General features: G+C 48.7%; 1 protein-coding gene and 1 pseudogene across 1 annotated transcript; both read left to right on the top strand.

Annotated features, from left to right (window-relative positions):
• The first annotated feature begins 34,056 nt into the window (after positions 1–34,056).
• LOC139358353 (signal-regulatory protein beta-1-like) lies at positions 34,057–44,082 on the top strand (annotated as a pseudogene).
• A 5,956-nt stretch (positions 44,083–50,038) lies between these two features.
• LOC105496102 (signal-regulatory protein beta-1) lies at positions 50,039–71,859 on the top strand. Its single transcript, XM_071079568.1, has 5 exons — positions 50,039–50,214; positions 58,124–58,477; positions 64,132–64,449; positions 65,034–70,389; positions 70,913–71,859. Exons 1-4 carry the CDS (start codon positions 50,139–50,141, stop codon positions 65,270–65,272), a joined length of 987 nt encoding a protein of 328 aa, XP_070935669.1. The 5' UTR covers positions 50,039–50,138; the 3' UTR covers positions 65,273–70,389; positions 70,913–71,859.
• Positions 71,860–72,089: the final 230 nt, after the last annotated feature.

Here is a 72,089-nt window from a genome sequence, read left to right as displayed (position 1 = left end):
CCGGATCGAACCGGATCAAACCGGTTCAGACCGGTTCAAACCGGTTCAGACCGGATAGAACAGGATCAAACCGGTTCTAACCGGATCAAAGCGGATGGAACCGGATCAGACCGGATCAAACCGGATGAGACCGGATAAAACCGGATAAGACGGGATCAAACCGGATCAGACCGGCTCAAACAGGGTCAAACCGGATCAGACCACCTGAAACCGTATGGAACCGGATCAAACCGGATCAGACGAGCTCAAACCGGATGGACCCGGATCCAACCGGATCAGACCGGCTCAAACCGGTTCAGACCGGATCAAACCGGATCAGACCGGTTCAAACCGGTTCAAACCAGATCAAACCGGATCAGACCGGCTCAAACAGGCTCAAACCGGATCAGACCAGCTGAAACCGTATGGAACCGGATCAAACCGGATCAGACGAGCTCAAACCGTTCCAAACCGGTTCAAGCCGGATCAAACCGGATCAGACCGGCTCAAACCGGTTCCGACCGGATAGAACCGGATCAAACCGGTTCAGACCGGATAGAACCGGATCAAACCAGTTCAGAACGGTTCAAACCGGATCAAACCGGTTCAGACCGGATAGAACCGGATCAAACCGGTTCAAACCGGATAGAACCGGATCAAACCGGATAGAACCGGATCAAACCGGATCAAACCGGTTCAAACCGGATCAAAGCGGATGGAACCAGATCAGACCGGATCAAACGGGATGACACCGGATAAAACCGGATAAGACGAGATCAAACCGGATGAAACCGGATCCAACCAGATCAGACCGGCTCAAACCGGTTCAGACCGGATCAAACCGGATCAGACCGGCTCAAACAGGCTCAAACCGGATCAGACCAGCTCAAACCGGATGGAAACGGATCAAACCGGATCAGACCAGCTCAAACCGGATGGACCCGGATCCAACCGGATCAGACCGGCTCAAACCGGTTCAGACCGGATAGAACCGGATCAAACCGGTTCAGACCGGTTCAAACCGTCTCAAACCGGTTCAAACCGGATAGAACCGGATCAAACCGGATCAGACCGGTTCAAACCAGATCAAACCGGATCAGACCGGCTCAAACAGGCTCAAACCGGATCAGACCAGCTGAAACCGGATGGAACCGGATCAAACCGAATCAGACCTGCTCAAACCGGTCCAAACCGGTTCAAGCCGGATCAAACCGGATCAGACCGGTCAAACCGGTTCCGACCGGATAGAACCGGATCAAACCGGTTCAGACCGGATAGAACCGGATCAAACCGGATCAAACCGGTTCAGACCGGGTAGAACCGGATCAAACCGGTTCAGACCGGATCCAACCGGATCAAACCGGTTCAGACCGGTTCAAACCGGTTCAGACCGGATAGAACCGGATCAGACCGGATTAAACCGGATGAGACCGGATAAAACCGGATAAGACGGGATCAAACCGGATGAGACCGGATCACACCAGTTCAGACCGGATCAAACCGGCTGAAACCGGATCAGACCAGCTCAAACCGGATGGAAGCGGATCAAACCGGATCAGACCAGCTTAAACCGGTTCAAACCGGATCAAACCGGATCCAACCGGATGAGACCGGCTCCCACCCGTTCAGACCGGATGGAACCAGATCAAACCGGTTCAAACCGGTTCAAACCGGATCAAACCGGATGGAACCGGTTCAAACTGGACCAGACCGGATCAAACCGGTTCAAACCGGATCAAACCGGATGAAACCGGATCCAACCGGATGAGACCGGCTCAAACCGGTACAGACCAGATCAAACTGGATCAGACCGGCTCAAACAGGCTCAAACCGGATCAGACCAGCTCAAACCGGATGGAACCGGATCAAACCGAATCAGACCTGCTCAAACCGGTCCAAACCGGTTCAAGCCGGATCAAACCGGATCAGATCGGCTCAAACCGGTTCAGACCGGATAGAACCGGATCAAACCGGTTCAAACCGGTTCAAATCGGATCAAACCGTATCAAACCGGATCAAAGCAGATCAGACCGGCTCAAGCAGGTTCAAACCGGATCAAACCGGTTCGAACCGGATCAGACCAGCTCAAACCGGATGGAACCGGATCAAACCGGATCAGACCGATTCAAACCGGTTCAAATCGGATCAAACCGGATAAGACCGATTCAAACCGGCTAAAACCGGATCAGACCAGCTCAAACCGGATGGAACCGGATCAAACCGGATCAGAGCGGCTCAAACCGGTTCAGACCAGATCAAACCGGATCAGACCGGCTCAAACCGGTTCAGACCGAATCAAACCGGATCATACCGGCTCAAACAGGCTCAAACCGGATCAGACCAGCTCAAACCGGATGGAACCGGATCAAACCGGATCAGACCTGCTCAAACCGGTCCAAACCGGTTCCAGCCGGATCAAACCGGATCAGATCGGCTCAAACCGGTTCAGACCGGATAGAACCGGATCAATCCGGTTCAAACCGGATAGAACCGGATCAAACCGGATAGAACCGGATCAAACCGGATCAAACCGGTTCAAACCGGATCAAAGCGGATGGAACCAGATCAGACCGGATCAAACCGGATGACACCGGAAAAAACCGAATAAGACGAGATCAAACCGGATGAAACCGGATCCAACCAGATCAGACCGGCTCAAACCGGTTCAGACCGGATCAAACCGGATCAGACCGGCTCAAATAGGCTCAAACCGGATCAGACCAGCTCAAACCGGATGGAAACGGATCAAACCGGTTCTGACCGGTTCAAACCGTCTCAAACCGGTTCAAACCGGATAGAACCGGATCAAACCGGTTCAAACCGGTTCAAATCGGATCAAACCGTATCAAACCGGATCAAAGCAGATCAGACTGGCTCAAACAGGTTCAAACCGGATCAAACCGGTTCGAACCGGATCAGACCAGCTCAAACTGGATGGAACCGGATCAAACCGGATCAGACCGGTTGAAACCGGTTCAAACCGGATCAAACCGGATGAGACCGATTCAAACCGGCTGAAAACGGATCAGACCAGCTCAAACCGGATGGAACTGGATCAAACCGGATCAGAGCGGCTCTAACCGGTTCAGACCAGATGGAACCGGATCAAACCGGTTCAAACCGGATCAAACCGGATGAAACCGGATCCAACCAGATCAGACCAGCTCTAACCGGTTCAGACCGGATCCAACCGGATCAGACCAGCTCAAACAGGCTCAAACCGGATCAGACCAGCTCAAACCGGATGGAACCGTATCAAACCGGATCAGACCAGTTCAAACCGGATAGAACCGGATCAAACCGGATCAGACCGGTTCAAACCGGTTCAAACCAGATCAAACCGGATCAGACCGGCTCAAACAGGCTCAAACCGGATCAGACCAGCTGAAACCGGATGGAACCGGCTCAAACCGGATCAGACCAGCTCAAACCGGATCAGACCAGCTCAAACAGGCTCAAACTGGATCAGACCAGCTCAAACCGGATGGAACCGGATCAAACCGGACCAGACCTGCTCAAACCGGTCCAAACCGGTTCAAGCCGGATCAAACCGGATCAGACCGGTTCAAACCGGTTCAGACCGGATAGAACCGGATCAAACCGGTTCAGACCGGATAGAACCGGATGAAACCGGATCCAACCAGATCAGACCGGCTCAAACCGGTTCAGACCGGATCCAACCAGATCAGACCGGCTCAAACCGGTTCAGACCCTATCAAACCGTATCAGACCGGTTCAAACAGGCTCAAACCGGATCAGACCGGTTCAAACCGGTTCAAAACAGATCAAACCGGATCAGACCGGCTCAAACAGGCTCAAAACGGATCAGACCAGCTGAAACCGGATGGAACCGGATCAAACCGAATCAGACCTGCTCAAACCGGTCCAAACCGGTTCAAGCCGGATCAAACCGGATCAGACCGGCTCAAACCGGTTCCGACCGGATAGAACCGGATCAAACCGGTTCAGACCGGATAGAACCGGATCAAACCGGATCAAACCGGTTGAGACCGGGTAGAACCGGATCAAACCGGTTCAGTCCGGATCGAACCGGATCAAACCGGTTCAGACAGGTTCAAACCGGTTCAGACCGGATAGAACAGGATCAAACCGGTTCAGACCGGATAGAACCGGATCAAACCGGTTCTGACCGGTTCAAACCGTCTCAAACCGGTTCAAACCGGATAGAACCGGATCAAACCGGTTCAAACCGGTTCAAATCGGATCAAACCGTATCAAACCGGATCAAAGCAGATCAGACTGGCTCAAACAGGTTCAAACCGGATCAAACCGGTTCGAACCGGATCAGACCAGCTCAAACTGGATGGAACCGGATCAAACCGGATCAGACCGGTTCAAACCGATTCAAACCGGATCAAACCGGATGAGACCGATTCAAACCGGCTGGAAACGGATCAGACCAGCTCAAACCGGATGGAACTGGATCAAACCGGATCAGAGCGGCTCTAACCGGTTCAGACCGGATGGAACCGGATCAAACCGGTTCAAACCGGATCAACCCGGATGAAACCGGATCCAACCAGATCAGACCGGCTCGAACCGGTTCAGACCGAATCAAACCGGATCAGACCGGCTCAAACAGGCTCAAACCGGATCAGACCAGCTCAAACCGGATGGAACCGGATCAAACCGGATCAGACCAGCTCAAAGCGGATGGAACCGGATCCCACCGGATCAGACCGGCTCAAACCGGTTCAGACCGGATAGAACCGGATCAAACCGGTTCAAACCGGATCAAACGGGATCAGACCGTTTCAAACCAGATCAAACCGGATCAGACCGGCTCAAACAGGCTCAAACCGGATCGAACCAGCTGAAACCGGATGGAACCGGATCAAACCGAATCAGACCTGCTCAAACCGGTCCAAACCGGTTCAAGCCGGAACAAACCGGATCAGACCGGCTCACACCGGTTCCGACCTGATCAAACCGGATCAAACCGGTTCAGACCGGGAAGAACCGGATCAAACCGGTTCAGACCGGATCGAACCGGATCAAACCGGTTCAGACCGGATAGTACAGGATCAAACCGGTTCTAACCGGATCAAAGCGGATGGAACCGGATCATACCGGATCAAACCGGATGAGACCAGATAAAACCGGATAAGACGGGATCAAACCGGATGAGACCGGATCACATCAGTTCAGACCGGATCAAACCGGCTGAAACCGGATCAGACCAGCTCAAACCGGATGGAACCGTATCAAACCGGATCAGACCGTCTCTAACCGGTTCAAACCGATTCAAACCGGATCCAACCAGATGAGACCGGCTTGCACCCGTTCAGACCGGATGGAACCAGATCAAACCGGTTCAAACCGGTTCAAACCGGATCAAACCGGATGGAACCGGTTCAAACTGGACCAGACCAGATCAAACCGGTTCAAACCGGAACAAACCGGATGAAACCGGATCAAACCGGATCAGACCGGCTCAAACCGGTTCAGACCGTATCAAACCGGATCATACCGGCTCAAACAGGCTCAAACCGGATCAGACCAGCTCAAACCGGATGGAACCGGATCAAACCGGATCAGACCAGCTCAAACCGGATGGACCCGGATCCAAACGGATGAGACCGGCTCGCACCCGTTCCGACCGGATGGAACCAGATCAAACCGGTTCAAACCGCATCAAACCGGATGAAACCGGATCCAACCGGATCAGACCGGCTCAAACCGGTTCAGACCAGATCAAACCGGATCAGACCGGCTCAAACAGGCTGAAACCGGATCAGCCAACTCAAACCGGATGGAACTGGATCAAACCGGATCAGAGCGGCTCTAACCGGTTCAGACTGGATGGAACCGGATCAAACCGGTTCAAACCGGATCAAACCGGATGAAACCGGATCCAACCGGATGAGACCGGCTCAAACCAGTTCAGACCGGATCCAACCGGATCAGACCGGCTCAAACAGGCTCAAACCGGATCAGACCAGCTCAAACCGGATGGAACCGGATCAAACCGGATCAGACCAGCTCAAACCGGATGGAACCGGATCCAACCGGATCAGACCGGCTCAAACCGGTTCAGACCGGATAGAACCGGATCTAACCGGTTCAAACTGGATCAAAGCGGATGGAACCAGATCAGACCGGATCAAACCGGATGAGACCGGATAAAACCGGATAAGACGGGATCAAACCGGATGAGACCGGATCACACCAGTTCAGACCGTATCAAACCGGCTGAAACCGGATCAGGCCAGCTCAAACCGGATGGAACCGGATCAAACCGGTTCGAACCGGATCACACCAGCTCAAACTGGATGGAACCGGATCAAACCGGTTCAAACCGGATCACACCAGCTCAAACTGGATGGAACCGGATCAAACCGGATCAGACCGGTTCAAACCGGTTCAAACCGGATCAAACCGGATGAGTCCGATTCAAACCGGCTGAAACCGGATCAGACCAGCTCAAACCGGATGGAACTGGATCAAACCGGATCAGAGCGGCTCTAACCGGTTCAGACCGGATGGAACCGTATCAAACCGGTTCAAACCGGATCAAACCGGATGAAACCGGATCAAACCGGATAGAACCGGATCAAACCGGTTCAAACCGGTTCAAATCGGATCAAACCGTATCAAACCGGATCAAAGCAGATCAGACTGGCTCAAACAGGTTCAAACCGGGTCAAACCGCTTCGAACCGGATCAGACCAGCTCAAACTGGATGGAACCGGATCAAACCGGATCAGACCGGTTCAAACCGGTTCAAACCGGATCAAACCGGATGAGACCGATTCAAACCGGCTGAAACCGGATCAGCCAACTCAAACCGGATGGAACTGGATCAAACCGGATCAGAGGGGCTCTAATCGGTTCAGACCGGATGGATCCGGATCAAACCGGTTCAAACCGGATCAAACCGGATGAAACCGGATCCAACCAGATCACACCGGCTCAAACCGGTTCAGACCGGATCCAACCGGATCAGACCGGCTCAAACAGGCTCAAACCGGATCAGACCAGCTCAAACCGGATGGAACCGGATCAAACCGGATCAGACCAGCTCAAACCGGATGGAACTGGATCCAACCGGATCAGACCGGCTCAAACCGGTTCAGACCGGATAGAACCGGATCAAACCGATTCAGACCGGTTCAAACCGTCTCAAACCGGATAGAACCGGATCAAACCGGATCAGACCGGTTCAAACCGGTTCAAACCAGATCAAACCGGATCAGACCGGCTCAAACAGGCTCAAACCGGATCAGACCAGCTGAAACCGGATGGAACCGGATCAAACCGTATCAGACCTGCTCAAACCGGTCCAAACCGGTTCAAGCCGGATCATACCGGATCAGACCGGCTCAAACCGGTTCCGACCGGATAGAACCGGATCAAACCGGTTCAGACCGGATAGAACCGGATCAAACCGGATCAAACCGGATCAGACCAGCTCAAACCGGATGGAACCGGATCAAACCGGTTCAGACCAGCTCAAATCGGATGGACCCGGATCCAACCGGATGAGACCGGCTCGCACCCGTTCAGACCGGATGGAACCAGATCAAACCGGTTCAAACCGCATCAAACCGGATGAAACCGGATCCAACCGGATGAGACCGGCTCAAACCGGTTCAGACCAGATCAAACCGGATCAGACCGGCTCAAACAGGCTCAAACCGGATCAGACCAGCTCAAACCGGATGGAAGCGGATCAAACCGGATCAGACCTGCTCAAAGTGGTCCAAACCGGTTCAAGCCGGATCAAACCGGATCAGACCGGCTCAAACCGGTTCAGACCGGATAGAACCGGATCAAACCGGTTCAGACCGGATCGAACCGGGGCAAACCGGTTCAGACCGGTTCAAACCGTCTCAAACCAGTTCAAACCGGATAGAACCGGATCAAACCGGTTCAAACCGGTTCAAATCGGATCAAACCGTATCAAACCGGATCAAAGCAGATCAGACCGGCTCAAACAGGTTCAAACCGGATCAAACCGGTTCGAACCGGATCAGACCAGCTCAAACTGGATGGAATCGGATCAAACCGCATCAGACCGGTTCAAACCGGTTCAAACCGGATCAAAGCGGATGAGACCGATTCAAACCGGCTGAAACCGGATCAGACCAGCTCAAACCGGATGGAACTGGATCAAACCGGATCAGAGCGGCTCTAACCGGTTCAGACCGGATGGAACCGGATCAAACCGGTTCAAACGGGAACAAACCGGATGAAACCGGATCCAACCAGATCAGACCGGCTCAAACCGGTTCAGACCCAATCAAACCGTATCAGACCGGCTCAAACAGGCTCAAACCGGATCAGACCAGCTCAAACCGGATGGAAACGGATCAAACCGGATCAGACCAGCTCAAACCGGATGGAACCGGATCCAACCGGATCAGACCGGCTCAAACCGGTTCAGACCGGATAGAACCGGATCAAACCGATTCAGACCGGTTCAAACCATCTCAAACCGGATAGAACCGGATCAAACCGGATCAGACCGGTTCAAACCGGTTCAAACCAGATCAAACCGGATCAGACAGGCTCAAACAGGCTCAAACCGGATCAGACCAGCTGAAACCGGACGGAACCGGATCAAACCGAATCAGACCTGCTCAAACCGGTCCAAACCGGTTCAAGCCGGATCAAACCGGATCAGATCGGCTCAAACCGGTTCCGACCGGATAGAACCGGATCAAACCGGTTCAGACCGGATAGAACCGGATCAAACCGGATCAAACCGGTTCAGACCGGGTAGAACCGGATCAAACCGGTTCAGACCGGATCGAACCGGATCAAACCAGTTCAGACCGGTTCAAACCGGTTCAGACCGGATAGAACAGGATCAAACCGATTCTAACTGGATCAAAGCGGATGGAACCGGATCAGACCGGATCAAACCGGATGAGACCGGATAAAACCGGATAAGACGGGATCAAACCGGATGAGACCAGATCACACCAGTTCAGACCGGATCAAACCGGCTGAAACCGGATCAGACCAGCTCAAACCGGATGGAACCGGATCAAACCGGTTCAGACCAGCTCAAACCGGATGGACCCGGATCCAACCGGATGAGACCGGCTCGCACCCGTTCAGACCGGATGGAACCAGATCAAACCGGTTCAAACCGGATCCAACCGGATGAGACCGGCTCAAACCGGTTCAGACCAGATCAAACCGGATCAGACCGGCTCAAACAGGCTCAAACCGGATCAGACCAGCTCAAACCGGATGGAAGCGGATCAAACCGGATCAGACCTGCTCAAACTGGTCCAAACCGGTTCAAGCCGGATCAAACCGGATCAGACCGGCTGAAACCGGTTCAGACCGGATAGAACCGGATCAAACCGGTTCAGACCGGATAGAACCGGATCAAACCGGATCAAAACGGTTCAGACCGGGTAGAACCGGATCAAACCGGTTCAGACCGGATCGAACCGGATCAAACCGGTTCAGACCGGTTCAAACCGGTTCAGACCGGATAGAACAGGATCAAACCGGTTCTAACCGGATCAAAGCGGATGGAACCGGATCATACCGGATCAAACCGGATGAGACCGGATAAAACCGGATAAGACCGGATCAAACCGGATGAGACCGGATCACACCAGTTCAGACCGGATCAAACCGGCTGAAACCGGATCAGACCAGCTCAAACCGGATGGAACCGGATCAAACCGGATCAGACCAGCTCAAACCGGATGGACCCGGATCCAACCGGATGAGACCGGCTCGCACCCGTTCAGACCGGATGGAACCAGGTCAAACCGGTTCAAACCGCATCAAACCGGATGAAACCGGATCTAACCGGATCAGACCGGCTCAAACCGGTTCAGACCAAATCAAACCGGATCAGACCGTATCAAACCGGATCAAAGCAGATCAGACCGGCTCAAACAGGTTCAAACCGGATCAAACCGCTTCGAACCGGATCAGACCAGCTCAAACTGGATGGATCCGGATCAATCCGGATCAGACCGTTTCAAAGCGGTTCAAACCGGATCAAACCTGATGAGACCGATTCAAACCGGCTGAAACCGGATCAGACCAGCTCAAACCGGATGGAACTGGATCAAACCGGATCAGAGCGGCTCTAACCGGTTCAGACCGGATGGAATCGGATCAAACCGGTTCAAACCGGATCAAACCGGATGAAACCGGATCCAACCAGATCAGACCGGCTCAAACCGGTTCAGACCGAATCAAACCGGATCAGACCGGCTCAAACAGGATCAAACCGGATCAGACCAGCTCAAACCGGATGGAACCGGATCAAACCGGATCAGACCAGCTCAAAGCGGAATGAACCGGATCCAATCGGATCAGACCGGCTCAAACCGGTTCAGACCGGATAGAACCGGATCAAACCGGTTCAAAGCGGATCAAACCGGATCAAACCGGTTCAAACCAGATCAAACCGGGTCAGACCGGCTCAAACAGGCTCAAACCGGATCAGACCAGCTCAAACCCGTTGGAAACGGATCAAACCGGATCAGACCAGCTCAAACCGGATGGAACCGGATCCAACCGGATCAGACCGGCTCCAACCGGTTCAGACCGGATAGAACCGGATCAAACCGATTCAGACCGGTTCAAACCGTCTCAAACCGGATAGAACCGGATCAAAACGGATCAGACCGGTTCAAACCGGTTCAAACCAGATCAAACCGGATCAGACCGGCTCAAACAGGCTCAAACCGGATCAGACCAGCTGAAACCGGATGGAACCGGATCCAACCAGATCAGACAGGCTCAAACCGGTTCAGACCGGATCAAACCGGATCAGACCGGCTCAAACAGGCTCAAACCGGATCAGACCAGCTCAAACCGGTTCGAAACGGATCAAACCGGATCAGACCAGCTCAAACCGGATGGAACCGGATCCAACCGGGTCAGACCGGCTCCAACCGGTTCAGACCGGATAGAACCGGATCAAACCGATTCAGACCGGTTCAAACCGTCTCAAACCGGATAGAACCGGATCAAAACGGATCAGACCGGTTCAAACCGGTTCAAACCAGATCAAACCGGATCAGACCGGCTCAAACAGTCTCAAACCGGATCAGACCAGCTGAAACCGGATGGAACCGGATCCAACCAGATCAGACAGGCTCAAACCGGTTCAGACCGGATAGAACCGGATCAAACCGGTTCAGACCGGATAGAGCCGGATCAAACCGGTTCAGACCGGTTCAAACCGTCTCAAACCGGTTCAAACAGGCTCAAACCGCATCAGACCAGCTCAAACCGGATGGAAACGGATCAAACCGGATCAGACCAGCTCAAACCGGATGGAACCGGATCCAACCGGATCAGACCGGCTCCAACCGGTTCAGACCGGATAGAACCGGATCAAACCGATTCAGACCGGTTCAAACCGTCTCAAACCGGATAGAACCGGATCAAACAGGATCAGACCGGTTCAAACCGGTTCAAACCAGATCAAACCGGATCAGACCGGCTCAAACAGGCTCAAACCGGATCAGACCAGCTGAAACCGGATGGAACCGGATCAAACCGAATCAGACCTGCTCAAACCGGTCCAAACAGGTTCAAGCCGGATCAAACCGGATCAGACCGGCTCAAACCGGTTCCGACCGGATAGAACCGGATCAAACCGGTTCAGACCGGATAGAACCGGATCAAACCGGATCAAAACGGTTCAGACCGGGTAGAACCGGATCAAACCGGTTCAGACCGGATAGAACCGGATCAAACCGGTTCAGACCGGTTCAAACCGGTTCAGACCGGATAGAACAGGATCAAACCGGTTCTAACCGGATCAAAGCGGATGGAACCGGATCAGACCGGATCAAACCGGATGAGACCGGATAAAACCGGATAAGACCGGATCACACCAGTTCAGACCGGATCAAACCGGCTGAAACCGGATCAGACCAGCTCAAACCGGATGGAACCGGATCAAACCGGATCAGACCAGCTCAAACCGGATGGACCAGGATCCAACCGGATGAGACCGGCTCTCACCCGTTCAGACCGGATGGAACCAGGTCAAACCGGTTCAAACCGCATCAAACCGGATGAAACCGGATCTATCCGGATCAGACCGGCTCAAACCGGTTCAGACCAAATCAAACCGGATCAGACCGTATCAAACCGGATCAAAGCAGATCAGACCGGCTCAAACAGGTTCAAACCGGATCAAACCGCTTCGAACCGGATGAGACCAGCTCAAACTGGATGGATCCGGATCAAACCGGATCAGACCGTTTCAAAGCGGTTCAAACCGGATCAAACCTGATGAGACCGATTCAAACCGGCTGAAACCGGATCAGACCAGCTCAAACCGGATGGAACTCGATCAAACCGGATCAGAGCGGCTCTAACCGGTTCAGACCGGATGGAACCGGATCAAACCGGTTCAAACCGGATCAACCCGGATGAAACCGGATCCAACCAGATCAGACCGGCTCAAACCGGTTCAGACCGAATCAAACCGGATCAGACCGGCTCAAACAGGCTCAAACCGGATCAGACCAGCTCAAACCGGATGGAACCGGATCAAACCGGATCAGACCAGCTCAAAGCGGATGGAACCGGATCCAATCGGATCAGACCAGCTCAAACCGGTTCAGACCGGATAGAACCGGATCAAACCGGTTCAAAGCGGATCAAACCGGATCAAACCGGTTCAAACCAGATCAAACCGGGTCAGACCGGCTCAAACAGGCTCAAACCGGATCAGACCACCTGAAAACGTATGGAACCGGATCAAACCGGATCAGACGAGCTCAAACCGGATGGAACCGGATCCAACCGGATCAGACCGGCTCAAACTGGTTCAGACCGGATAGAACCGGATCAAACCGGTTCAAACCGGATCAAACCGGATCAGACCGGTTCAAACCGGTTCAAACCAGATCAAACCGGATCAGACCGGCTCAAACAGGCTCAAACCGGATCAGACCAGCTGAAACCATATGGAACCGGATCAAACCGGATCAGACGAGCTCAAACCGGTCCAAACCGGTTCGAGCCGGATCAAACCGGATCAGACCGGCTCAAACCGGTTCCGACCGGATAGAACCGGATCAAACCGGTTCAGACCGGATAGAACCGGATCAAACCAGTTCAGAACGGTTCAAACCGGATCAAACCGGTTCAGACCGGATAGAACCGGATCAAAGCGGTTCAAACCGGATAGAACCGGATCAAACCGGATAGAACCGGATCAAACCGGATCAAACCGGTTCAAACCGGATCAAAGCGGATGGAACCAGATCAGACCGGATCAAACCGGATGACACCGGATAAAACCGGATAAGACGAGATCAAACCGGATGAAACCGGATCCAACCAGATCAGACCGGCTCAAACCGGTTCAGAACGGATCAAACCGGATCAGACCGGCTCAAACAGGCTCAAACCGGATCAGACCAGCTCAAACCGGATGGAAACGGATCAAACCGGATCAGACCAGCTCAAACCGGATGGAACCGGATCCAACCGGATCAGACCGGCTCAAACCGGTTCAGACCGGATAGAACCGGATCAAACCGGTTCAGACCGGTTCAAACCACATCAAACCGGATCAGACCGGCTCAAACAGGCTCAAACCACATCAGACCAGCTGAAACCTGATGGAACCGGATCAAACCGAATCAGACCTGCTCAAACCGGTCCAAACCGGTTCAAGCCGGATCAAACCGGATCAGACCGGCTCAAACCGGTTCCGACCGGATAGAACCGGATCAAACCGGTTCAGACCGGATGGAACCGGATCAAACCGGATCAGACCGACTCAAACCGGTTCAAACCGGATCAAACCGGACCCAACGGGATGAGACCGGCTCGCACCCGTTCAGACCGGATGGAACCAGATCAAACCGGTTCAAACCGGTTCAAACCGGATCAAACCGGATGGAACCGGTTCAAACTGGACCAGACCGTATCAAACCGGTTCAAACCGGATCAAACCGGACGAAACCGGATCCAACCGGATGAGACCGACTCAAACCGGTTCAGACAAGATCAAACTGGATCAGACCGGCTCAAACAGGCTCAAACCGGATCAGACCAGCTCAAACCGGATGGAACCGGATCAAACCGAATCAGACCTCCCTATACCGGTCCAAACCGGTTTAAGCCGGATCAAACCGGATCAGAGCGGCTCTAACCGGTTCAGACCGGATGGAACCGCATCAAACCGGTTCAAACCGCATCAAACCGGATGAAACCGGATCCAACCGGATGAGACCGGCTCAAACCGGTTCAGACTAGATCAAACCGGATCAGACCGGCTCAAACAGGCTCAAACCGGATCAGACCAGCTCAAACCGGATGGAAGCGGATCAAACCGGATCAGACCTGCTCAAACTGGTCCAAACCGGTTCAAGCCGGATCAAACCGGATCAGACCGGCTCAAACTGGTTCAGACCGGATAGAACCGGATCAAACCGGTTCAGACCGGATCGAACCGGAGCAAACCGGTTCAGACCGGTTCAAACCGTCTCAAACCAGTTCAAACCGGATAGAACCGGATCAAACCGGTTCAAACCGGTTCAAATCGGATCAAACCGTATCAAACCGGATCAAAGCAGATCAGACCGGCTCAAACAGGTTCAAACCGGATCAAACCGCTTCGAACCGGATCAGACCAGCTCAAACTGGATGGAACCGGATCAAACCGGATCAGACCGGTTCAAACCGGTTCAAACCGGATCAAACCGGATGAGACCGATTCAAACCGGCTGAAACCGGATCAGACCAGCTCAAACCGGATGGAACTGGATCAAACCGAATCAGAGCGGCTCTAACCGGTTCAGACCGGATGGAACCGGATCAAACCGGTTCAAACCGGATCAAACCGGATGAAACCGGATCCAACCTGATCAAACCGGTTCAGACCGGATCAAACCGGATCAGACCGGCTCAAACAGGCTCAAACCGGATCAGACCAGCTCAAACCGGATGGAACCGGATCAAACCGAATCAGACCTGCTCAAAGCGGATGGAACCGGATCCAACCGGATCAGACCGGCTCAAACTGGTTCAGACCGGATAGAACCGGATCAAACCGGTTCAGACCGGGTAGAACCGGATCAAACCGGTTCAGACCGGATCGAACCGGATCAAACCGGTTCAGACCGGTTCAAACCGGTTCAGACCGGATAGAACCGGATCAGACCGGATTAAACCGGATGAGACCGGATAAAACCGGATAAGACGGGATCAAACCGGATGAGACCGGATCCCACCAGTTCAGACCGGATCAAACCGGCTGAAACCGGAACAGACCAGCTCAAACCGGATGGAACCGGATCAAACCGGATCAGACCAGCTCAAACCGGATGGACCCGGATCCAACCAGATGAGACCGGCTCGCACCCGTTCAGACGGGATGGAACCAGATCAAACCGGTTCAAACCGCATCAAACCGGATGAAACCGGATCCAACCGGATGAGACCGGCTCAAACCGGTTCAGATCAGATCAAACCGGATCAGACCGGCTCAAACAGGCTCAAACCGGATCAGACCGTCTCAAACCGGTTCAGACCGGATAGAACCGGATCATACCGGCTCAAACAGGCTCAAACCGGATCAGACCAGCTCAAACCGGATGGAACCGGATCAAACCGGATCAGACCAGCTCAAACCGGATGGACCCGGATCCAACCGGATCAGACCGGCTCAAACCGGTTCAGACCAGATCAAACCGGATCAGACCGGCTCAAACAGGCTCAAACCGGATCAGACCAGCTGAAACCGGATGGAACCGGATCAAACCGGTTCGAACCGGATCACACCAGCTCAAACTGGATGGAACTGGATCAAACCGGATCACAGCGACTCTAACCGGTTCTGACCGGATGGAACCGGATCAAACCGGTTCAAACCGTATCAAACCGGATGAAACCGGATCAAACCGGATAGAACCGGATCAAACCGGTTCAAACCGGTTCAAATCGGATCAAACCGTATCAAAACGGATCAAAGTAGATCAGACCGGCTCAAACAGGTTCAAACCGGATCAAACCGGTTCGAACCGGATCAGACCAGCTCAAACCGGATGGAACCGGATCAAACCGGATCAGACCGGTTCAAACCGGTTCAAACCGGATCAAACCGGATGAGACCGATTCAAACCGGCTGAAACCGGATCAGCCAACTCAAACCGGATGGAACTGGATCAAACCGGATCAGAGCGGCTCTAACCGGTTCAGACCAGATGGAACCGGATCAAACCGGTTCAAACCGGATCAAACCGGAAGAAACCGGATCCAACCAGATCAGACCGGCTCAAACCAGTTCAGACCGGATCCAACCGGATCAGACCGGCTCAAACAGGCTCAAACCGGATCAGACCAGCTCAAACCGGATGGAACCGGAACAAACCGGATCAGACCAGCTCAAACCGGATGGAACCGGATCCAACCGGATCAGACCGGCTCAAACCGGTTCAGACCGGATAGAACCGGATCTAACCGGTTCAAACTGGATCAAAGCGGATGGAACCGGATCAGACCGGATCAAACCGGATGAGACCAGATAAAACCGGATAAGACGGGATCAAACCGGATGAGACCGGATCACACCAGTTCAGACCGTATCAAACTGGCTGAAACAGGATCAGACCAGCTCAAACCGGATGGAACCGGATCAAACCGGATCAGACCGTCTCAAACCGGTTCAAACCGGATCAAACCGGACCCAACCGGATGAGACCGGCTCGCACCCGTTCAGACCGGATGGAACCAGATCAAACAGGTTCAAACCGGTTCAAACCGGATCAAACCGGATGGAACCGGTTCAAACTGGACCAGACCGTATCAAACCGGTTCAAACCGGATCAAACCGGATGAAACCGGATCCAACCGGATGAGACCGACTCAAACCGGTTCAGACAAGATCAAACTGGATCAGACCGGCTCAAACAGGCTCAAACCGGATCAGACCAGCTCAAACCGGATGGAACCGGATCAAACCGAATGAGACCTCCTTATACCGGTCCAAACCGGTTCAAGCCGGATCAAACCGGATCAGAGCGGCTCTAACCGGTTCAGACCGGATGGAACCGCATCAAACCGGTTCAAACCGGATCAAACCGGATGAAACCGGATCCAACCGGATCAGACCGGCTCAAACAGTTTCAGACCAGATCAAACCGTATCAGACCGGCTCAAACTGGTTCACAACGGATCAAACCGGATCAGACCGGCTCAAACAGGCTCAAACCGGATCAGACCAGCTCAAACCGGATGGAACCGGATCAAACCGAATCAGACCTGCTCAAACCGGTCCAAACCGGTTCAAGCCGGATCAAACCGGATCAGATAGGCTCAAACCGGTTCAGACCGGATAGAACCGGATCAAACCGGTTCAGACCGGATAGAACCGGATCAAACCGTATCTAACCGGATCAAACCGGTTCAGACCGGTTCAAACCGGTTCAGACCGGATAGAACAGGATCAAACCGGGTCTAACCGGATCAAAGCGGATGGAACCGGATCAGACCGGATCAAACCGGATGAGACTGGATAAAACCGGATAAGACGGGATCAAACCGGATGAGACCGGATCACACCAGTTCAGACCGGATCAAACCGGCTGAAACCGGATCAGACCAGTTCAAACCGGATGGTACCGGATCAAACCGGATCAGACCAGCTCAAACCGGATGGACCCGGATCCAACCGGATGAGACCGGCTCGCACCCGTTCAGACCGGATGGAACCAGATCAAACCGGTTCAAACCGCATCAAACCGGATGAAACCGGATCCAAACGGATGAGACCGGCTCAAACCGGTTCAGACCAGATCAAACCGGATCAGACCGGCTCAAACAGGCTCAAACCGGATCAGACCAGCTCAAACCGGATGGAACCGGATCAAACCGGTTCGAACCGGATCACACCAGCTCAAACTGGATGGAACCGGATCAAACCGGATCAGACCAGCTCAAACCGGATGGACCCGGATCCAAACGGATGAGACCGGCTCGCACCCGTTCCGACCGGATGGAACCAGATCAAACCGGTTCAAACCGCATCAAACCGGATGAAACCGGATCCAACCGGATCAGACCAGATCAAACCGGATGAGACCGATTCAAACCGGCTGAAACCGGATCAGACCAGCTCAAACCGGATGGAACTGGATCAAACCGGATCAGAGCGGCTCTAACCGGTTCAAACCGGATGGAACCGGATCAAACTGGTTCAAACCGGATCAAACCGGAAGAAACCGGATCCAACCAGATCAGACCGGCTCAAACCGGTTCAGACCGGATCCAACCAGATCAGACCGGCTCAAACCGGTTCAGACCCAATCAAACCGTATCAGACCGGCTCAAACAGGCTCAAACCGGATCAGCCCAGCTCAAACCGGATGGAAACGGATCAAACCGGATCAGACCAGCTCAAACCGGATGGAACCGGATCCAACCGGATCAGACCGGCTCAAACCGGTTCAGACCGGATAGAACCGGATCTAACCGGATCAAACTGGATCAAAGCGGATGGAACCGGATCAGACCGGATCAAACCGGATGAGACCGGATAAAACCGGATAAGACGGGATCAAACCGGATGAGACCGGATCACACCAGTTCAGACCGTATCAAACTGGCTGAAACAGGATCAGACCAGCTCAAACCGGATGGAACCGGATCAAACCGGATCAGACCGTCTCAAACCGGTTCACACCGGATCAAACCGGACCCAACCGGATGAGACCGGCTCGCACCCGTTCAGACCGGATGGAACCAGATCAAACAGGTTCAAACCGGTTCAAACCGGAACAAACCGGATGGAACCGGTTCAAACTGGACCAGACCGTATCAAACCGGTTCAAACCGGATCAAACCGGATGAAACCGGATCCAACCGGATGAGACCGACTCAAACCGGTTCAGACAAGATCAAACTGGATCAGACCGGCTCAAACAGGCTCAAACCGGATCAGACCAGCTCAAACCGGATGGAACCGGATCAAACCGAATGAGACCTCCTTATACCGGTCCAAACCGGTTCAAGCCGGATCAAACCGGATCAGAGCGGCTCTAACCGGTTCAGACCGGATGGAACCGCATCAAACCGGTTCAAACCGGATCAAACCGGATGAAACCGGATCCAACCGGATCAGACCGGCTCAAACAGTTTCAGACCAGATCAAACCGTATCAGACCGGCTCAAACTGGTTCACAACGGATCAAACCGGATCAGACCGGCTCAAACAGGCTCAAACCGGATCAGACCAGCTCAAACCGGATGGAACCGGATCAAACCGAATTAGACCTGCTCAAACCGGTCCAAACCGGTTCAAGCCGGATCAAACCGGATCAGACAGGCTCAAACCGGTTCAGACCGGATAGAACCGGATCAAACCGGTTCAGACGGGATAGAACCGGATCAAACCGGTTCAAACCGGATCAAACCGGTTCAGACCGGATCGAACCGGATCAAACCGGTTCAGACCGGTTCAAACTGGTTCAGACCGGATATTACAGGATCAAACCGGTTCTAACCGGATCAAAGCGGATGGAACCGGATCATAACGGATCAAACCGGATGAGACCAGATAAAACCGGATAAGACGGGATCAAACCGGATGAGACCGGATCACACCAGTTCAGACCGGATCAAACCGGCTGAAACCGGATCAGACCAGCTAAAACCGGATGGAACCGTATCAAACCGGATCAGACCGTCTCTAACCGGTTCAAACCGATTCAAACCGGATCCAACCAGATGAGACCGGCTCGCACCCGTTCAGACCGGATGGAACCAGATCAAACCGGTTCAAACCGGTTCAAACCGGATCAAACCGGATGGAACCGGTTCAAACTGGACCAGACCGGATCAAACCGGTTCAAACCGGATCAAACCGGATGAAACCGGATCAAACCGGATCAGACCGGCTCAAACCGGTTCAGACCGAATCAAACCGGATCAGACCGGCTCAAACAGGCTCAAACCGGATCAGACCAGCTCAAACCGGATGGAACCGGATCAAACCGGATCAGACCAGCTCAAAGCGGATGGAACCGGATCCAATCGGATCAGACCGGCTCAAACCGGTTCAGACCGGATGGAACCGGATCAAACCGGTTCAAAGCGGATCAAACCGGATGAAACCGGATCCAACCGGATCAGACCGGCTCAAACCGGTTCAGACCAGATCAAACCGGATCAGACCGGCTCAAACAGGCTCAAACGGGATCAGACCAGCTCAAACCGGATGGAACCGGATCAAACCGGTTCGAACCGGATCACACCAGCTCAAACTGGATGGAACCGGATCAAACCGGATCAGACCGGTTCAAACCGGTTCAAACCGGATCAAACCGGATGAGTCCGATTCAAACCGGCTGAAACCGGATCAGACCAGCTCAAACCGGATGGAACTGGATCAAACCGGATCAGAGCGGCTCTAACCGGTTCAAACCGGATGGAACCGGATCAAACCGGTTCAAACCGGATCAAACCGGATGAAACCGGATCATACCGGATAGAACCGGATCAAACCGGTTGAAACCGGTTCAAATCGGATCAAACCGGATCAAAGCAGATCAGACCGGCTCAAACAGGTTCAAACCGGATCAAACCGCTTCGAACCGGATCAGACCAGCTCAAACTGGATGGAACCGGATCAAACCGGATCAGACCGGTTCAAACCGGTTCAAACCGGATCAAACCGGATGAGACCGATTAAAACCGGCTGAAACCGGATCAGCCAACTCAAACCGGATGGAACTGGATCAAACCGGATCAGAGCGGCTCTAACCGGTTCAGACCGGATGGAACCGGATCAAACCGGTTCAAACCGGATCAAACCGGAAGAAACCGGATCCAACCAGATCAGACCGGCTCAAACCAGTTCAGACCGGATCCAACCGGATCAGACCGGCTCAAACAGGCTCAAACCGGATCAGACCAGCTCAAACCGGATGGAACCGGATCAAACCGGATCAGACCAGCTCAAACCGGATGGAACCGGATCCAACCGGATCAGACCGGCTCAAACCGGTTCAGACCGGATAGAACCGGATCTAACCGGTTCAAACTGGATCAAAGCGGATGGAACAGGATCAGACCGGATCAAACCGGATGAGACCGGATAAAACCGGATAAGACGGGATCAAACCGAATGAGACCGGATCACACCAGTTCAGACCGTATCAAACCGGCTGAAACCGGATCAGGCCAGCTCAAACCGGATGGAACCGGATCAAACCGGATCAGACCGTCTCAAACCGGTTCAAACCGGATCAAACCGGACCCAACCGGATGAGACCGGCTCGCACCCGTTCAGACCGGATGGAACCAGATCAAACCGGTTCAAACCGGTTCAAACCGGATCAAACCGGATGGAACCGGTTCAAACTGGACCAGACCGGATCAAACCGGTTCAAACCGGATCAAACCGGATGAAACCAGATCCAACCGGATGAGACCGACTCAAACCGGTTCAGACAAGATCAAACTGGATCAGACCGGCTCAAACAGGCTCAAACCGGATCAGACCAGCTCAAACCGGATGGAACCGGATCAAACCGAATGAGACCTCCTTATACCGGTCCAAACCGGTTCAAGCCGGATCAAACCGGATCAGAGCGGCTCTAACCGGTTCAGACCGGATGGAACCGCATCAAACCGGTTCAAACCGGATCAAACCGGATGAAACCGGATCCAACCGGATCAGACCGGCTCAAACAGTTTCAGACCAGATCAAACCGTATCAGACCGGCTCAAACCGGTTCAGAACGGATCAAACCGGATCAGACCGGCTCAAACAGGCTGAAACCGGATCAGCCAACTCAAACCGGATGGAACTGGATCAAACCGGATCAGAGCGGCTCTAATCGGTTCAGACCGGATGGATCCGGATCAAACCGGTTCAAACCGGATCAAACCGGATGAAACCGGATCCAACCAGATCACACCGGCTCAAACCGGTTCAGAGCGGATCCAACCGGATCAGACCGGCTCAAACAGGCTCAAACCGGATCAGACCAGCTCAAACCGGATGGAACCGGATCAAACCGGATCAGACCAGATCAAAGCGGATGGAACCGGATCCAACCGGATCAGACCGGCTCAAACCGGTTCAGACCGGATAGAACCGGATCAAACCGGTTCAGACCGGATAGAACCGTCTCAAACCGGTTCAAACCGGATAGAACCGGATCAAACCGGATCAGACCGGTTCAAACCGGTTCAAACCAGATCAAACCGGATCAGACCGGCTCAAACAGGCTCAAACCGGATCAGACGAGCTGAAACCGGATGGAACCGGATCAAACCGAATCAGACCTGCTCAAACCGGTCCAAACCGGTTCAAGCCGGATCAAACCGGATCAGACCAGCTCAAACCGGTTCCGACCTGATCAAACCGGATCAAACCGGTTCAGACCGGGTAGAACCGGATCAAACCGGTTCAGACCGGATCGAACCGGATCAAACCGGTTCAGACCGGTTCAAACCGGTTCAGACCGGATAGTACAGGATCAAACCGGTTCTAACCGGATCAAAGCGGATGGAACCGGATCATACCGGATCAAACCGGATGAGACCAGATAAAACCGGATAAGACGGGATCAAACCGGATGAGACCGGATCACACCAGTTCAGACCGGATCAAACCGGCTGAAACCGGATCAGACCAGCTAAAACCGGATGGAACCGTATCAAACCGGATCAGACCGTCTCTAACCGGTTCAAACCGATTCAAACCGGATCCAACCAGATGAGACCGGCTCGCACCCGTTCAGACCGGATGGAACCAGATCAAACCGGTTCAAACCGGTTCAAACCGGATCAAACCGGATGGAACCGGTTCAAACTGGACCAGACCGGATCAAACCGGTTCAAACCGGATCAAACCGGATGAAACCGGATCCAACCAGATCAGACCGGCTCAAACCGGTTCAGACCGAATCAAACCGGATCAGACCGGCTCAAACAGGCTCAAACCGGATCAGACCAGCTCAAACCGGATGGAACCGGATCAAACCGGATCAGACCAGCTCAAAGCGGATGGAACCGGATCCAATCGGATCAGACCGGCTCAAACCGGTTCAGACCGGATGGAACCGGATCAAACCGGTTCAAAGCGGATCAAACCGGATGAAACCGGATCCAACCGGATCAGACCGGCTCAAACCGGTTCAGACCAGATCAAACCGGATCAGACCGGCTCAAACAGGCTCAAACGGGATCAGACCAGCTCAAACCGGATGGAACCGGATCAAACCGGTTCGAACCGGATCACACCAGCTCAAACTGGATGGAACCGGATCAAACCGGATCAGACCGGTTCAAACCGGTTCAAACCGGATCAAACCGGATGAGACCGATTCAAACCGGCTGAAACCGGATCAGACCAGCTCAAACCGGATGGAACTGGATCAAACCGGATCAGAGCGGCTCTAACCGGTTCAAACCGGATGGAACCGGATCAAACCGGTTCAAACCGGATCAAACCGGATGAAACCGGATCATACCGGATAGAACCGGATCAAACCGGTTCAAACCGGTTCAAATCGGATCAAACCGGATCAAAGCAGATCAGACCGGCTCAAACAGGTTCAAACCGGATCAAACCGCTTCGAACCGGATCAGACCAGCTCAAACTGGATGGAACCGGATCAAACCGGATCAGACCGGTTCAAACCGGTTCAAACCGGATCAAACCGGATGAAACCGATTCAAACCGGCTGAAACCGGATCAGCCAACTCAAACCGGATGGAACTGGATCAAACCGCATCAGAGCGGCTCTAACCGGTTCAGACCAGATGGAACCGGATCAAACCGGTTCAAACCGGATCAAACCGGATGAAACCGGATCCAACCAGATGAGACCGGCTCAAACCAGATCAGACCGGATCCAACCGGATCAGACCGGCTCAAACAGGCTCAAACCGGATCAGACCAGCTCAAACCGGATGGAACCGGATCAAACCGGATCAGACCAGCTCAAACCGGATGGAACCGGATCCAACCGGATCAGACCGGCTCAAACCGGTTCAGACCGGATAGAACCGGATCTAACCGGTTCAAACTGGATCAAAGCGGATGGAACCGGATCAGACCGGATCAAACCGGATGAGACCGGATGAAACCGGATAAGACGGGATCAAACCGAATGAGACCGGATCACACCAGTTCAGACCGTATCAAACCGGCTGAAACCGGATCAGGCCAGCTCAAACCGGATGGAACCGGATCAAACCGGATCAGACCGTCTCAAACCGGTTCAAACCGGATCAAACCGGACCCAACCGGATGAGACCGGCTCGCACCCGTTCAGACCGGATGGAACCAGATCAAACCGGTTCAAACCGGTTCAAACCGGATCAAACCGGATGGAACCGGTTCAAACTGGACCAGACCGGATCAAACCGGTTCAAACCGGATCAAACCGGATGAAACCAGATCCAACCGGATGAGACCGACTCAAACCGGTTCAGACAAGATCAAACTGGATCAGACCGGCTCAAACAGGCTCAAACCGGATCAGACCAGCTCAAACCGGATGGAACCGGATCAAACCGAATGAGACCTCCTTATACCGGTCCAAACCGGTTCAAGCCGGATCAAACCGGATCAGAGCGGCTCTAACCGGTTCAGACCGGATGGAACCGCATCAAACCGGTTCAAACCGGATCAAACCGGATGAAACCGGATCCAACCGGATCAGACCGGCTCAAACAGTTTCAGACCAGATCAAACCGTATCAGACCAGCTCAAACCGGTTCAGAACGGATCAAACCGGATCAGACCGGCTCAAACAGGCTCAAACCGGATCAGACCAGCTCAAACCGGATGGAACCGGATCAAACCGAATCAGACCTGCTCAAACCGGTCCAAACCGGTTCAAGCCGGATCAAACCGGATCAGACAGGCTCAAACCGGTTCAGACCGGATAGAACCGGATCAAACCGGTTCAGACCGGATAGAACCGGATCAAACCGGTTCAGACCGGATAGAACCGGATCAAACCGGTTCAAACCGGTTCAAATCGGATCAAACCGTATCTAACCGGATCCAACCGGTTCAGACCGGTTCAAACCGGTTCAGACCGGATAGAACAGGATCAAACCGGGTCTAACCGGATCAAAGCGGATGGAACCGGATCAAACCGGATGAGACCGGCTCAAACCGGTTCAGACCAGATCAAACCGGATCAGACCGGCTCAAACAGGCTCAAACCGGATCAGACCAGCTCAAACCGGATGGAACCGGATCGAACCGGATCAGACCTGCTCAAACCGGTCCAAACCGGTTCAAGCCGGATCAAACCGGATCAGACAGGCTCAAACCGGTTCAGACCGGATAGAACCGGATCAAACCGGTTCAGAACGGATAGAACCGGATCAAACCGGTTCAGACCGGTTCAAACCGTCTCAAACCGGTTCAAACCGGATAGAACCGGATTAAACCGGTTCAAACCGGTTCAAATCGGATCAAACCGGATCGAACCGGATCAAACCGGTTCAGACCGGTTCAAACCGGTTCAGACCGGATAGAACAGGATCAAACCGGTTCTAACCGGATCAAAGCGGATGGAACCGGATCAGACCGGATCAAACCGGATGAGCCCGGATAAAACCGGATAAGACGGGATCAAACCGGATGAGACCGGATCACACCAGTTCAGACCGGATCAAACCGGCTGAAACCGGATCAGACCAGCTCAAACCGGATGGAACCGGATGAAACCGGATCAGACCAGCTCAAACCGGATGGACCCGGATCCAACCGGATGAGACCGGCTCGCACCCGTTCAGACCGGATGGAACCAGATCAAACCGGTTCAAACCGCATCAAACCGGATGAAACCGGATCCAACAGGATCAGACCGGCTCAAACCGGTTCAGACCGGATCAAACCGGATCAGACCGGCTCAAACAGGCTCCAACCGGATCAGACCAGCTCAAACGGGATGGAACCGGATCAAACCGGATCAGACCTGCTCAAACCGGTCCAAACAGGTTCAAGCCGGATCAGACCGGCTCAAACCGGTTCAGACCGGATAGAACCGGATCAAACCGGTTCAGACCGGTTCAAACCGTCTCAAACCGGTTCAAACCGGATAGAACCGGATCAAACCGGTTCAAACCGGTTCAAATCGGATCAAACCGGATCAAACCGGATCAAAGCAGATCAGACCGGCTCAAACAGGTTCAAACCGGATCAAACCGCTTCGAACCGGATCAGACCAGCTCAAACTGGATGGAACCGGATCAAACCGGATCAGACCGGTTCAAACCGGTTCAAACCGGATAGAACCGGATGAGACCGATTCAAACTGGCTGAAACCGGATCAGACCAGCTCAAACCGGATGGAACTGGATCAAACCGGATCAGAGCGGCTCTAACCGGTTCAGACCGGATGGAACCGGATCAAACCGGTTCAAACCGGATCAAACCGGATGAAACCGGATCCAACCTGATCAGACCGGCTCAAACCGGTTCAGACCGGATCAAACCGGATCAGACCGGCTCAAACAGGCTCAAACCGGATCAGACCAGCTCAAACCGGATGGAACCGGATCAAACCGGATCAGACCTGTTCAAAGCGGATGGAACCGGATCCAACCGGATCAGACCGGCTCAAACTGGTTCAGACCGGATAGAACCGGATGAAACCGGTTTAGACCGGGTAGAACCGGATCAAACCGGTTCAGACCGGATCGAACCGGATCAAACCGGTTCAGACCGGTTCAAACCGGTTCAGACCGGATGGAACCGGATCAGACCGGATTAAACCGGATGAGACCGGATAAAACCGGATAAGACGGGATCAAACCGGATGAGACCGGATCCCACCAGTTCAGACCGGATCAAACCGGCTGAAACCGGAACAGACCAGCTCAAACCGGATGGAACCGGATCAAACCGGATCAGACCAGCTCAAACCGGATGGACCCGGATCCAACCAGATGAGACCGGCTCGCACCCGTTCAGACCGGATGGAACCAGATCAAACCGGTTCAAACCGCATCAAACCGGATGAAACCGGATCCAACCGGATGAGACCGGCTCAAACCGGTTCAGACCAGATCAAACCGGATCAGACCGGCTCAAACAGGCTCAAACCGGATCAGACCGTCTCAAACCGGTTCAGACCGGATAGAACCGGATCAAACCGGTTCAGACCGGAGAGAACCGGATCAAACCGGATCAAACCGGTTCAGACCGGGTAGAACCGGATCAAACCGGTTCAGACCGGATCGAACCGGATCAAACCGGTTCAGACCGGTTCAAACCGGTTCAGACCGGATAGAACAGGATCAAACCGGTTCTAACCGGATCAAAGCGGATGGAACCGGATCAGACCGGATCAAACCGGATGAGACCGGATAAAACCGGATAAGACGGGATCAAACCGGATGAGACCGGATCACACCAGTTCAGACCGGATCAAACTGGCTGAAACCGGATCAGACCAGCTCAAACTGGATGGAACCGGATCAAACCGGATCAGAGCAGCTCAAACCGGATGGACCCGGATCCAACCGGATGAGACCGGCTCGCACCCGTTCAGACCGGATGGAACCAGATCAAACCGGTTCAAACCGCATCAAACCGGATGAAACCGGATCCAACCGGATGAGACCGGCTCAAACCAGTTCAGACCAGATCAAACCGGATCAGACCGGCTCAAACAGGCTGAAACCGGATCAGACCAGCTCAAACCGGATGGAACCGGATCAAACCGGTTCAAGCCGGTTCAAACCGGATCAGACCGGCTCCAACCGGTTCGGTTCAAACCGGTTCAAATCGGATCAAACCGTATCAAACCGGATCAAACCGGATCAGACCGGCTCAAACAGGCTCAAACCGGATCAGACCAGCTCAAACCGGATGGAACCGGATCAAACCGGATCAGACCAGCTCAAAGCGGATGGAACCGGATCCAACCGGATCAGACCGGATAGAACCGGATCAAACCGGTTCAGACCGGTTCAAACCGTCTCAAACCGGCTCAAACCGGATAGAACCGGATCAAACCGGATCAGACCGGTTCAAACCGGTTCAAACCAGATCAAACCGGATCAGACCGGCTCAAGCAGGCTCAAACCGGATCAGACCAGCTGAAACCGGATGGAACCGGATCAAACCGAATCAGACCTGCTCAAACCGGTCCAAACCGGTTCAAGCCGGATCAAACCGGATCAGACCGGCTCAAACCGGTTCCGACCAGATAGAACCGAATCAAACCGGTTCAGACCGGATAGAACCGGATCAAACCGGTTCAGACCGGATCGAACCGGATCAAACCGGTTTAGGCCGGATAGAACAGGATCAAACAGGTTCTAACCGGATCAAAGCGGATGGAACCGGATCAGACCGGATCAAACCGGATGAGACCGGATAAAACCGGATAAGACGGGATCAAACCGGATGAGACCGGATCACACCAGTTCAGACCGGATCAAACCGGCTGAAACCGGATCAGACCAGCTCAAACCGGATGGAACCGGATCAAACCGGATCAGACCAGCTCGAACCGGATGGACCCGGATCCAACCGGATGAGACCGGCTTGCACCCGTTCAGACCGGATGGAACCAGATCAAACCGGTTCAAATCGCATCAAACCGGATGAAACCGGATCCAACCGGATGAGACCGGCTCAAACCGGTTCAGACCAGATCAAACCGGATCAACCGGCTCAAACAGGCTCAAACCGGATCAGACCAGCTCAAACCGGATGGAACCGGATCAAACCGGTTCGAACCGGATCACACCAGCTCAAACTGGATGGACCCGGATCAAATCGGATCAGACCGGTTCAAACCGGTTCAAACCGGATCAAACCGGATGAGACCGATTCAAACCGGCTGAAACCGGATCAGACCAGCTCAAACCGGATGGAACTGGATCAAACCGGATCAGAGCGGCTCTAACCGGTTCAGACCGGATGGAACCGGATCAAACCGGTTCAAACCGGATGAAACCGCATCCAACCAGATCAGACCGGCTCAAACTGGTTCAGACCAGATCCAACCGGATCAGACCGGCTCAAACCGGTTCAGACCGGATAGAACCGGATCAAACCGGTTCAGACCGGTTCAAACCGTCTCAAACCGGTTCAAACCGGATAGAACCGGATCAAACCGGATCAGACCGGTTCAAACCGGTTCAAACCAGATCAAACCGGATCAGACCGGCTCAAACAGGTTCAAACAGGATCAGACTAGCTGAAACCGGATGGAACCGGATCAAACCGAATCAGACCTGCTCAAACCGGTCCAAACCGGTTCAAGCCGGATCAAACCGGATCAGACCGGCTCAAACCGGTTCCGATCGGATAGAACCGGATCAAACCGGTTCAGACCGGGTAGAACCGGATCAAACCGGTTCAGACGGGATCGAACCGGATCAAACCGGTTCAGACCGGTTCAAACCGGTTCAGACGGGATAGAACAGGATCAAACCGGATGAGACCGGATAAAACCGGATAAGACGGGATCAAACCGGATGAGACCGGATCACACCAGTTCAGACCGGATCAAACCGGCTGAAACCCGATCAGACCAGTTCAAACCGGATGGACCCGGATCCAACCGGATGAGACCGGCTCGCACCCGTTCAGACCGGATGGAACCAGATCAAACCGGTTCAAACCGCATCGAACCGGATGAAACCGGATCCAACCGGATGAGACCGGCTCAAACCGGTTCAGACCAGATCAAACCGGATCAGACCGGCTCAAACAGGCTCAAACCGTATCAGACCAGCTCAAACCGGATGGAACCGGATAACACCAGCTCAAACTGGATGGAACCGGATCAAACCGGATCAGACCGGTTCAAACCGGTTCAAACCGGATCAAACCGGATGAGTCCGATTCAAACCGGCTGAAACCGGATCAGACCAGCTCAAACCGGATGGAACTGGATCAAACCGGATCAGAGCGACTCTAACCGGTTCAGACCGGATGGAACCGGATCAAACCGGTTCAAACCGGATCAAACCGGATGAAACCGGATCCAACCAGATCAGACCGGCTCAAACCGGTTCAGACCGGATCCAACCGGATCAGACCGGCTCAAACCGGTTCAGACCGGATAGAACCGGATCAAACCGGTTCAGACCGGTTCAAACCGTCTCAAACCGGTTCAAACCGGATAGAACCGGATCAAACCGGATCAGACCGGTTCAAACCAGATCAAACCGGATCAGACCGGCTCAAACAGGCTCAAACCGGATCAGACCAGCTGAAACCGGATGGAACCGGATCAAACCGGATCAGACCGGTTCAAACCGGTTCAAACCGGATCAAACCGGATGAGACCGATTCAAACCGGCTGAAACCGGATCAGACCAGCTCAAACCGGATGGAACTGGATCAAACCGGATCAGAGCGGCTCTAACCGGTTCAGACCGGATGGAACCGGATCAAACCGGTTCAAACCGGAACAAACCGGATGAAACCGGATCCAACCAGATCAGACCGTCTCAAACCGGTTCAGACCGGATAGAACTGGATCAAACCGGTTCAAACCGGTTCAAATCGGATGTAACCGGATCAAACCGGATCAAACTAGATCAGGCCGGCTCAAACAGGTTCAAACCGGATCAAACCGGTTCGAACCGGATCAGACTGGTTCAAACCGGATCAAACCGGCTGAAACCGGATCAGACCAGCTCAAACCGGATGGAACCGGATCAAACCGGATCAGACCTGCTCAAACCGGATCAAACCGTATGGAACCGCATCAAACCGGATCAGACCGGCTCAAACCTGTTCACACTGGATGGAACCGGATGAGAGTGGCTCAAACCGGACGGAACCGGATCAAACCGGATGAGACCGGCTCAAACCGGCTCAAACCAGATCAGACCAGCTCAAACCAGATGGAACCGGCTCAAACCGGGCCAGAGCGGCTCAAACCGGTTCAAACCGGATCACACCGGGTCAAACCGGATGAGACCGGCTCACACCGATTCAGACCGGATGGAACCGGATCAGACCGGATCAGACCGGCTCAATCCGGTTCGAACCAGATCAGACCGGATGGAACCGGATCAGAGCGGCTCAAACCGGATGGAACCAGATCAAACCGGATCAGACCGGCTCAAACCGGTTCACCCGGGAAGGAACCGGATCAGACCGGATCAAAGCGGCTCAAACCGGTTCGAACCGGATCAGACCTAATGGAACCGGATCAGACGGGATCAAACCGGCTCAAACCGGATCGAACCGGATGGAAGCGGATCAGACTGGCTCAAAACGGTTCAAACCGGATCGAACTGGTTCGAACCGGATCATACCGGTTCAGACCAGATGGAACCTGATCAGACCGGCTCAAACCAGATCGGACCGGCTCAAACCGGCTCAAACCGGATCAGACCGGATAGAACCGGATCAAACCGGATCAGACCAGATGGAACCGGATCAAACCGGATGAGACCGGCTCAGACCGGATGGAACCCGATCAAACCGGATCAGACCGGCTCAAACCGGCTCAAACCGGATCAGACCAGCTCAAAACGCATGGAACCGGATCAAAGCAGATCAGACCTGCTCAAACCGGTTCAAACCGGTTCAAACCGGATCAAACCGAATGAGACTGACAAACACCGGTTCAAACCGGATCAGACCGGCTCAAACCGGTTCAGACCGGATAGAACCGGATCAAACAGGTTCCAACCGGTTAAAACCAGATCAAACCGTCTCAAACCGGTTCAGACCGGATAGAACCGGATCAATCCGGTTCAAACCGGTTCAAATCGGTTCAAACCGGATCAAAGCAGATCAGACCGGCTCAAACAGGTTCAAACCAGATCAAACCGGATGAGACCGGATCAAACCGGATGAGACCGGATCACACCGGTTCAGACCAGATCAGACCGGATCAGACCAGATGGAACCAGATCACATGAGTTGAGGCTTGGAGATGTCATGGTAGTCGCTCGAGGGTCCACGGCTTATATTTGATGGAAAAGACAGCATCCTCAGTCTGTGGCTCTACAGCTCTTGAGTTTGCAAAGCTGACCCAGCCCTTTGGTTCCACAGAGGAGGGAACTGACAGATTGAGTGATTTCCCCAGGCACAGGTCTGGACCTTGCCTTCTGCTTCCAGAGAAGGCTTCCCCGCTCAGGGTGACCCAGTCTCTTCTTTATGCAGCAGGCACTCACTGAGACCCCACTGTGCACCAGGCTCTGCCCTGGATGCTGTGAAAACAGCAGTGAATGAAAAAGCCTAAAGCTCTTCCCCACCAAGCTTACATTCTCTTCCCTTCTAACGAGGAGAAATCCATCCAGGGCATGGAGAGTGTAAATCATGTTTTTCTTTATTTAATCTTCAGAAACACCCCACGGGGAAGATTCCTGGGAGGCACATTCACTGCTGAATCTGATGGCCTGGTGGGAGGAGATGCCAATAAGTTTGGCATTTGCTGTGGGTCCATTTGGGAAACCCTTGTGGGATTCGGGGACTGAGTCACACAGTCACCATGGGCTCTGAGCAGAGCTGCTTCATCTCAGAATGTCCCTCACCTCAGGAAAGAGTTCCCACACGTGGGTGACTTAGGGGTTCCCCATGTAAGGCAGCAACAATGCTTATTTGGGGTTTCCTGCCAGAGGCTCAAGAGCCTCGTCCTAACACCTGAAATTCTGGAATGTCAGCACAGGAGGGATCTTTAGACCATCCAACCCAACCCCCTTTACAGATGGGGGACTGAAGCCAAGACATGACAGGGGCCTTGTCCATGGTCACAGGGCCAGTTAGTGACAGAATTGGAGCCAGAGTCCATGTGTGAATCGAGGTAGTCTCCTTCCTTCCCCAGTGTTGGACGCTGTCTCCATGAAGAACCTGGTGCATCATAGGTGCTAAATAAAAGCTTCTCAAACAGAACCACAGGTTAGAGAACAAGCATTTCTCTTTTCACTCGTTTCCCAAAGGTTTACAATGCACCTCATATTCAGACACTAAAGCTCGTTGGTGATTGGAAAACTTCTCCCAAATTTAAGCCCTGTCACTCCATATCGAGATTCCACATCAGAACATAGAGAGCTGCTCCAGTTTTTACAGCTGAAAAATACTCTAATGTATGGAAATATCAAAATTTATTTTACAGTCTTCTGTTGATGGATATGTAAGTTATTCCCAACCTTAGCTACTAAAATAATCATGCAGTGGATGACCTTGTACATGTGTTACGCTGCTCAGGCAGGAGACACCCACTGGAAGTGGCATTCTTAGGTCAGAGGATAGTGTGCTTTCATATTTGAGAATATTGCCCAATTTCCCTCCTAGATGATGTAGCAATCAGAGATTACAGGCGTAAGCCACCACGCCTGGCTAATTTTGTATTTTGTAGAGACAGGGTTTCTCCATGTTTTTCAGGCTGGTCTCGAACTCCTGACCTCAGGTGATCCATCTGCCTTCGCCTCCCAAAGTGCTAGGATTAAAGGCATGCGCCATCATGCCCGGCCCCATTTCAAACACTTTTAAGACAGTGGTTTTAACATCTGGCTGTAGCATCAGGGTGGACACAATATATAAGAAAGTTCCTTACAAGAAGGAGGAAGGAGATTAATTCTTAGAGAAGGACTTGTGAGGATGCAAGCAAGAGGTTAGAGTGATGGGAAGATGTAACTGTGAGAAAGGAATGTGGGCAGCCTCTGAAATTTGGAAAGGCAAAAAACAGAGCCTCCAGAAGACACATAGCTTTACTAACAGTTTTTTTTTTAATGTGTATATGTAAAGCGTAAAACATGATGCTTTCATGTACATGTGTGTACATGAAAATGTACATTGCCCAGTAATGACTGAAATCAGCTCCCCATAACCCTTCAACTTAGACACGGAAGGTGACTTTATCCTGATTGTGCAGATAATATTGGTAAAGACACTGAAGTTTCCAGGTGGTGCCTCCCCAGCCCAGGCAGTCACAGCCAGTGGTGGCTCAGGTGGTGCCTCCCCAGCCCAGGCAGTCACAGCCAGTGGTGGCTCAGATGTGACTCAGATCTGCTAACTCCTAGTAAAGTGCTCACTCCTCTTTGCTATGCTCTCAGCCTAAATGATGAGCTAGATGAGAAAGGAGGGAGGCGGGGAAGGGGGCCACGAAGCAGCAGCTGTGCCAGAGTTTCCTTGTAACCAGTGCTATGCGGGAGGAGCCATTTGCTACCTCCTTTAAAGATGAGGACACTGAGGATCAGAGAGGAGAACTGACTTTTGAACAGGTCAGGGAGCCAAGGTTCTAACCCCTCAGTCTGACTCACAGCCCTTGTCTCTGCAACACTCAGCTGTGGTTTTTCAAGTGTGGAGAAATGCTCCAACCTTCTCTTTCTAAACTCTTGCATTGTTCAGTTCTACAGCACAAAGTGTTAAAAACAAAACAATAACCCTGTAGGGTCGAGGGGCTGGCTTTACACTCCCATCAGAAAGGTCCTGCAGGTGTCTCATGATATGCCAAGCCGGTTCCTAAAGCACAGGTCTCAGCACACATGAAGCATTTAGGATTCTCCCCCCGTATTGTGCTGTTTCTCCTTCACTCAGCAGCATCCATTGAGCAGAGTCAAGCCTCCTGCGGCCCAGCAGAGCATATATCTGCCCGCTCATGGCGCTGAGGACTAAGGATGAGGAGATGAGGCATTTCCTAGAGAGTGTTTGGGGACCATGTGAGCAAGAGTTTAGGTTCTTCCCTCCAGCTGTCAGGAGCCCACTGTCTTTTGTTTATGGCTGCAGGGTAAGCAGGCCTGGGCACCCAGGAGGGAGGCTTCTCCCTAACATTGCATGACGTCTAGAATCTCAAAGGGACAATTGAGGTGGCAGTCAGTGTTGGGGCTGAAGAAGTTAAAACACTTGTTCTGTTAATAGACATAAGTGCTTAGGGGGACACAGGAAATGCCCACTGGGACACATGGAGGATGAAGAGACAGTGCCTTCATTTTGTTCAGCCTCAGTTTCCTCATCTGTAGAATGGAGACAATCATGGACTCCTTTAGGAAAGTGGTAAGGTTAAGGTTCTCTCTGTAAATCACCTAGCACACTGTAGGCACCCACAAAGTGAGGTGTTATTTCAAGATCATGTGATCTTGAGCCAGTCTTGCCTTCCCTTGAGTCCTTGGGTTCCCCATCGGTGCGATGCTGATTATCATGGCCCCGTTCCGGGTTCTGTGAGGATTGCAGAGGATGTGCACAGAGCCCCAATGGTGGTGGTGTTCAGGTTATTACTGAGCTTCTGCAGAACGATGGTTAGGAGAGCACGGGCAGTATCCCAGCTGCCTGGGCCTCTTCCCGGCTCTGACTCTTCCTGGCTCTGCCACCTGGGACAAGGCACTTTGCCACCATAGGCCTTGATGTCCTCACCTGTTGATGGTAACGCTGACCTCACAGACTGGGCAGAGTCTGAAGGAGTGAAATCGTGTAAAATGCTTAGGGCATCAACAAGCACACAGTAAATGCTCAATAAATGTGAGCTTGTTAGGGTGAAGCTGTGTGACCTCAGACAGGTCAGGGCATCACTAGGCCCCAAGTATAAATGGGGTTTGGGTTGGGGTCCAGTGGCTTTCAACCTTGGCTGCTCATTACAATCTCTGAGAAAACTCTCAAAAAAAAAATTAACAAAGCTGGACCCAGGATCCCCCTAAAAATGCCAGTTTAATTGGTCTAACGTGGGCCTGGCATCTAAAGTTCTGAATGGCTCCAGAAGATTCTCACACACAGCCCCCTAGCAAAAGTGGTGCCCCAGGCTTTGGGGCTTTGAGAACAGCTTTTTGGGCCATGGGTGCTTCAAAACAGACATGCTGGGAACATTCAGGGAGGCCCCAGAAGCCTGGACAGGACCCCTCCCGTGCTACTGGCCTCAGGGCCCAAGATAGGAGACTGGGACAAAGCCTCGCTCAGACGCAGCCTCCGTGCTGGGGAACCTTCTGTCTTGAAAACGTTTGTATCTAAGCAGGTGCTGGAGGCCCAGCAAATCCTCACTCCTCGGCCCCGGAAGCCTCCCTCCCTCAGCACTCCCAGATGTCACTGAGGTATCTTTTCCCTCCTTCTTCCAAAATGCTTCCAGCTTCACCTGTGATCTTACTTGAAAGCCAGTTCACTAAACATGGTGGTTGCTGCTCCTTTTATCATTTGGGTTTTTCTGGCAGCTGCAGTGAGTAGGTTTGAGCCTTTCCTTGGTGTTTCTGCTCCTCATTGTTCTGTTGCCTGAAGAACAGCTATGCAGCTCCAGAAGCAGTAATGACCAAACCTCATGATTACAGTCACAGGGGTTATTTATTAAGCACCTAATACATGCCAGGCTATGCACTTGCATTTACCCTCACTCATCTTCCCAGGATGGAGTTTCTATCTACTTCTAGGCCTTGGCCACCAAGAATCCTCTCAGAGTCTCGCCCTACACAAGGGCTCACATGAGGACCCCCTCTAAGAAATGGAGGGAGGATTAAAGTGCTGAGAGGTACAGAGAGAGCAGCCAGCGTCAGGCGGCCAAGAAGCCCTCAATAAATGGGAACTGAAGACAGCCTCTCAGCCCTCTAGGGACACCCATGCTGCCGGTGTCTCAAAGACTTGACATCTTCAAGTGACACCCTCCTTACTGTGCTCTCAAAATATTTCACGCATATTAGGGAGCAACATAATATTGACAAAGGCAAACATGTGTAATATGTGCTTTCTAAGACGACGGCAGAAGGTTCAAGGTAATAATTAGCAATTTGCAGACACCCTTAAAACTCATCTACAAGGAGAAACCGCCTCATTGTTCTGATTCTCCAGTGTGTTTGCTTTCAGGGCCCAGAATTGGTTTCTGCATGTTGGTGTGGCCTGGGTCTTTGTCTCCTGTAATTAATTAATGATGAAAAAATTAATCAGCTTTGGCTTTCTTAGTACTCAGTGATCCTTGTTTTTGACCCAAACCTGACCTAACTGAAGATACAGATTCCAAAAACAAATTTCCTATTTTCAAATGTAGGACTTGCAGCAGGTTAGAGCTACTAACAACAACAACAACAACAATAATGGTTAGGAAGGCCAAAGGAAAGAGCATTTATTGGAAAAATAAAGAGGTGCAATTTGAATACACTGAGTCAGCAAAACCCTGAATAGTGTCCCGTATGGAAACGCAGGAAAAGCTTTTTATAGGGGATTTTCACAAAAGGTTGTTTTTGGAAACAGTTCATTAGCTGGTCAAAAATCCTAAACTACAAACTGTTCTCATTGGTTATTTAATTAAAGTACTCCAGGTGAGAGAGATCAAAATCCCACGGACCCTGGCTTCAATTGTTATCCAGGTCTACGGCAACATACTGTGGCTTGACCTTTAGCAGGTGTCATTCCAATGCTCTTACAAACTCTGGGCTCTACGTTAAAGCTTTATCCTTAATTAATGCCTTTTATGTGACAGAATGAAATATTTGTGAAAAGAATAAAAATATGGAAGGATTCATATTTGTATAACACCCAAAGAGAGACCTCTGTGTATCTGTAAAATCTGGGTTAAAGATAGATCTGTCTTTAATTTCGAGAAGCATCTTCTGTGTTTGATCCAGAGCAAAACTGCTTCCATCACCCCATTTAATCTTGGCGACATTCCAGGAAGTAGAAATGCCGTCCTCCTGTTTTCCAGATGAGGAGCTGGGTGTGCCAGGCCACCCTTCTCCTGGGCGGAGCAGCCTGGCTGCAGCTCTCACGGTGGTGCCACTTTGCCATTGATCCCTGTATTGGCTTCTATAAACGCCCTCTCTGAGGTTGGTGAGCTCTCCGGTGGAGGCCAGCTAGGACTAGTTATTAACAAGGAGGGAGACCAGTCAGTAATTTTGTTCCTATGCCCAGACTGGTGGAAGTCACCCTGTGTGGAGAGGACTTTGAACTCAGCCTGGACTTCCCTCTGGGACCTGCCCCTACTCACTGTCTGACCATGGGCTGGTTCTCACCTCTCAGAGCTGTTGTGTCCTGATCTGTAAATTGAGAAAAGGAGACTGCCTTCCCGACATTATTAGAAAGATTAAAAACGAACGTCTCAGAAGGTTCTTAACGTGTCACACGCTTATCGTTAGTGATGGTCATCTCAGATATGTCTCCTGTTTATCGATGCTCCTTTTGTAACCAAACCCTCTGCCCCCATGGTATCCGGCCCCACAGCGAGGGCCACACCTGAGCACACAGTGAGCTTCACCTGTGAGTCCCACGGCTCCTCCCCCAGAGACATCACCCTGAAATGCTTCAAAAATGGGAATGAGCTCTCAGACTTCCAGACCAACTTGGATGCTGCAGGACACAGCGTGCCCTACAGCACCCACAGCATAGCCAGGGTGGTGCTGATCCCCATTGATGTTCCCTCTCAAGTCATCTGTGAGATAGCCCAGGTCACCTTGTAGAGGGACTTTCTTTGTGGGACTACCAACCTGTCTGAGGCCATCCGAGGTAGAGGAACCTCACACCCACCTCAAGCCCACACCTGGCTGCCAAGCCCACTCCCCACTCCCCAGGCTACTGCTCTAGATCTTGAATGGCCTGGAATCAGAGGATGATGCTGCCCACTTGCCATGCACCTAGGTGTACTGGTCACTTACTATCATTTAAATGGCAGCTGTCAGGGGACCACCAACTGTGTGCCAAGCTCTGTAGCTAGAGAGTTTCATTTATTTCACCAAGAGCAACTACAGTTAGTGAGCAGCTACTAGGAGCCAAATCCCTATGTGCTTGGTGATTTCACTGATTTTGCTACAGTTCTTACATTCCAACTGTATGCCAGGGGTGGTGCTTGTAGATTTCACTCATTCTTAGCCTAGTAGGAGCTACCAGTCCTTCAGCACCTGCTGTGTGCCAGGCACTGTGCTTAGTAATTTCACTCATATGCAAAGAGCGCCCTCATTGTCTGAGCACGTGCTGCCTGCCTAGCACTGTCCTGGTGATGCCCTTATCGTGGTGGTGGGAGCTACATTATGGAGCCCTCCCTGTGATCTGTCTGTGCCACAGGGTCACAGCTTCTGCCCTGTGCTGTTTCAGTTCCACCCACCTCGGAGGTTACTCAACAGCCCATGAGGGCAGAGAACCAGGTGAACATCACCTGCCAGGTGAGCAACTTCTACCCCCAGAGACTCCTGCTGACCTGGTTGGAGAATGGAAATGTGTCTCAGACAGAAACAGCTTCGACCCTCACAGAGAACAAGGATGGTACCTACAACTGGATGAGCTGGCTCCTGGTGAACACCTGTGCCCACAGGGACGATGTGGTGCTCACCTGCCAGGTGGAGCATGATGGACAGCCAGCGGTCAGCAAAAGCCATACCCTGGAGATCTCAGCGCACCAGAAGGAGCAGGACTCAGATGTCACCCATGGTGTGGTTACTTCCCATTTTTAAATTTTGTCTTTTTCTTTAATGTTAAAGGCAATATTCATGCTTGTCATAAAATAAGCTAGAAGTCTATAAATATAAAGTAAAATTTTAAGGTTAGCTTCATGCCCCCAAATCCTACACTCCATAGGTCACCACTACTTAGAAGGTTCAAGGTAGCAATTGGCAATTTGCAAACACCCTTAAGATCCATCTACAAGGAGAAACTGTGCATCAAGAGTTTGACGCACAACTTAATCGATCTTTCGGCGTAAATATACATTAAAGGAAAAAGGAGAGACGGAGGCGATGCATATGTCTATGAAGTCCTGTGTTTCACCTTCTTCTGCATGTCTCATCAGTGCCCCACCTTCCCCTTTACACTTTCTAACCTCTACCTTGTCTCTGTTCTATTCTAAACTTTTCCATCTGCATCTATGACCTCACCCAGCAGTCTCCGGCATCTGCTGTATAAATTTCAGAAAGACAAGTGAAGCTGAAACCTGGAACAGGCCCCCAGGTGACCTGGTCACAGCACAGGCCTCTTCTGTGTTCCGATAGTGATATTTGACCAACAATAATCCCAGTCACTCTGTGCATGGACCATGTGCAAATTCCTGTTCATCTCTGATCTCCTTTCCTGCTTCAAACACCCAGTGACTTTGGAGTTTTACCAAAGGGGAAACCAGGACTCAGGAAGTAATGAGGGATGATGTTGAAGACTTCTGGCCATTACATCAGGTTATTGGTCCAAACTAATGATGGTAAATCTAGTCCCTGAGGACAGGCTCACTACCAAGCTATAATATGAATTTGTGCTAATTAGAGAAACTCTCGCCTTCTGCTGGGCTTTGTCCCAAGGACCCAAATTTGGCCAATGTTTACCCTCTCTATAACCAAAAAATGTCTTATTTCCCTCTCATATAATACCAGGAGGGGAACCCTCTCCTCTAGTCGAATGACAATCTTTGAGTGCTTTGACCCAAATATCTCCTCCCACTTCTCAGGGTCCCACAACTTGCCCATCAGGGCCCAACCCCAGCAAAGAAGCCATTGAAGCTGAGATTCATCCTCCTTTGTGATTCTACTACTCTTCCAATGATGGCCGGGGCCCAATTTTCTATTCGTTCTGCCCTGAGGCTCCAGAAAATAAGAATAAGGACTCAGGTTCCTTCCAAAACACCCTGTGATGTGTGCATCATCTCCTGGGTCAGTGCTGAGTCACTGATTTGTTCATGTCCCTGCCTGCTGGAAGAGTAAAGACAGGACATAGAGGAGAAAAAACGTCCCCAATCATCAGAGGTGTGTGGAAGGTGCATAGTCACATCCGCTGAAAACTTGCTCACACATGCACCTGCCAATGTCCCCAGTCATCAGAGATGTGTGGAAGGTGCAGTCACGTCCGCTGAAAATTTGCTCACGCATGCACCTGCCAATGTCCCCAGTCGTCAGAGATGTGCGGAAGGTGCAGTCACGTCCGCTGAAAATTTGCTCACGCATGCACCTGCAGTTGCACATTGAGTGATCATGTGATCAAGGACATTTTTCACAAAACCAATGTCATTGTCTAATTAAATTTTAAGCATTTAAATTACTGTTTCATAAAGTTATTAAAATAATTTCCTCATGTTATCTAAAATGGAGCATGCATTCAAATTTTACCAAAATTTTTTAGATCCGTTTCCCTGTGTATTAAATTTGGTTTTAATTTCCCTTTAAATGTTTGCATTTTCCTATGAAAGATCTGGGCCTCGGGAATATTTTTGGATATTTTATAATCATAGATACAATGTCGTTAATAGCTTAGGGGTATTCACATTTTTCATTTCCTATTGAGTGAGTCCTGGTAAGTTGTGTTTTGAATAATTTTTGGTCCATTTTATCTAAGTTGTCACATTTATGTGTGTAGAGTTGTTCACAATATCCTCTTATAACCCTTTTGGTGTCTGCAGGGTCTGCAATGGTATCCCACATCTCATCCTGATACTGAAAATGTGCAATTTCTCTTTTCTTTTTCATCAGTCATGCTAGAGTTTTTTTCCCATTTTATTGGTGTATTCAAAAGATCAACTCTGTTTCAGTGGGTTTTTGTATTGTTTTTGTGTTTTCCGTTTTTTCAGTTTCATTGATTATCTGCTCTCTTCTCTTTCTTTTTTTTTTTTTAATTACTATCACCTGTGTGCTTTGGGTTTACTTTGCCCTACTTTTTGTAGTTTCTTGAAGTGGGGTTTATATTTATTGACTTGAGACTTCCTCTTTTCTATGTCCTGCCTTCATGACTTTCTGTGGCTGGGGGCTGGTATCTGGGGGTAGAGTCCCTGGTGTCTGACTGCTGGGCTGTTCCTCAGTCCTTAGGTTCTTAACCTTGCTCTTCCACCTTGGAAGTTCTCCTATGCCTGCTCCTCATGATATTTCTTGGGTTCACAGTTGTACTTCTTAAGGAGGCACAGGATGAGATGATTCTGTACCATCTGGACAAGGTTGAATCTTTTCTTAGACTTTGATCCACCCACTGGCGCTCAGACCAGGGCTGCCATTTTTGGGTGCTTTCAGTGTGTCTGACATAGCATCCTGGCTCGTATAGTGAGTCTGGAAATGCATTTTAGGTTGTCTAGGCTGGCGGGCAAACTGCCTGATGCCTTCTGTGATGTGCTGCATCAGTGGCGTGGGAGCCTAGTGAGAGACTGTGCACTAGGGTTACGTGAGTGTTCCCTTTTGACTCACAGTCACTTTGCAGTTTGGCCTTCTCTCTTCAAGTAATATTTACAGCCTGGATTGTGTAGAGTTTACTTTTCCTTTGTTGTTTCTTCTTTTAGCTTGGGGAGGATATTTATAGAGACAAGTAGCTGTGCTACTGCAACTGTCCCCAGCAACTCCGAAGTTAACTGAATCTTTGAGTGCTTTGACCCAAATGTCTCCTCCCACATCTCAGGGTCCCACAACTTCCCCATCAGGGCCCTACCCCAGCATAGCAGCCATTGAAACTGAGATTCATCCTCTTCTGTGATTCTGCTACTCTTCTATGATGCCCAGGACCCGATCCTCTATTCCTTCTGCCCTGTGGCTCCAAAAAATAAGAATCTACAGTGCTGCCAAGAAGTCCTCTGGCTTCAGCACTGAACCTTAACTGATGATGAATCACTCTTATCTTCTCATTGTCTTTCTCACAAGGATTCATGCCCAGCAACAGCTGACACCTTAGTTCTTATAACTACCATCTCCCAATCTGTTTTCAAAAGACTGATGGCAAGGAATTTCCTTCCTATGGTTACACTATCCCAGTTTACTGCCAGTGAAAATGTTATCAATTGCAACACAACAGCAAGTCAGGGCTTGTCCAGCTCCACTCACCACCAGCCTTGGGGTCCTCATTACCAGCTGATGAGTAATCAAATTGCACACACAGTTATATTTTACAGTCTGCTTTCCAAACCACTTCCCAAGGTCAGTTTCTCTGGGAGGCCAACTGGGGATGGATAAAGGAATGCAGGAAGCATCCTAGAGTGCTGTCGGGGTCAACATGCCTCAGGGAATGAGGAGGCAGGAATGTAGGAGGAGGGAGGTGCTGAGCCACAGTGCAGGCAGGACAAACACGGAGCTGCTCCTGCAGAGAGGCCAAAGGCTGGAGGGTCCTGTAGAGTTGTTTTAAATTGAGGGGAGGGGCTGGCCCTTCATATTCCCAATACAGTCTGTCTCTCATGTGTGCTGCCCTCTAGAAGAAGTAAACTTGGGCAATGCAACTCTCCTTAAGGGAGAGAAAGCCTCAGAGAGCCACCCAGCTGAGAACAGTCAGCCTGCAACACTCCAGCAGTCGCAGTTGCTGAGGCCTCCATTTCTCGCTTAAGGACCCACCAGCACCATATATATATATATATATAATTAATACCTTTATTTGTTGCTTTTAACATCCAAATCCCTTTACTTAAAAAATGCAAACAGTCCAACCATGTGCTTCTGTAGATCTGACTCTCTGTGTCCAACAGAAAGATTTCAGATGACATCTGCACTGGAGTTGAGGTGGGGTAGATGATGTCTGAGGCCCTCCCAAGCATAAGGCCCTTTCCCTGACTCACTAGGGAATTTTCCAGCCAGCAGGTTTCATTGGGTCTTGTCCCTGGAGGGCTCCCTGAGATCATGAGAATATGGAGTCATCCCCGTACCCCTGAGGCTAAGAAGGGCAGCATGCAACTCTCTCACTCTGAATCCATTCTCATACCACCTGCCCACCCTTTCCTAATCATTCTTATGACCCTGGGGTGTTGGACTTGTTTTGGACCCAGGAGTCACCCTTGGGGACATAATGATGGGCTCCCCTAGGTTTGGATCCCACTAATCTCCGGGCACTCCCTAAACTCTCTGGCCTCAGTTTCCCCATCAGAATGGAATAATAATCCCTGCCTCACAGGCTTGTGAGGATCAAGTGAGGAATCCAGTTGCCGTATGTATGAACACCTGAGTACACATTCTCTCCACCTTTTCCCTCCAGGAGGATAAGCTGACAGCCTGGGACAGAGTGAGTGAGAATGAGGATCCACTTTCCCTGGCCTTTGCTTTCGGCTGGAGTCAGGGAAGCCAGAGCAGGATGCAAGTTCAAAAGCCTCAGAGCACTGATGGGCCCAAGTAGCCTCAGATGGGGTAAGTGCAGGCCCCTGAGATGAGCTCCCAGGTGGCTCCTCTCATGGCTCCTCCTCTTCCCTGATTTCCAGGCCTGGCACTGGCTCCTACTGCTCCACTTCTCATAGCTCTCCTCCTGGGCTCCAAGGTGCTACTGGTGGTTGGTGTCTCTGCCATCTACATTTGCTGGAAACAGAAGGCCTGACTGTAAGTGTGGGAGAGGGAGGACTGACCAAGGGCTGCCCAGAAGGGCAAGGCCAGTGGGAGGGCCCAGCTCACTTGCCATGCAGCTTCAGGGTCAGTGAAGTTTACAGAAGGTGACAGGGCTCCCTCAGGATACTCAGGAGTCTCAGGGAACCCTGTATGGGGCTCCCAACCCCAGGAGGTGGGCAGGAGGTGAGATGTCTCAAGGGTGTTACAGGAGGTGGGATGCTCAAGGGGGTTCAAAAGTATCCCCAGTGCCGTAGGAGCCCCATGGAGGAGGTGGACAGAGGGGTCTAAGCGAGGGACAACTGAGTGGGTGGTCCCTTCCAGGCCACTGCTGGGACTCCAGGGGGTCAAAGGACTCCCTACTGTAGAGTAATGTTGAAAAAACCCTGATGGGTTGCTCTGAGGGCTGCTCTTGCTCTGACTGTGTGCCTGAGTGGAAGGGAGGGGGGAGGGAGCATCAGGACTTGGGAGGAGGGCTGAGCTGGCAGAGTCCTATCTCAGAGCTGCCTGTCCACCCACAACAGGCATCCCAAGAGAATACCAGCACCAGGGACATATCAGGCTCTCAGGAAACATTTCTTGAATGATGAGCAGTTGACTAAATATGGATGTGTGTTCCCACAGCTCCTTCCTTCCTCCCCTGCCATGTGGGACCCTCAGTTTCTGCTGCCTTTTTCCTTTCTTGAGAGGCTCAGCCTGAGAGAAGGAGCCAGCAAGAACCTTCTCTAGACTCAGCTCCAAACACCTCCAATCCCAGGACGTCTGCCTGCCCACAGGCTCCCGTTGCTCCTTCACAAGACCATGATGCCCCAGAGCAGGGTCTCCATTAATGGATACCTGAGCAGGGGCCATGGGATTGGGCTCTGGGCACTGACTCACGGCACCTGCCTAAAATGTGAGAAACATGCCCAATCTAAACACACCAGAACTCCTCCTATCCATCACCTTTGGACAGGCCGTAAACCACAGACTCTTTCCAGGCTCTCAGGAGTTATCCCATCTTCCAGATTCCTGCCCACTCCAACTCCCCAGCCTTGTTGAAGTTCTCTGTTGCCTCTTGAATACACATGAATCCTTATACTGTTTTTAAGAAAAAAAAAAAAATGATTCTCCTTTCTCTTTGTCCAAGAGTCCTTCCCCTCACACCCAAAGAGAAAGAAGCTCTCTTCTCTCTCTGTGATGGGGACAGTATTTCTTCTAGCATCCTGCAGTCTTCCCAGCCCTGCTGCTCGTGGTAGAAATGCTGCCACAGTCCAATATCGAGGAGTCCTCCTTGACTACCCTTTACAACTCGTATTCAGCTCTGCCCCAAAATGCTTATGTCCACTTCTGTGAGATGGTAAATGTTTAACAACAGACTTCGTGAAAGGGAAAAACCAAAAACTGTTCTGTAGTGCTTGCCAATTTCTGTAGTGCGATAGCCCCCAACATGGCCATTTTCAAGCTACCAACAGTTAAACAACCAGATTGCAAAATTCCTGAAATTTAACAATTGCTTTTCGGCTCCAGTCCAAGCCTGCTGCTGGACACCTCTGAGTTACATTCCTAATTTGCACACTTCCACCTCCACCACCAGTCCCTGTGCCAGCCAGCATCATCGCTTTGGGGACCACTCCTCTGGCTTTCATTTTTCAGCCACAGCAATTCTTAGGAAAGATCAAATCACATCACTTCTCTGCTTCTTCCTCAACACAGGTGCATGGCTCCCACTCTCCCTCCTTCAAGTCTCTGCTCAATGTCACTTTATGAAAGGCACGTGGTGTTAACTACCCTGTAGAAAATATCATTTCTTTTCTCCCAGCATTCCAATTTCTCTAATCCTAATTAATTTTTAGCCCTTATTTCCATAAGTATTATACTGAATACAGGTAACCCTCACTTTTCATGGCAGTGCAAGATTGCAAAAATGACTGTGCAACCTGAAACCCAGGAAAGTAGTCTCCATATCCAATCAGGAAAACAATGATCATTCTGTGACCTTTACCATTTTTTGTCAAAATGTTAGAAACTCACACTCCCAGTTAGAAATGCAGAGGACAACCAAAATATAGTGAAATAAATATTCATTTGTGTACTGCAATTCAAAGCATTAGAAACATTGAGAGTTCAAGTGTTGTTTCTTTGTGAAAATGTATCAAGAGTAGTTGGAAGAGTGCTTGCCCTTTTCTTGTATATTTCTGATATGGAATGATATGGTTTGTCTCCATGTTCCCACCCAAATGTCCTCTGGAATTATAATCTGTGTGTGCTGTGGGAGGAGCCTGGTAAGAGGTAATTGAATCATGGGGTCAGACTTCCCCCTTGCTGTTTTTGTGATAGTGAGTTCTCGTGAGATCTCAGTGCGTTCTCACGAGATCTGGTTTTTTAAAGTGTGTGGCATTTTCCCCTTCACCCTCTCTCTGTCTCTCTCCTGCCACCATGTGGAGAAACTCCCTGCTTCCTTTTCTCCTTCCACCATGATTGTAAGTTTCCTGAGGCCTCCCAGTCATGCTTCCAGTTAAGCGTGTGGAACTGTGAGTCCATGAAACATTGAAGTTGAAAGTGACAATTTACAGTATCTGCTGGAAGAAACTTCTAAGCAGCAAAGCATTCCAAAAGTGAGCTGGCTGCTTCTAACAGCCTAATTCGTATATGTAAGCACAGAAATGACTTGAAACTCGAACTTATATTTAAAAGGGAAGCAAAGCATACAAGTTTGGAAAATTTGCAGCCTGGCCATGTTGTAGAAAAGAAAAGCCCATTTTCAGGAGAGGAATTCAAGCAGGCTGTGAAAATAGCATAAATAAAAAGAAGCCTAATGCTAATATCCAAAACAATGGGAAAAGGCTTCAAAGGCATTTCAGAGACCCTCTCATTACAGGCACAGGGGCCTAGAATGGAACAATGGTTTTTAGGGCCTTGCCTAGGACCCACTGCTCTGTGCAGCCTTGGGACATGGCTCACTGCATCCTATTCACTCCAGCTCCAGCCTTGGCTCAAAGGGGCTCCAGTATATCTTGGGCTGTGGCTTCAGAGGGTGCCAGCCATGAGCCCTGGTGGCTCCATGTGGTGTTAAGTCTGCAGGTATGCAGAGTACTAGAGTTGAGGCTTGGGAACCTCTGCCTAGATATGTCAGAGAATATATGGAAAAGCCTAGATATCCAGGCAAAAGCCTGCTACAGGAGTGATTGTATTTTGCAATCTTATAAGGACATAATATTTGAAAGTGGGCAGGGGAAAATGTTGGAGGTAGCACCTGGTGGGAGGTGACTGGGTCTTTGGGTCACATTTCCCTCTTGGTTTTGTTCTCATGATACTGAGTGAGTTCTTATGATATCTGTTTGTTTAAAAGTGTGTGGCACCTCCTCACTCTCTCTTTCCCTCCTACTCTAGCCATATACCATATGCCCACTTCCCCTTCACCTTCTGCCATTTTTGTAAGTTTCCTGAGACCTCCAAGAAGCTGATACCAGCATTATGCTTCCTGTAAAGCCTCTGGAACCATGAGCCAAATAAACCTATTTTCTTTATCAATTATCCAGTCTCAGGTATTTTATTATAATAATTATAGCAAGAATGGATTAATTCATCAACCTATTTATTTTTTAAACAACTTAGCACTAATTACATTTTTTCAAAATCCTCTGTTTTGTCACTTTTCTCAGATACCTGTTGTTACTTCATGCCTACATATTCTTGTTTCATACATGACTGATGTTGTTTTATGGATTTACATTCCTTTTGTTATCTCTATACGGTTACTAAATATGCTAATGTTAAAAACCTCTTCATATTATTTTCTGAGATATTAGTCTCATTGTTGTTTTTGTTTTTGAGTTATTGTTCTTGAATTTATCATTTATCTTTCATGATGCCACTCTTGCCCACTTGTTTAGTGATTATTCCTTTCACTGTCATCTTTCCAGGAATAATACCCTGAGTGATCATGTGTTGTCAGCACTTTGTGGAACATGGCACCTATTCCAACATTGCTGTGGGGGCTGTTCCTAATTGAGATTATGGCTTCTTCTCTGCTTCCTTCCTGAGAGATGTCTCTCCCTTCTTGTGAGAGGTGTCATAGTACAACCATTAACAGTGAAGGCCATGGAGTATGACAACCTGTGTTCTAATTCTAAAAGCTGGGTGATGTTGAGCAAATTTATTATTGCCTATGTGCCTCAAGTTTCCTCACCGGTAAAAGAAAGTTAATGGTAGTGCTAATCTCATGGGGTCAGAGTAAGGAATTAATGAGGTAACTGGCATGAAATGCTTATTGCAGTAACTGGAGCACAGGACATCTGCAATAAACAATAGCTGCTACTACTCTTCATGTCATATAGAGACTAGTTTCTTGTTTTAAAGTGTAATTTGACATCGATTAACATGATTTTATTACTTTTATATTCACTTCTGTGGGTGTGGAACAGGAGGTGATGATTTCACCCTCTCCGCATCTGCCACATTGAAAAAGAAATTTGGATGGAAATGTAATGATGTTTAAATTTTCATTTGACAATTACTCGTGATGGATGAAGGACCGTAAACCTAGCCTGGGAAAGAGAGGTTTCCAGACAGGTCTTTCTTAGTCATAGATGATGCAGGAGAAACCATTTCTCCTAACAAGGTAATTTTTCTAAAGCACAAGCATATCAGGGAAGCAGTGAGCTCTTCCTGTACACAAATATAATTACAGCCACAATATTTTGGTTACAATTAAATATGAATCAAGCCTTGTGTATGGTTTATATTACTCTTACCATATCACTACAAGGTGCATGTTATAACATACATATACACATATTTAAATTAGGGCTTAGAGAAGTCAAGTGTCTTGTTGGAAGTTACACAGCTGGAGATTGTAAGAAAAGATCTACAGATGGACAAGAAGCAGGGTGAAGAGGATCCAGAGGGAGCAATTGATATCAGAGTGGCAGGGGTAGTCCAAGTACACTGTATAAGCTGGGTCCCAGAAGTCCTGGGAAGCTGGGAGAAGGCCACTGGTGGGAAACTCAGCATGCAGTAGGAATCCATATAAAAGCAATATTTTGAGTTCCTCTCTTCACCTGGCACCATGAGTATCAATAATGACCTACTGAGTCTCAGGCATGTATAGTCATTACCTCCTTCGAAGTCCACTAAAACATGGCAGTGAGACTTATTATCCCAAGGTTAGAAGGCAAAACTGAACCTAGGAAGGCTCAGTAACTTCACCAACTCCTTAGCACACCCTCTTAGTCAGGGTATTTATTCTCCCGCCCTCCTCAGTTCCCATCTGAACACAGTGATGAATGGAATAGGTGTTCTGTGTACAGAGCAAAGAGTATTGAAATTGATGTGACTGCCCCAGGAATCTGCCCTCCATATTCTCCCCCATAATAAGCCTATACCCTCTCCATAACCCATAATCCCCACCTGACCCCACAAAACAGATCCTTATTACCCTAAGCCCACTTCCTCTCCTGGAAGAAGTCAGGAAGTAATTCCTTCTTCTGGGTGCAGGCACATGAAAGCGCTAAGGTCCACATGAAACTAAACTGGGGCAAAGTTTTGCCAGTTATATTGATAAACGTTTGGAGTAGGGAACCATTTCAAGAGCAGACCTGATTCCTCTCCAACACTGAGCAGGTCCTGTGATCCCTCCTCCTGTCCCCAAATGAGTAGCATGTGGTTGAGGCTGGTGCAGAGTGAGACCACAAGCCAACCACATCCTGGGGTCTTGAGATGGAGAGTTTAGGTAACATTTCATAACCACAGGTCCTTCTTAGCTGAAGAGCACCAAATGGCAAATCACCAAGAAGACATAAAGATGGGGTGAGGAGCCATGTGGAAGGAAATCAGACCCCAAGTGGGAAGGAGGCATTATCTCTGCTAAGCCTGTCTGATTCTCCTGAAATGGAGCGTGAATAACTGCTTGCATTGTAGCTGCTTGCTGTGCCTTTTTTCTATTTCACAACCGAGAAGCAGGTTACTGCCTCACTCCATCACAGCAACTTCCTCTTGAACCAAGGTAGGCAAGGCTTGTCTTCTCTCCTCAGAGGCGAGTCTGCGATCTTCCCAGTACAGAAGTTTGGACAGAGCAGACTCCTAAGTTCTCCAGAATGCCCATCCCAGCATCCTGGTCCCACCTTCCTGGTCCTTTCCTGCTGATGAATCTACTGTTGGGGGGACTACCAGGTGAGCATTGCTTTGGGTTAAAGTCCTTTTTCCCTGCCCATTGAGCCATGGCCTGCACCTGGACTTCCAGGTATTCCAGACAATGACAAGTGCTACCAAGAAAGGCCAAGGATTAGGCCTTGACTGAGAGCAGAAAATCAGGGGGCTGAGCACTTTCTCTGTGGATCTGCAGCTGGCTACCAGAGGCATTGAACCACAGGATGATTCAACCACCCCTACAACAATTACTTACATTTTGATATTTTAATTGAAAAAGCAGAGAAGAATCATTATTTAAATCCTTACCAGTGCTGAGGCCCTAGGGCCAAGCAACATTCCCAAGGCCACAGACTGAGCTCAGAGACACCCTAACAGGGTTATGTGGCTCCAAGCCCAGCCCTCTCTCTTCATCACTGTGAGGAGGTGAAGTCTGTAATGGTGCTCACTTGAGATGGCCAGTGGTGCAGTGTGTCCTGGGAATGTTCAGACACGGTTCTACCTAAGGGTGCTCCTCACTGTGTCCTCTGTTCCCCCATGCTCCTCCTTCCCCTGTGACCTGATTCTTACCACCCATTTCTCTGTGACCTCTTCCTCTTTAAGAAGTTCCACATTTGCTGCTTACTGGGTCCTATATTCCTTTCCTAGGGCTTCCATGAGAAAGACCTGCCTGCTGGGCAGCTAAAACTACAGACATTTATTTCCTTGTAGTTAGGGAGGCTGAAGTCCAAGATCAAGGTGTCAGCAGGGTTAGTTTCTACTGAGGTCTCTCTCCTTGGATTGTAGAGGGCCATTTTCTCTCTGTGTCTTAACATATGATCTTACTGTGTGTGTGTGTCTGTGTCCTCATCTCCTCTTCTTTTGAGAATATCAGTCATGTTGGATTAAGGCCCACCCCAATGACCTCATTTAACTAAATTCCCTCTTAAAGACTCTGTCTCCCAAACTGTAACATTCAGAGGTGCTGGGGATTAGAGCTTCAACACGTGCATTTTGAGGAACACATTCAGCCCATAACAGGTACTACAACCTCCCTTGGTTCTCTTAACTTTCCCATGGATAATTTCTTTCCCCTTCCCCAAGACAGACAGGATTGGAGGCCCTTTCCTTGTGCAGCCTGGGAGAGCCCTGCTCACTGCATCCAGGCAAGTTGCGTGTCCTGATCCCTTTTCAGGCCATGGAGCCGACCCCAGAACCAGAGGGCTGGGCACAGCAGCCTCTCAGTTCCCCACTGGGCCCTGCTGTGATGTCGCCTAACAGGCCCTAGAGGGCAGGGGTCTCATGTTTCAAATTGTTTTTCTCACACGTACACTGTACACAAATGATAGCAGTAAGAGTTTAACAATTGAGCTTTTCCTACCATGTAGACACAGTTATTAGCATTTTGCCCGTTTTAACTCCACTAATCCTCACAACATCCCTGTGTGAAAGCAACAACTATTATTCCCTATTTGCAAACAAGGAGTCAAGGAGAGGGAAGAACTTCTCCATTCATTGTCTTCTACCTCAGTCAGTGGAGCAGCTCGAATTCAAGTCCAGGTCAACCAGCTCCAGAGTTCATTCTTTTAGTCATGTTATGCTACTAGCAGAAATATTAGAAAATGCGGGGAAGCAAACGTAGAATTAATTATTGCCTACCACACTATTTAGCAACAACCAGAGTTACAATTGTGATGTATGTACTTCTAAGTTTGTTAATAATGTGTTGGATGCTTTCTATGGGCCAAATATTTTCCTGAGATTTTAACGTGTGTTGTAATTTTATTTAACACCTAAAACAAACTTATATACTATCACAATAGGTCACACTTTGATATATATTTGTGAATGTTTATCTATATGTGTGTTTATGCATACGTATATATATGTATGTGTATATATATTTGCAAATGTGTGTATACATATGTATATGCATGTGTGCATATAAGTAAGTGTACAGGCACACACAGGAGATTTCATTTGTTATCATTGTTTCTCCAAGTTGCTAATGTCAATGAAATTTTTAATAAAATATTTTATTTTTACTTGAGAAAACTGTATATACTTATCATGTATATTATATTAATGAAATATGTGTACATTTCAGAATGACTAATTTGAGATAATTAATATATGGACTACCTTGTATATATGTCATTTTTGTGGTGAGATCTCTTAAAATCTGCTCTCAACAATTTTTGAGAATACAAATCGTGTTAGGAACTCAAGACTCCATATTGTACAAAATTGTGGAACTAATTCCTCCTAACTAAACTGAAATTTTGTATCCTTTGACCAATATCTCCCAAAATTCTACTCTCTACTTCTATGAGTTCAACATTTTAAAATTCTACATATGAGTGGCATTATGCAGTATTTGTCTTTCTGTGCCTGGCTTATTGTACACAGCATAACATCTTCCAGGATCATTTATGTTGTTGGAAATGACAGAATTTCCTTCTCTGGTCAGGCTAATTAGAATTCCATTATGTATATACCACATTTTCTTTCTCCATTTATCTGCTGATGGACACCTAGGTTGAGTCAATATCCTGGTTATTATAAATAATGCTGCAATGGACATGGGAGTGCAGACATCTCTGTGACATGTTGATGTCATTTCCTTTGGATACATGCCCAGTGGTGAGATTGCCAGATCATATGATAGTTCTATTTTTAATTATTTGAGGAGCCTCCATCCTGTTTTCGCTAATGGCTCTACTAAATTACATTCCCGCTAACCATATGCAAGAATCCCCTTTTCTCCACATCCTCTCCAAAACTAGTTATCATCTTTTTAATAATAGCTATTCTAACAAGTGTGAGATGCTAGCTTACTGTGGTTTTAATTTGCATTTATCAGATGAATAGTAAGTTTGAGTATTTTTACAGGCCTGCTGGTCATTTTAGTTTATTCTTTTGAGAAATGGCTCTTAAGATCTTTGGCCCATGTTTTAGTTGGATTATTTTCTTAATATTGAGTTGTTTCACTTCCTTACATATTTTGTATATTGACTTTTCATCAGATGTATGGCTATCAAATACCTTCTTCCATTCTGCTGGTTGTCTTTTCACTCTGTTGATTGTTTCCTCGGCTGTGTAGAAGCTTTTCAGTTTGTTGTAATTTGTTAATTTGTAATTTGCCATTTGTCTATTTTTCTGTTGTTGTTGCCTGTGCTTTGGGATTCATATCTGAAAATTCATTGCCCATACCAGTGTCATGGCACTTTTCTTCTAGTACTTTAACAGTTTCAGATCTTACATACTTTAATACGTTTTGAGTTGATTTTTGTATGTCATATGAGACGAAGGTCTAATTCATTCCTCTACACATGGATATCCAGGTTTCCCAATGCTACTTTTTGAAGAGACTGACCTTCCTCATTGTGTCTTCTTGACATTTTTGTCAAAAGTTAATTGAGTGTAAATGTGTGAGTTTATTTCTGGGCTCTCTGGTCTGATCCGTTGGTCTATGTGTCTATTTTTATGCCAGTGCCATGCTGTTTTCATTACTATGGCACTGTAGTCAATTTTGAAATCAGGCAGTGTGATGCCTCCAGTCTTTTTGCTCAGGATTGCCTTTTCTAGTCACAATTTTCTATGACTAATGTGAACTTGAGGATTGTTTTGTCCATTTCTGACGAAAATGTCATTAAAATTTTACTAATAATGAATTGACTCTGTAGATCTCTCTGGGTAGTATGTACACTTTTAACAAAAGCAATTATCTAATCCACAAGCATGAATATCTTTCCATTATTTGTCTTCTATTTATTTTTCATCAGGGTTTTACAGTTTTTTGTGTGGAGTTCTTTCATGTCCTTCATTAAATTTGTTTCTCGCTATTTTAGCTTTGTTGATAGTAATCATGAATGAGATTGTCTTACTGATTTCTTTTTCCAATAGTGTCATAGTAATGACAGTAATATACATGATAAATAGGTAAATAAAATAGTAAATTAGTCAGTCGTGAGTGAAAATAAATAAGGTATGTGTATATAACTTTTTTTACCTTAGAGAAGTTTTCATATATTCCTATTATTGATGTTTTTGTCTGAAAAAGATGTCCACATTTGTCAAATGCTGTTTTGCATCAAACGAGATAATCATGTGTTTCTTCTCTTTCTTCTATAAATATGATGTACTACATTGTTTGTCATTTGTATATTGAAACATTCTTGTATTCCAGGAATAAATACCACTTGCTCATTGTATATATTCCTTCTATTATGCTGTTGAACTCAGCTAGTATTTGGTTGAGGATTATTGCATCAACAAACCCAGTAATAATAATGCCAGCTGGTAACAGAAAGGTGTGCAGCTCTACCTGGCAGCGATCTTATTTTTGTATTTTCATGGAAGTTTAGATTCCAATGAGCTCCATTTCAGATAAGCAGAGCATGGCTTTGGGACAATTTATGGTTAATAATTACAACAGGAGAGTATGCTCCTCAGATCTGGACTCTAAGCCAGGAGAGCCCAACAGATAACCAGAAATTTGTTGTTGTAATGGAGTATAGCAAAGGCCGAGAGGGGCATTATATTTTCCTCAAAGGCCCTGGGGAAAATGTGTGGCCATCATGAGTGGTTTAGAGACTTCAAGAGGCATGAAACACATTGCCAAAATCTCTACTTTTAGGTTGACCATTTGAAGACACAAACAGGAGTGGTTGTTGCTTTTAATTTATAAGTAAAATTTGTAAAGAAGAATATGTTGCCACTGGCACCCCAAAACAACTTAGAGATGCTTGATTATGTGTCATTAATATGTGTATCACTTGAATCTCCTTTGAAGAGGTTGTTATCAATTTATGTCATCCTGTGCCCTTGAAGAAACGTGGATGTCATTATCGATATTGGAACAGGATCTACACCTTAGGATACAGTCTTGGTCGCACTCCAAAAGGCAACACAAAGCTGTACATAGCACAGCATGGGAAAGCCATCAGGGTAAAAAGTCAAATTAAAGTAGCCAATCAAAGTAGCAAATCAGTAAGACATGAACAGTCACAGGGCTTCTCCCAGGAACTTTCCACCCCAATTTAGAATGATTCTATCCTCATTGCCGTTAGTGTTGAAAATGGTAGAGTAAGTCCTGCTGGTTGAGTCTTAAAGCATCACTCTAACATGGCCATGAAAAGTTCTTGTAGAGAGGCATATGAAATGGAATGATTTATTCTATTCACAGGTCCTAGAGGGGGTGGGGCATGCCACACAGGAAGCCATATGGGTGGAGTTCCAGGGAGTAGCCGCAACCAAGCAGAAGCAAGAGAGATGGGAAGCAATTGCCTTTACTGGGAGTCATGATGGAGGACACAAAGAAAAAGCACGATGGGTTTTACTAGAGTGTTTCAGTGTCACTAGGTCACAGCAGAGGAGGACAAGAAGAGGAATTGTGGCAGGGACCAGCACTGTCACACTGGTTACCTCATCATGTGTTTAGGGTGCTCACAGCTTGTTTGTGGGATGTTGAGGCATCAGGAAAATATGATTTTTTTAAATGTACACATAACTGGACACCTTTATTTCTTCATACAACTTTTAGTTGCCATGTAGCATCCTTTTATTTCCACCTGAAGCACTCCCTTTAGCATTTTTTGTAGGTAAGGTTTAGTGGTAATGGACTCTTTTTGCTTTTGTTTATCTAAGAATATCTGAATTCCTCCCTCATGTTTGAAGAACACTTGTCTTCCCAGGTATAGAATTCATGGTTGACAGGTTTTTCCCACTTTCAGCATTTTAAACATATCATCCCGCTGTCTTCTGGCCTCCAGTGCTTCTGAAAAGAACTCAGTTGATAAATCTTATTGAGGGTTCCTTGTATATAAGAAATCACTTCTCTCTTGCTCTTTTCAGAATTCTCTCTTTGTCTTTGGTTTTTCAAGAGTTGGAATATGATATGTATTATTGTGGATCTCTGAGCCTGTCCTTGAGTTAAATTTGCATTTCCTCAGCATCTTAATTTCTAGATTTATGAGTTATATCAAGTTTGCAACCATTTTGGCCATTATGTCTTCAAATAATCTTCTGCTCCTTTCTCTCTTCCCTTTTCATTCCCCCCCGGGACTCTAATAAGGTTATTTTGATACATTTGATTATGTCCCGCAATTCCCTTAGATGCTATTCTCTTTATTTCATTCCTTTTTTCATCCATACTTCAGTCTCAATAATTTCAATTATCCCATCTTCCAGTTTTCTGATTTTTTTCTACCAGCTCACACCTGTTGGGGAAATCTCTAGTGAACTGTATTTATTGTACTTTCAAATCCTAAGTTTCCATTTGATTTGTTTTATAATTTTTATTTCTTGATATTATTTTGTTAATGCATGTATAATCCTGTGGTTTTAGTTTTTTATCCATTGTTTCCTTTACCACTTCAATGGCGTGATCTCGGTTCACCTCAACCTCCGCCTCCCAGGTTCAAGCAATTCTCTGACCTCAGCCTCCCAAGTAGGGATTACAGGCATGCATCACCACGCCCGACTAATTTTGCATTTCATAGAAACGAGGGTTTCTCCGTGTTGGACAGGATGGTCTCGAACTCCCGACCTCAGGTGCTCGGCCCACCTCTGCCTCCCGAAGTGCTGGATTACAGGCATGAGCCACCGTGCCCAAAACCACTTCAAACATTTTTAAGACAGTGGTTTTAACATCTGGATCTAGTATCAGGGCGGACACCATATGTAAGAAAGGTCCTTACAAGAAGGAGGAAGGAGATTAATTCCTAGAGAAGGACATGTGAGGATGCAAGCAAGAGGTTAGAGTGACGAGAAGATGTAACTGCAAAAAGGAACATGGGCAGCCTCTAGAATTTGGAAAGGCAAAAAACAGAGCCTCCAGAAGACACATAGCTTTACTGACAACTTTTTTAAAAATTGCGCATATGTGAAGCGTAAAACATGATGCTTTCATGTGCATGTATTTAGTGAAGCAATTGGAGACACCCAGCATCTCCTATAGTTACCCTGCACATGTGTGTATGTCAAGAGCACATAAAATATGCTTTTAACAAAAATACTGGATTCAACACAACATTTTTAATTGGAGGCCTCATATTGCACCTTCATTCTCTGGACTTCTTTATCAACCATCTGCAATTTGTATTTTTTGACCTACGTCTCCCTATCTCCTCCCCCAATTTCACCCCTAGTCACCACTGTTTTATTCTCTACCATTGTGTATTTTTCTTTCATCATTACTCCTTGGTTGTAACACAGTAGCATTATTTTGGACTCCTGACCTCTGCAACTATAATACGATAAATTTCTTTTGTTTTATGACACTAAATTTTGGTAATTTGTCACATCAGCATTAGGAAATTAATGTAATCTGATTAAGCTCTGAGTGAGCAATCCCTAGGGGCTTAAAATATTGTTGTGTTTACATTTTAAGCTGAACATTCAGTGTGGGTGAGGATTCTGCACGCTATGGTCATTCATGCATTCAGGCTGATGGAGCAAGCAAACACCGTCAGAGTCTCCTGGGTCTCTGTGGAAGGCAGAGGTTAATCCATAGGTGCTCTTGCAGTTGAATATACAGCCCACAAATTGTACCCATCACTTCTGCTCACTACTCAGTGGTCTAAAGAAGTCATATGGCCTTGTAGAATCAATGCAATGGTCCAGAAAGTGCAACATTCCATGTGGCCAGAGAGTGGAGGATCATATATCTGCCAAGGCATGACACTTCCAAGGAGGTCTCAGGAGCTCCACTCAGGTCCTCAATCCAAAGTGCTACCTTGAAATTGAACCGCTGTGCTTCCATGTCTTTACATGTAATACAGTCATATGTTACAGGCTTGTTGTGAGGGTTAAATAAGATAATATACAGAGTGTGCTGAGCTCAAGGCCTGCTCTTTGTGTGTACGCAGTCAATGAAAGTCATTGATAAACACTTGAGGAAACAGAGGATCATGTAAGGATGAAAAAATGACGGCTTTGTGTTCCTTTTCAGGAGTGTTGGGTGAGGAGGAGCTGCAGGTGATTCAGCCTGAGAAGTCCGTGTCAGTCACAGCTGGAGAGTCGGCCACTCTGAACTGTACTGTGACCTCCCTGATCCCTGTGGGGCCCATCCAGTGGTTCAGAGGAGCTGGACCAGGCCGGGAATTAATCTACAATCTGAAAGAAGGCCACTTCCCCCGGGTATCACCTGTTTCAGACCTCACAAAGAGAAACAACATGGACTTTTCCATCCGCATCAGTAACATCACCCCAGCAGATGCCGGCACCTACTACTGTGTGAAGTTCTGGAAAGGGAGCGCCGATGTGGAGTTGAAGTCTGGAGCAGGCACTGAGCTGTCTGTGCGTGGTGAGTACAGTGCGGGCCTCATTTGTCCCCTGGTGTGTGACAATAAGTCAATAATTACATTATCCATTCTTAGAGCAACAATCAGGTGTGGTGGTTGGTGCTCATTTTCATGATCTGATGTCACCCTTTCTCCAGATCACATGAGTTGAGGTTTGGAGATGTCATGGTAGTTGCTCCAGGGTCCACGGCTTATGTTTGATGGAAAAGACAGCATCCTCAGTCTGTGGCTCTACAGCTCTTGTGTTTGCAAAGTTGACCCAGCCCTTTGGTTCCATAGATGAGGAAACTGACAGACTGAGTGACTTGCCCAGGCACAGGTCTGGACCTTGCCTTCTGCCTCCAGAGAAGGCTTCCCCCTCAGAGTGGCCGGGTCTCCTCTTTATGCAGCAGGCACTCACTGAGACCCCACTGTGCACCAGGCTCTGCCCTGGATGCTGTGCAAAGAGCAGTGAATGAAACAGCCTAAAGCTCTTCCCCACCAAGCTTACATTCTCTTCCCTTCTAATGAGGAGATATCCATCCAGGGCATGGAGAGTGTAAATCATGTTTTTCTTTATTTAATCTTCAGAAACACCCCACGGGGAAGATTCCTGGGAGGCACATTCACTGCTGAATCTGATGGCCTGGTGGGAGGAGATGCCAATAAGTTTGGCATTTGCTGTGGGTCCATTTGGGAAACCCTTGTGGGATTCGGGGACTGAGTCACACAGTCACCATGGGCTCTGAGCAGAGCTGCGTCATCTCAGAATGTCCCTTACCTCTGGAAAGAGGTCCCACACGTGGATGACTTAGGTGTTCCCCATATAAGGCAGCAACAAGGCTTATTTGGGGTTTCCTGCTAGAGGCTCAAGAGCCTCGTCCTAACTCCTGAATTCTGGAATGTCAGCACAGGAAGGACCTTCAGACCATCCAACCCAACCCCCTTTACAGATGGGAGACTGAAGCCTAGACATGACGGGGGCCTTGTCCATGGTCACAGGGCCAATTACTGACAGAATTGGAGCCAGAGTCCATGTCTGAATCGAGGCAGTCTCCTTCCTTCCCCAGTATTGGACCTGTCTCCACAGAAGAGCCGGGTGCATCATAGGTACTCAATAAAAGCTCCTCAAACAGAACCACAGGTCAGAGAGCCAGCATTTCTCTTTTCATCTGTTTCCCACAGGTTCACAATGCACCTCACATGCAGACACTAAAGTCTGTTGGTGATTGGAAAACTTCTCCCAAACGTACACCCTATCTTTCCATATGGAGATTCCATATTAGGACATAAAGGCTTGCTCCATTGTTTAAAGCTGCAGAATACTCCAATTAACGGAAATATCAAATTTTATTTTACAGTCTTCTGTCAATGGATATGTAATTTATTCCCAACTTTGAGCTACTAGAGCAATCCTTCAGTGGATGACCTTATACATGTGTCACCCTCTTCAGATGGGAAATTCCAACTGGACGTGACTTTCCTAGGTCAGAGGATATGTGTGTTTTCATATTTGAGAATATTGCCTAATTTCCCTCCTAGATGATGTAGCAATCAAGGCTCCCCACAACCCTTGAACATAGGTGGGGAAGGTGGCTTTATCCTGATTGTGCAGATATCACAGGCAAAGGCATGGAAGTTTCCACGTGGTGCCTCCCCAGCCCAGGCAATCACAGCCAGTGGCTCAGGTGTGACTCAGACTGGCTAACTCCTGGAAGGGTATTCACCCCTCTTAGCCATGCTGCCCGCCTAAATGATTCTCTTGATGAGACAGGAGGGAGGCAGAGGGAGGCCAGAGACCAGCAGTTGTGCCAGAGTCTCCTTAAAACCAGTGCTATGGGGGAGGAGCTATTTGTTGCCTCCTTTAAAGATGAAGACTGAGGCTCAGAGAGGAGACCTGAGTGGTGAGCAGGCTGGGGAGCCAAGGTTCATCCCCACCAGACAGACGTACAGCCCCTGTCTCTGCAGCACTCACTCAGCTTTACTTTTTTTTTTTTTTAATTTTTATTATACTTTGAGTTCTAGGGTACATGTGCATAACATGCAGGTTTGTTACATATGTATACTTGTGCCATGTTGGTGTGCTGCACCCATCAACTCGTCAGCACCCATCAACTCGTCATTTACATCAGGTATAACTCCCAATGCAATCCATCCCCCCTCCCCCCCCCATGATAGGCCCCAGTGTGTGATGTTCCCCTTCCCGAGTCCAAGTGATCTCATTGTTCAGTTCCCACCTATGAGTGAGAACATGCGGTGTTTGGTTTTCTGTTCTTGTGATGGTTTGCTAAGAATGATGGTTTCCAGCTGCATCCATGTGCCTACAAAGGACACAAACTCATCCTTTTTGATGGCTGCATAGTATTCCATGGTGTATATGTGCCACATTTTCTTAATCCAGTCTGTCACTGATGGACATTTGGGTTGATTCCAAGTCTTTGCTATTGTGAATAGTGCCGCAATAAACATACGTGTGCATGTGTCTTTATAGTAGCATGATTTATAATCCTTTGGGTATATACCCAGTAATGGGATGGCTGGGTCATATGGTACATCTAGTTCTAGGTCCTTGAGGAATCGCCATACTGTTTTCCATAATGGTTGAACTAGTTTACAATCCCACCAACAGTGTAAAAGTGTTCCTATTTCTCCACATCCTCTCCAGCACCTGTTGTTTCCTGACTTTTTAATGATCGCCATTCTAACTGGTGTGAGATGGTATCTCATTGTGGTTTTGATTTGCATTTCTCTGATGGCCAGTGATGATGAGCATTTTTTCATGTGTCTGTTGGCTGTATGAATGTCTTCTTTTGAGAAATGTCTGTTCATATCCTTTGCCCACTTTTTGATGGGGTTGTTTGTTTTTTTCTTGTAAATTTGTTTGAGTTCTTTGTAGGTTCTGGATATTAGCCCTTTGTCAGATGAGTAGATTGCAAAAATTTTCTCCCATTCTGTAGGTTGCCTGTTCACTCTGATGGTAGTTTCTTTTGCTGTGCAGAAGCTCTTTAGTTTAATGAGATCCCATTTGTCAATTTTGGCTTTTGCTGCCGTTGCTTTTGGTGTTTTAGACATGAAGTCTTTGCCCATGCCTATGTCCTGAATGGTACTACCTAGGTTTTCCTCTAGGATTTTTATGGTATTAGGTCTAACATTTAAGTCTCTAATCCATCTTGAATTAATTTTCGTATAAGGAGTAAGGAAAGGATCCAGTTTCAGCTTTCTACTTATGGCTAGCCAATTTTCCCAGCACCATTTATTAAACAGGGAATCCTTTCCCCATTTCTTGTTTCTCTCAGGTTTGTCAAAGATCAGATGGCTGTAGATGTGTGGTATTATTTCTGAGGACTCTGTTCTGTTCCATTGGTCTGTATCTCTGTTTTGGTACCAGTACCATGCTGTTTTGGTTACTGTAGCCTTGAAGAATCAAATTGACGCAATAAAAAATGATAAAGGGGATATCACCACCGACCCCACAGAAATACAAACTACCATCAGAGAATACTATAAACACCTCTATGCAAATAAACTGGAAAATCTAGAAGACATGGATCATTTCCTGGACACTTACACTCTTCCAAGACTAAACCAGGAAGAAGTTGAATCCCTGAATAGACCAATAGCAGGCTCTGAAATTGAGGCAATAATTAATAGCCTACCAACCAAAAAAAGTCCAGGACCAGATGGATTCACATCCAAATTCTACCAGAGGTACAAGGAGGAGCTGGTACCATTCCTTCTGAAACTATTCCAATCAATAGAAAAAGAGGGAAGCCTCCCTAACTCATTTTATGAGGCCAACATCATCCTGATACCAAAGCCTGGCAGAGACACAACAAAAAAAGAGAATTTTAGACCAATATCCCTGATGAACATCGATGCAAAAATCCTCAATAAAATACTGGCAAACCGGATTCAGCAACACATCAAAAAGCTTATCCACCATGATCAAGTGGGCTTCATCCCTGGGATGCAAGGCTGGTTCAACATTCGCAAATCAATAAACATAATCCAGCATATAACAGAACCAAAGACAAGAACCACATGATTATCTCAATAGATGCAGAAAAGGCTTTTGACAAAATTCAACAGCCCTTCATGCTAAAAACGCTCAATAAATTCGGTATTGATGGAACGTACCTCAAAATAATAAGAGCTATTTATGACAAACCCACAGCCAATATCATACTGAATGGGCAAAAACTGGAAAAATTCCCTTTGAAAACTGGCACAAGACAGATATGCCCTCTCTCACCACTCCTATTCAACATAGTGTTGGAAGTTCTGGCTAGGGCAATCAGGCAAGAGAAGGAAATCAAGGGTATTCAGTTAGGAAAAGAAGAAGTCAAATTGTCCCTCTTTGCAGATGACATGATTGTATATTTAGAAAACTCCATTGTCTCAGCCCAAAATCTCCTTAAGCTGATAAGTAACTTCAGCAAAGTCTCAGGATACAAAATTAATGTGCAAAAATCACAAGCATTCTTATACACCAGTAACAGACAAACAGAGAGCCAAATCATGAATGAACGTCCATTCACAATTGCTTCAAAGAGAATAAAATACCTAGGAATCCAACTGACAAGGGATGTAAAGGACCTCTTCAAGGAGAACTACAAACCACTGCTCAGTGAAATAAAAGAGGGCACAAACAAATGGAAGAACATACCATGCTCATGGATAGGAAGAATCAATATCGTGAAAATGGCCATACTGCCCAAGGTTGTTTATAGATTCAATGCCATCCCCATCAAGCTACCAATGAGTTTCTTCACAGAATTGGAAAAAACTGCTTTAAAGTTCATATGGAACCAAAAAAGAGCCCGCATCTCCAAGACAATCCTAAGTCAAAAGAACAAAGCTGGAGGCATCACGCTACCTGACTTCAGCTTTACTTTTTAAAGTGTGGAGTAATGCTCCAATCTTCTCTTTCCAAACACTTGCATTATTCAGTTATACAGCAAAAACTATCAAAAGCAAAACAGACTGAAATATTGGTGAAAAGAATAAAAATATGGGATAATTCACAAATACCTAAAGAGAGACCTCTGTATATCTGTTAATTCCGGGTTAAAGATAGATCTGTGTTTATTTTTGAGAAGCGTCTTCTGTGTTTGATCCAAAGCAAAACTGCTTCCATTGCCCCATTTAATCCTGGCTACATCTCAGGAAGTAGAAATGCTGTCCTCCTATTTTGCAGATGAGGAACTGGGTGTGCCAGGCCACCTGTCTCCTGAGCTGAGCAGTCTGGTTGCAGCTCTCACGGTGGTGCCACTTTGCCATTTTTCCCGGCATTGGCTCTATAAACACCCTCTCTGAGGTTGGTGAGCTCTCCAGGGGAGGCTGGCTAGGACCAGTTATTAGCAAGGAGGGAGACCAGTCAGTAATTTTGTTCCTATACCCAGATTGGTGGAAGTCACCCTGTGTGAAGAGGACTGTGAACTCAGGCCTGGACTTCCCTCTGGGCCCTGCCTCTACTCACTGTCTGACCATGGGCTGGTTCTCACCTCTCAGAGCTGTTGTGGCCTGAGATGTAAAAGGAGAATAAGGAGACTGCCCTCCTGACATTATTAGAAAGATTAAAAATTAATGTCCATGAAGGTCCTTAACATATCACACGCTTATCATTAGTGATGGTTATCTCAGTTATGTCTCCTGATTATTGATGCTCCTTTTGCAGCCAAACCCTCTGCCCCTGTGGTATCGGGCCCCGCAGCGAGGGCCACAGCTGAGCACACAGTGAGCTTCACCTGCGAGTCCCACGGCTTCTCTCCCAGAGACATCACCCTGAAATGGTTCAAAAATGGGAATGAGCTCTCAGACTTCCAGACCAACGTGGACCGCACAGGAAAGAGCGTGTCCTACAGCATCCGTAGCACAGCCAGGGTGGTGCTGACCTGCAGAGACGTTCACTCTCAAGTCATCTGCGAGGTGGCCCACGTCACCTTGCAGGGGGACCCTCTTCGAGGGACTGCCAACTTGTCTGAGGCCACCCGAGGTAGAGGACCCTCTCACCCAGCCTGAGCCCACACCTGGCTGCCAAGTCCACTCCTAATTCCCCAGGCTATTGCTCCAGATCTTGAATGGCCTGGAATCTAATTCCTGTGTTGTCCACCTTCCATGCACCTAGATGTGCTGGTCACTTACCATCATTTAAATGGCAGCTGTCAGGGGACCAGAAACCATGTGCCAAGCTCTATGCTAGAGAGTTTCATTTATTTCACCAAGAGCAACTACAATTAGTGAGCACCTACTGGGAGCCAAATCCCTATGTGCTTGACGATTTCACTGATTTTGCTACTGTTCTTACATTCCAACTGCATGCAAGGGGTTGTGCTTGTAGATATCACTCATTCTTAGCCTAGTAGGAGCTACCAGTCCTTCAGAACCTACTGTGTGACAGGCACTGTGCTTAGTAATTTCATTCATATGCAAAGAGCACCCTCAATGTCTGAGCACATGCTGCCTGCCTAGCACTGTCCTGGTGACGCCCTCACTGCGGTGGTGGGAGCTACATTATGGAGCCCTCCCTGTGATCTGTCTGTGCCACAAGGTCAGAGCTTCTGCCCTGTGCTGTTTCAGTTCCACCCACCTTGGAGGTTTTCCAACGGCCCATGAGGGCAGAGAACCAGGCGAACGTCACCTGCCAAGTGAGGAAGTTCTACCCCCAGAGACTCCTGCTGACCTGGTTGGAGAATGGAAATGTGTCTCAGACAGAAACAGCTTTGACCCTCACAGAGAACAAGGATGGTACCTACAACTGGAGAAGCTGGCTCCTGGTGAACACCTGTGCCCACAGGGATGGTGTGGTGCTCACCTGACAGGTGGAACATGATGGGCAGCCAGCGGTCAGCAAAAGCCATGCCCTGGAGGTCTCAGCCCACCAGAAAGAACAGTGCTCGGATACCACTTCTGATAAGGTTACTTCAAATTTTTAAATTTTACCTTTTTCTTTCATGTTAAAATTAATATTTATGTTTGTCATAAAATAAGCTAGAAGCCTATAAATATAAAGTAGAATTTTAAAGTCAGCATCATTCTTCCAAATCTTACCCTCCAAGAGTCATCACTATTAAGAGTTTGAGGTACAACCTGACAGATTTTTTGACATAAATGTATACTGAATGAGGAAGAAAGGAGGCAAAGGGATCATGTGTTCGTCGCATTCTGCATCTTGCTTTTTACCCCTGACAGTTATTACATTCCCGTTTCTCATCAGCCACCCTGTCTCCTTCCTACTCCTTCTGACCTCTGCCTTGTCTGTTCCTTCCTGAACTTTTCCATTCATATCTGTGACCTGCCCCCAGCAGACTCCCACGTCTGCTGTATGAATTTCAGAAAGACATGTGGAATCTAAACCCGGACCAGGCCCCCAGGTGACCATAAGTGGTAAAAGCGTGGGCCTCATTTGGGTCCTGATGATGATATTTGACCAATAACAATCACAACAGCTCTCTGCAGATTTATTATGTGCAAATTTCTGTTCATCTATGATCTCCTTTCCTGCTTCAACCATCCAGTGAGTCTGGAGTTTTACAGAAGGGGAAACCAGGACTTGGGAAGCAATAGGGGATATTGTTGAAGACAATTAGATCAAGGCATTAGACCACATGACTGGTCCAAACTAATCAAGGTAAGTCTGAGGTCCTGAGGACAGGGTCACCACCAGCCTATAATGCAAATTTATGCTAGTTTGAGAAATGTTCCCTTTCTGCTGGGACACAAAATGTCCCAAGGATGTGAATTTGGCCAGTGTTCCCCCATCTATGACCAAAATAGATCTTATTTCCCTCTCATGTAATACTAGGAGGGGTCTCTATTCCAGAAGACTTTTAGAAGGCCCAGGTTCCTTCCCACATACTCTATGGCATTGACTTTATCTACTGGGTCAATGCCGGGTCGCTGATTTGTCCATGTCCCTCCCTGCTGGAAGAGAGAAGACAGGAAGTAGAGGACAACAATGTCCCCTATAATCAGACATGTGTGGAAGGTACATAGTCACGTCCACTGCTCACCCAGTTATGTGTGCCCACGCAGTTGCAAGAGGAGTCCACAATTGTGTGATCTGATCATTGAGGGCATTTTTTACAAAAACAATATCATTATAAACTTAATAAAATGTAAAATTTTTATGCCATTAAATTTCATAAACTTGTTAAAATAATTCTCTCATATCACCTAAAATGTAGCATACATTCAAATTTCCCCAAATTTCTTTTGTAACCATTTTTCTGTGCACCAAATTTGGTTTTAATTTATCTTTAAATGTTTGGTAGTATTTTTCTATGAAGTATCTGTACCTCAAGAATATTTTCGGGTACTTTAAAATTATGAATTGACTTTCCTCAATAGTTTAGGGCTATTCACATTATTCATTTCATATTGGGTGAGATCTGGCAACTTGTGCTTTTCAAAGAGTTTTTGGTCCATTTTATCTATGTCATCATATTTCTGTGTGTAGAGTTGTTTATAATATCCCTTATGATCCTTCTGATGTCTGCAGGGTCTGTAGTGATAGCCCTCGTTTCATCCTGATGTTTAAAATGTGCCATTTCTTTTTTCTTATTCGTCAACCTTGCTATAATTTTTCCTATTTTATTGATCCTTCCAAAGGATCAGCTGCTTCAGTTGGTTTTTGTATTGTTTTTATATTTTAATTTCACTAATTTTCTGCTCTCTTCTCTTTTTATTAATTCTTATCTCTGGTTTGTTTCGGGTTTATTTTGCTCTACTTCTTGTAGTTTCTTGAAGTGGGGATTTATATGATTGAATAGAGACATTTTCTCTTTTCTGTGTCTTTTTTTTGGTCATGTTCTATGGCTGGGAGCTCATACTGAGGGAATGGGTCCCAGGTGCCTGGCCTCAGGGCTGTTCCTCAGTCCTCAGGTCCCTAGCCAGTCTGCCTTCCTTTTTCACCTTGAAAGTTCTCCTATGCCTGCTCCTCATATTTCCAGAGTTCTTAGTCTTGCTTCTCGAGGAGGAGCAGGAAGAGATGAATCTGCACCATCTGTCTGAAGCTGAATTTGCTTTTTAGACTTCCATCCACTCACTGGAGCTCCGACCAGGGCTGCCATTTTTGGGTGGTTTCAGTGTGCTGGATGTAGCATCCTTGCTCATGTGCTATGGCTGGAAATGCATGTTAAGTTGTCTAGGCAGGTACACAACATGCAAGATGTCTTATGTGATGTGCTGCACCAGCAGCATGGCAGCCTAGTGAGATTGTGCACTAGGGTGTGGTGAAGGTTCTCTTTTGACCCACAGTCATTTTGCAGTTTGGCATTCTTTGTTCAAGTAATACTCAGAGCCAGGTTTGTGCAAAACTTACTTTTCCTTTTTTGCTTTTTCTTGTGGTTTGGGGAGGTTAGTTATAATTAGTTATGCTGCTGCAACTGTCTCCAGAAACCCAGAAGATGACTGATGATCATAAGTTCTTTGACCCAAACATTCCCTCCCACATCTCAGGGTCCCGCAACTTCCCCATCAGGGCCCTAGCCCAGCACAGCAGCCTGTTGAAGCTGAGATTCATCCACCTCTGTGGTTCTGCTACTCTTATAATGATCCGGAACCCAATCTTCTATTCTTTCTGCCCTCTGGCTCCAGGAGATAACAATCTGCACTGCTGCCAAGAAGTCCTCTGGTTTTCACACTAAGCCTTAATTCACGATAAGTTACTCTTAGCTTCTCATCATCTTTCCCCAAAGAATTGGTGCCCAGCAACAGTCATCAAACACCTTAGTCCTCATAACTACCATTTCCCAATCCAGTTTCAAATGGCTGATGCCAAGGAATTTCCTTCCTACTTCACTGCCAGCGAAAGTTGTATTAATTGCACCATAGCTGCAAGCCAGGGCCAGCCCAGCTCCACTCACTACCAGCCCTGGGGTCCTCATTGCCAGCTAATCTTGATGAGTGGTCAGTTTCCAAACTTGCATTTTAGAGTCTACTTTTCAGACCATTTCCACTGTCAGTTTTGCTAGGAGGTCAACTGGAGGTGGATACAGGAATTCAGGAAGCATGTTAGAGTGCTGTCAGGGTCAATATGCCTGAGGGAGTGAGGCAGAAGTGTAGGAGAGGGACGTGCTGAGCCACAGTGCAGGCAGGACAAAGATCCAGCTGATTCTTCAGAGAAGCCAAGGGCTGAGAGAGTCCCTTAGAGTTGTGTTAATTGAGGAGAGCGGCGTGGCCTTCCTATTTTCAATTCAACCAGTCTTTCTATGGGCTGCCCCGTAGAAGGAGGAGTGAACTTGGAGAGTACAACTCTCCTCAAGGGGGACAAAGTTCCAGAGAGCCACCCAGCTGAGAACTGCTGGCCTCCAACATTCCAGCCACAGATGCTGAGATCTCCATTCCTTCCTTAAGGACCCATCAGCACCATTTTATTTCCCAGAAAACATACATGAAAACAGAAGTAAACATAACTTCATTTGTTTGCTTTTAACAGCAAAAAAATGCTCATTGTAAAAATGCAAAGAATCCAAATGTGTGCTCCCCCAGATCTGACTGTCTGTCCAACAGAGAGATTTCAGATGGCACCTGCTCTGGGGTCGAGGTGAGCTTGATGTCTGAGTCCCTTCCAAGCATGAGAGTCATGCTTTGACTTACCAGGGTGTTTTCTATCCAGCACAGTATATTAGGCCCAGCCCCTCAAGGGCCTCCCCAGCTCTCAAAAACATGGGGTCCACCCTCACTGTGGGGGCTAAACAAGGCAGCCTGCAAATCTTTCACTCTGAAGCCATCCACATATAAACAAAAAGTATGTTAGTTGCCTGCTGCATGTAGAATCCAATCAAGGAGAGCGAGGTCTGATACAAAAAAGAGTGAATTTATTCCAAAGCTAGGTTGGGGAAGGGGCACAAAGTGTCCTGCCTTTAAATGTGCCGCTTCCCCTTTGGAGCAGAAAGCAGACACTTTCATAAGATAATGGGGATGGGACCAAGGGCAGGGGTCCCTCTGCTAGTGCCTGGTGACTTAGCTACCCGACAGTTGAGTTGGTGCCATCCTGGGCAGAAGTCAGTTGTAAAAGTGGCCAAGCGGGCATGCTTTCCATATGCCCTTCTGGTGGATGAAAGTCTGGAAGCTACCTCTGGAGGTGAAGTTTCCGTGGTGGGTATGCTTTGGTGTGCCAACTTTCCAGCAGAGATCTGTCTTGGAGCACACAGAAGAACTTGCCCTGCAGGGAATATCTGGTGAGGGGGAGGTGAAAGGTTATATTTGCATTTCTGAAGGGCTAAGTAGGAAACTGCGAGCAGGGGGAAACGGGAAAGAAAACAAAGAGAAAATAAACTACGTCTTAGCAAACTGGTGGTACTCAGTTATACTCATGACCCCTACCTGCCCTTTCATAATTGTTCCTATGACCCTGCAAAATTGGACTTGTCTTGTTCAAAAGGACACAGTCTCAGGAATCATCCAAAGGGACATAATCATGGGCTTCCCTAAGTTTGGATGCAAGTAACCTTGTGACCCTCCGAAATTCTCTGGACCTCAATTTCCCCATCAGAATGAAATAATAAACCCTGCTCTACAGGCTTGTGAGGATCAAGTGAGGGACTCAGGTGCCACACATGAATACGTGAGTACACATTCTGTCCACTTTGTCCCTCCGGGAGGACAGCCCGGCAGCCTGGGACAGGGTAAGGGAATGAGGAACCTCTTTCCCTGGCTTCTGCCTTATGTTGCAGCTAAGGCAGCCAGGGTAAGATGCAGTCTCCAAAGATTTGGAGCAGTGACAGTCCCAGGTAGCCTCAGATGGGGTAAGTGGGGTCCTCTGGGATGGCATCCTGGGTAGCCCCTTCCTAACTTCTCCTGTCTCCTGATTTCCAGGCCCAGTACTGGCTCCCACTGCTCCACTTCTCATAGCTCTCCTCCTGGGCCCCAAGGTGCTGCTGGTGGTTGGTGTCTCTGTCATCTATGTCTACTGGAAGCAGAAGGCCTGACTGTAAGTGTGGGGGATGGAGGCCCGACCAAGGGCTGCCCCAAAAGGGCAGGGCCAGCAGGAGAGTCCAGCCCACATATCATGCAGCATCAGGGTTAGTGGAGCTTAGAGAAGGTGACAGAGCTCCCTCCACGTCCTCAGAACGCTCAGGGAACCCTCTAAGAGGCTCCCAACCCCCAGTAAGTATGTGGGTGCTTGAGGAGGCATAAGCCAGAGTGTCCAAAGGTTTTTACAGCACCCCAGAGGTCCCATGAGGAGGTGAGAAGAGGAACCTGAATCAGGGGCTACTGAGTGGGTGTCCCTTGCAGGCCATCTCTAGATTATTTGATGCTGAACTCCATCGGCCCAAAGGAATCCCCACTGTCAAGTCATGTTGAGAAACCGCAGATGGGCAGCTCTTAGGGCTGTACCCATTCTGACCCTCTTTGTGCCTGAGTGGAAGCAATGAGGGAAGGGACACCAGGACTCAGGAAGAGGGCTGAGCCAGCAGAATCCTATCTCAGGGCTGCCTGTCCACTTGCAACAGGCATCCCAGAAGGAGACCAGCACCGGGAATATAACAGGCTCCCAGGAAATGTTTCTTAAATGGTGAGCAGATGATTAAATATGGACATGTTATCCACAGCTCCTTCCCTCCTCCCCTGCCACATAGGACCCCCAGTCTCTGCTGCCTCCTTCCTTCCTTAAGGGCTCTGACTGAGAGAAGGGGCTGGTGAGAAGCTTCCCCAGACTCAGCTCCAAACGCCTCCCCTCCCAGGACATCTTACTGCCCACAGGTTCCTGTTGCTCCTTTGCAGAGTCCTTGATTCTCCAGAGCAGTCTTCATTCATGGTCCTGAGCAGAAGCCATGGCATGGGGCTCTGGGGAGTGACTCATGACACCTCCCTAGGATGTGGGAAACACGCCAAATCTAAAGCCATCAGGACACCTCTCCTCCATCGTCTTGGACTGTCCATAAGCCACAAACTGCAGTTCAGATTCTCAAGAGTTATTCTGCCTTCTGGATTCCTGCCTACCCAATTACCCAGCCTTGTTGAGATTCTCTATTGCCTCCTGAATACAAATTAACACTCATCCTGGTTTTAAGGAGAAAAAATGATTCTCCTTCCTCTTTGTTTAAACATATGATACAGTTTGGATATTTTTCTCCTACAAATCTCGATGTGAAATTTCATCCCCTATGTGGGAGGTGGGGTCAGGTGGGAGGTGTTTGGGTCATGGGGATGGATTCATCATGAATGACTTGGTGCTATCTTGGTCTATTAGTACCCACAAGATCTGACTGTTTAAAAGTGCCTAGCAGCTCCCTCTTCTCTCTTTCTCTTCCTCTCTCCCCATGTTATGCCAACTTCACTTCACTGTCCACTGTGAGTAGAAGTACTCTGAGGCCCTCCTCAGCAGCAGATGCAAGTACCATGCTTCTTGTACAGTCTGCAGAACCAAAAGCCAAATAAACCTCTTCTTTATAAATTATCCAGCCTCAGGTATTCTTTTATAGCAACACACATGGACAAAGACAGTGTGCTACTCCTCACACCTAGAAAGAAAGCAGCTCTCCCTCCTCTCTCTGTGATGGAAACACTAGTTTTTCTATCATCCTGCAACATTCCTAAATCTGTTGCTCATGGTAAAAACACCGTGACAGTCCTAAAGCCGTGGAGTCCTTCTCGATTTCTTCTTTGTTTATACCTCATACTCAGTTC

This window comes from Macaca nemestrina, chromosome 15, assembly GCF_043159975.1.
Source record: "Macaca nemestrina isolate mMacNem1 chromosome 15, mMacNem.hap1, whole genome shotgun sequence".
Taxonomy (NCBI): Eukaryota; Metazoa; Chordata; class Mammalia; order Primates; family Cercopithecidae; genus Macaca; species Macaca nemestrina.
Note: the sequence above shows the minus strand (reverse complement) of the source record. Positions and strands in the feature narration are given on the sequence as shown.

Bases quoted from the DNA above. Each gene is read 5' to 3' on its own strand.
- LOC105496102 (XM_071079568.1), top strand. From the start codon at position 50,139: ATGCCCATCCCAGCATCCTGGTCCCACCTTCCTGGTCCTTTCCTGCTG. The intron at 58,478-64,131 runs GTGAGTACAGTG...CTCCTTTTGCAG, and splicing joins CACTGAGCTGTCTGTGCGTG to CCAAACCCTCTGCCCCTGTG. The intron at 64,450-65,033 runs GTAGAGGACCCT...GTGCTGTTTCAG, and splicing joins CTTGTCTGAGGCCACCCGAG to TTCCACCCACCTTGGAGGTT.